We start from the raw sequence: 72,089 nt of genomic DNA, 5'->3' as shown, positions 1-72,089 counted from the left end.
AGGCAAACCAACGTATTATTTGCGGACGGTCTCTTGTTGCATTTTTCCATGACAACAAAGCAAACATGTCTGAAAAGTAAGGTTCAACTTTTTAAAATGCGCTAGCTCGACCCCGAGAGGGACAAGTGGTAGAAAATGGATGGATGGATAGCTTGATACTAATTTACATAGCAAATGCCATATACATGCTATTGATTAGGATTAGCATTGTGATTTCAACACATACAATTTTTTACATCAAAATTTCAACTAAGATGAACGTTACAATTAAACAGCTAGTGTGTAATCAGTACAATACTTATAGTAATAAACAATATGTAGGACTCAAAAGACAAGACTGGCACACTCAACTTAATGGCAAAGACTACTTCTACTGGCAACTCACCAAGGACAAATTGAAATGAATGCATACTTGCAAATGAGACTCAGAAATGTAAGAAAACAAGATAAAACGACTGGACTGCACAGTCATCAGTTCACAGTTAAATATTTATTTATTTATTTTGTAATTAAATAAATTACCACATGAACAGTGCCGGTATCGATTCCCAAGTAGCGTACAGGTAAAGGTATCCATCCCCAGTCTCTTCAAAGTTTTGTGCAACTTTAGAGACGTGGTTATTCCTTATTTATATTTTACTATTATTGTTAATTCCGTATTTTATTAATATGCATTTTATACATTCTATTTACCTACACAGTATTTGCACAATTGTTTTAGTTTTTTTTCTACTTGAGTCAACTGGGGTTGTTATAAATGTGCTAAAAAAAAATCTAATTTGATTGTAATTGGATGAATGATTGTGCAACCTAGTGTTCCACTATGCTTTGGATTTCTAAACGCGATCGTTAGCACTTTTCATCCTCGCTTTGTGCTCCACCATCATCAATCTTTAATTGTCCTAATTGCAAACTATGACCCAAAAGTAATTAAGCAAATATTAATTATGCATCTCAGTTTGCATAATTTTGACAATTTCATCTAAAAACTTTTTTCTTCAGCAAAATGACAGCATGCTTCGCTGTCATCATATCTACAGTTCCGGACAGAGGAATTTGCCAAACTCAAACATGAAAGATGGACAGCGCATCTGAAATCAAAGCAAATGGTTCTAATTCCCAAAAGACTTAAGGTATTTTAGTAAACCAATCAAATTAAAGCCACAACTTCAAACAATCATGGCCTACAATGATAATAACAGTCATTTTTGATGGACACCGTGAGAGGAACGCTTAACAATATGTTTATGATTGTGGTACACTACACAGCGAAACATGCTTAGGTTGGCGGCCCTATGGACTGGCTGACTAACGTCAATGTAAGCGGTTGTCGACATAACCGAATAAGAAACCAAAACTAGCCGTTGCTGGCACATTTGTGACTTTGGTTACAAGCATATAAGGAGAATAGGAAATGGTTTCACTCTGACTGCAATTGATCTGTGGCAGCGGGTGGTGTAATAAAGCATGTGCATGTCTTTTTTTTTATATAGAGCATGTGTGTGTCATTTTATAGACACTCTGGGAGTGACAAAAAGTGAGCAAAAAACATGAAAAAAACAAATATCTTAAGAAATACAAATTCTGTGATTTCTTTTTGTGTTTTTTTGTTTATGTCTCAAGTAAGATGGGCTGTCTTTGAGTGCTAAATGGGGGAAGCACCCACTACTTGTTGAGAAAAGTGATACAAGCTTTATTTATTAGTTTCTGCAAAAGTCTCGTCACTAGATTTGTCGCTTTTTTTTTAATGAAAAAAAAAAAAGAAAAAAGAATCTCGTAGGGTCTGATCACTCGCTAAATATAGCGACAATGTCACTAAGTCAGCAACACTGTTCCCTAACGCTACATCCTCTTATTCTCTGGAAGACCAGGGGCCTTATTTATTCATTTATCAAGGTTGCTGCGCACAATAAAGTTGCATTAGCAGCAGGGTTAAAATGTGCAAACATTGGTATTATTAGAAAATGTTTATGCTGAAAAAGTTGTGTATTACAACGCACTCTTTCAACAATGCAGAGATGAGGCAAAGTTTTTTAAACAATGAAAACAACAAAATTAATACCAAATTAAGCTCATACCCACATGCACTATAAAATACATAGCTAGCATGAATTGATTAACCTGGACCCCGACTTAAACAAGTTGAAGAACTTATTCGGGTGTTACCCGAATAAGTGGTCAATTGTACGGAATATGTGCAAACTACTAATAAAAGTTTCAATCAATCAATCAATCAATCAAAGCAACACATATCTCACAATGTACAAACTGTCCTGTAATTTGTAAATATACAGTATTGTACAATATATTTCTTAGCGCCTAAATATGACAATATGGAGCTTTATTAATTGTACATGCACTTATTATGTGGTGGGCCATTGAAGTATTCTTTATTTTGTTAATTTTTAATTGAATGATAGCACTGCATAGATATCTCAGGAGGTGTGTCTTTGACTTTGTCTGTGGCCATACAGTGAAAAGTATTTTATTAGATTAAAAGGCCAAAATACGTGGATTGCAGCTAGGGCTGGGCGATATATCGATAAGCGCGATATATCGCGGGTTTGTCTCTGTGCGATATAGAAAATGACTATATCGTGATATTCGAGTATGCGGTCTCACGCAGTTGCTTTTAGCTGCGGGCATTACACTACAGGCTCTCCTCGCTCTTTCCTGTGTCTCCTTCTCACAGACAGCAAGCGCAGCTTCTACACACGACACATACTGTCACGTCATACGTCACATACGTATACGCCCTCCCACAGCAAAGAGGTAGCAGCATGGGTTGTAACATTAGCTGTGATGCTAGCGGTAATATGAGCGAAAGAAGGTGTGAATCTGGTAACAAATGAAGGAATAATTAATTCCCCCCAAAAACAGCAGGGGGTCCATTATCTGGCGGTGGTTTGGCTTCAAGTGGGAATATGTCGAACAGACAACCGTAATTTGTCAAGTGTGGGGCGAAAGCGTTGCTATAAAAAGTAGCATTACTGCTAATTTGTAGCATCATTTGAAAAGTCACCTGCCTGGGAATGAATGGTGCTTACTCTGCATGTTAACATCTCCGTTCGGTGCCACACGCCCACACCATCAAAATGCAGAGGCAAACATTTCCAGATCAACACCGTATGAAAAAAATAGTGATTTTTTAGTTGTGATTTCCTTCTCTGCATGAAAGTTTTAAAGTAGCATATATTAATGCAGTATGAAGAAGAATGTTTTAATGTAGACACATTGAATCATCATACTGCTGTGATTATATGCATCAAGTGTTCATTCAAGGCTAAGGCAAAATATCGAGATATATATCATGTATCGCGATATGGCCTTAAAATATGGCGATATTAAAAAAAGGCCATATCACCCAGCCCTAATTGCAGCACAATAGTTTGTTAGATAAAATCATGTTAAGAATTTTGAAAATAAATATTTACTGTATCTTTTTTCTCTACTTTTAACATTTTATAACACAGATGGAGTGCAAATGTTTTGATCTCATGGAGCCATGCTGCATATACTGTACGCAGCTACTATATAATCTGTATGAGTATGTATTATTATTATTACCACTTAAATATTTTATAACATAAACAACTGTACAAAAAAACCTATTCATTATGTAATTGTGTACGTGCCAATTTCCCAAAAGACCTTTAAATATTGCTCATGGTGACCACTTGTGTCATGCAACAGAACGTTTGCTTTGCATTACTTGACAAAATAAACAAATAAACATTATTTGGACACAGATTTGGCAAACAGAAGGCCAGATTATGAATGATTTACTTAATCGCAGCAACAGCTCTCAGTCATGGTGGCACTCAAATATTGCCATTTCAATTGTTATTTTTTATTAGATGTGATATTATTTATCCCTCCAAAAATAATGCTTAAAGTAATAAGCATCAATCTGAAAATGTCGCCTTCTTCTTTGGAGTTGCTGTCTCCCTTCATTGACAGTCCAACATGTGACACTTTATATAACCACCATATACAGTCGCGGTCAAAAGTTTATATACACTTGTAAAGAACATAATGTCATGTCTGTTTTGAGTTACCAATCATTTCTACAACTCTTATTTTTTTGTGATCGAGTGATTGGAGCACATACTTGTTGGTCACAAAAAACATTCATGAAGTTTGGTTCTTTTATGAATTTATTATGGGTCTACTGAAAATGTGAGCAAATCTGCTGGGTCAAAAGTATACATACAGCAATGTCAATATTTGGTTGCATGTCCCTTGGCAAGTTTCACTGCATTAAGACACTTTTGGTAGCCATCCACAAGCTTCTAGCAAGCTTCTGGTTGAATTTTTGACCACTCCTCTTCACAAAATTGGTGCAGTTCAGATGAAACAAAAATGTAGCTGTTTGGCCACAGTACCCAGCAATATGTTTGGAGGAGAAAAGGTGAGGCCTTTAATCGCAGGAACACCATACCTACCATCAAGCATGGTGGTGGTAGTATTATGCTTTGGGCCTGTTTTGCTGCCAATGAAACTGGTGCTTTACAGAAAGTAAATGGGACAATGAAAAAGGAGGATTATCTCCAAATTCTTCAGGACAAACTAAAATCATCAGCCCGGAGGTTGGGTCTTAGGCGCAGTTGGGTGTTCCAACAGGACAATGACCCCAAACACACATCAAAGGTGGTAAAGGAATGTCTAAATCAGGCTAGAATTAAGGTTTTAGAATGGCCTTCCCAAAGTCCTGACTTAAACGTGTGGACAATGCTGAAGAAACAAGTCCATGTCAGAAAACCAACATATTTAGCTGAACTGCACCAATTTTGTCAAGAGGAGTGGTCAAAAATTCGACCAGAAACTTGTGGATGGCTACCAAAAGCGCCTTATTGCAGTGAAACTTGCCAAGGGACCTGTAACCAAATATTAACATTGCTGTATGTATACTTTTGACCCAGCAGATTTGGTCACATTTTCAGTAGACCCATAATAAATTAATAAAAGAACCCATCCATCCATCCATCCATTTTCTACCGCTTGTCCCTTTTGGGGTCGCGGGTGGTGTTTTTTGTCACCAACAAGTATATGCTCCAATCACTCTATCACACAAAAATAAGAGTTGTAGAAATTATTGGAAACTCAAGACAGCCATGCCATTATATTCTTTACAAGTGTATGCAAACTTTTGACCACGACTGTATATTATATAGCATGACCATTTATGGATAATTGTGGGAAGACACTGGTAAAGGAACTCTTTAAATGTTATATTTGTGTGTGTCCACACATTCTGAAGTTTGAGCTCACGCAATGTTTCATGTTTGAACCCGTGCACACTTTTATAAATGAGGCCCTAGTTGCGTATGAGCCAAGGCACGGCATCTGCAGGTTTCAACAAGTCAAATTTAAAACTTTTTAAGACCATAAAGAATATAATTTAAGACCCATTTCACATCGACAGGTGAGAGACAATATTTATGATGTCGAAGAATAAACTTTCCCGACCACCGAGGAGAGAAAGCAGCTCACCAGTCAATGATGTCAACATAGCCACACAAGCTAGTTAGCTCTCTGTGATCGCGGCGCCGCTATAAATATTGTGTCTGCGTTAGAGCTTATGATAACATATCACTAATAGCTGGTTGATAGTCAAGTCATAAAATGTAAATGGAGTGTTGTTGGCAGTTTTTGGATGGATATTTAGAGGGCTTTATGGGCGGAATGGAGGACCTCCAATAGGCTCCATTGTAAGCGCACTTTTTCTTGCATTTATTTACGAGTTAGAATGCATTAAAAATAACATACATCTGAATTCTTGTCTAACATAATGATTGTGAACAATAGGCAAATTTCCCCCCAAAAAGTGCAGTTCCCCTTTATTAAGCAGTGTTAGGCCTGAGTCGATAATAAGTCAATGAATTGAACGATAAATGAAAATAAATTAAATAATTTTTTCGGCATTGATAAATTGTCATGTTTGTTTTCAAGAGGAGGCGTTGCTTTCAGCACCTGAGTGCGTTCGTTCAATAGCAGAATCAAATGCAGAGATGTAAACACAATTTGAAGAAAAAAAAGAGGAAAACTGATGAAAAAGAGGAACATTTCTATCAGCACAAAGTGCTGCCACACCAGCCCCCAAAATAATAATTTGAGAATCAAGACTACATTACGTGCAATTGGGTGCATTTCTATATTATATTTTGACATTAGAATTATTCTCATCTACCAACCTCTTTTGGCTGTCTTTTTGACACTTACATTACATGTCCCATGTAATTAACCATATAATTATTTGTTTTTGCTAGATAATTTACTAACATTATTATCATTGAACATGTAGTGTAAAACTCTAAAATTATATCAATCAGTCAATGAAAGTTTACTTATATAGCCCGAAATATTACTTCGGGGCTGGTGTGGGGACGGCGTGGCTTGGTTAGTAGAGCGGCCGTGCCAGCAACTTGAGGGTTCCTGGTTCGATCCCTCAAATTTGATACTCTAACATTTAACAATGCAGAACAAAATAGATTTAAAAAACAACTAAAAACCAAAATAAAAAGTTAATTTGCAGTTTTAATCATACTTTATCATACATCTTTTTTAACTCACTTTTGTAACTCTCCTCCAGCATCCATTGCAATAAATTATGCAAATGAGGTGATAAATCAAATCAAATCAAATCAACTTTATTTATAAAGCACATTTAAAATTTACCACAGGGGTAGCCAAAGTGCTGTACAATGAACAGGTTAAAAGATAAAACGAGTACCGAGCAAACACAACACAACACAAACAGAACACGATAAAAAAATAAATCATTAAAATAGAATAAATAAAAACATAAAAACATAAAAACAGGTTCACAGCAGGTGTATTATGGGGCGCCATTGCAGGAAGGATATCACTCAGTGTTAAAAGCCATGGAATAAAAGTATGTTTTTAAGAGAGATTTAAAAACAGGAAGAGAGGAGGCTTGTCTAACACTCAGGGGTAGGTCGTTCCAGAGCTTGGGAGCAGCCACGGCGAAAGCTCTGTCACCTCTAAGCTTCAGCCTTGTGTCAGGGACCGTCAACAGCAGCTGATCGGCTGATCTTAAGGATCGGGTAGGGCAGTAAGGCTGAAGGAGGTCGGAGAGATAGGTTGGCGCGAGTTTGTTTAGACATTTAAAAACAAATAAAAGGAGTTTAAAATTGATTCGGTAACGCACAGGGAGCCAGTGAAGGGACGCTAAAATAGGGGTGATGTGCTCACGTCTGCGGGTCTGTGTTAGCAGACGAGCAGCAGAGTTCTGCACGAGCTGCAGGCGGGCGAGGGAGGCCTGGCTAATGCCTACATACAGGGCATTACAGTAATCAAGACGAGTCGAGATAAAGGCGTGGATTAATTTCTCAAGATCATGACTTGATAGAAGCGGTTTCACTTTCGCTATTTGGCGTAATTGATAAAAGCTTTTTTGAACGACGCTGCTGATTTGTTTTTCGAATTTAAAATCTGAGTCAAACTTTACCCCCAGGTTTGTGACACAGTCGCTGAGATACGGGGTCAGAGTGCCGAGGTCAACGTTGGGGGAGGGAGAGCGACTTGGACCGAACAACATAACTTCTGTTTTGTCTTCATTTAGGCTCAGGAAGTTAGCTGAAAGCCAGACTTTGATGTCGTGCAGGCAGTCAGTAAGATGTTGAACCGTGTTATTTTGTGCCATGGGAAAATAAATCTGGCAGTCATCGGCGTAAAAATGAAATGCAATACTGTATTTCCTAAAAATAGAACCAAGGGGGAGAAGGTAAAGCGCAAATAAAATTGGGGCAAGGATTGAGCCCTGGGGGACCCCATGTGGTAAAGGAGCTGTGGACGACATAAAACTGTCTACTTTTACACAAAAACTCCTGTCGGTTAGGTACGACCGGAACCAGTTGAGGGCGGCGCCCTTAATGCCCACACAGTTCTCAAGACGAGTGATTAAGGTGGCGTGGTCGACGGTGTCGAACGCAGCGGACAGATCTAAAAGCACCAGGACAACATATTTACCAGAATCAGTGGACAGGAGGATATCGTTAAAAACTTTTAAAAGCGCTGACTCTGTGCTGTGGAGGGCTTTAAAACCGGACTGGAACAGCTCAGTGATACCATTATCCTCTAAGAAGGGCAACAACTGACTGTAGACAACCTTCTCTAATATTTTGGAAATGTATGGAAGATTAGAGATAGGTCTGAGGTTAGAGAGGAGAGAGGGGTCGAGGCTGGGTTTTTTAAGTAGAGGTCGTACCACTGCATGTTTCAATTCTACTGGAACTATTCCAGAAGAGAGGCTACTATTGATAATGTTAAGGACACTTGATCCAATAGTAGCAAGTACCTCCTTAAACAGGCGAGGTGGGATAACGTCACTTAGCGACTTTTTGGACAGTCAACGGCTACTTTCCGTGCTGAACAGTTCGCAACACTGTTGGTGGCTACTCATAAATGCTCTAGAACTACAACTGGTTCGGAACCAAGAGTGTTTGAATTGTCCATCCATCCATTTCTACCGCTTGTCCCTTTTGGGGTCGCGGGGGGTGCTGGAGCCTATCTCAGCTGCATTCGGGCGGAAGGCAGGGTACACCCTGGACAAGTCTCCACCTCATCACAGGGCCAACAGACAGACAGACAACATTCACACTCACATTCACACACTAGGGGCAATTTAGTGTTGCCAATCAACCTATCCCCAGGTGCATGTAATCATCCAAATATGATTAAAAGCAAAGTCGAAAGCCGTCAACGTTGTGGCTCAGAGAGTGAACGCAGGTGGCAAAAAGTAAGCTAGCTAAATGATACTAACTAGCGAGCTTATTTGGGAGCCCCTGATTGTCTCCCTGTCCTGTAATGTAGTGCGGTGTTTAGGCAAGATGAACAGCGAGTACCTGCGGCTGAGGCGAGCGTTGAACACATTTTGTTTGGATCCAATTTTTTTTATTTCATAAAAATAAAAATAAATTTAAAGTACAAAAGACTAATGAAAATTGGAGGCCCGGAATTGAAAGAACTGAACTTTCACATACCCATCTTCCACCCATCCATTTTCTACCGCTTGTCCCTTTTGGGGTCTTATGCAAGTAATTTAGCGTTGCTGTGGGCTTTCTGAACTAAAACAAACACATTGCTGCGCATGCACAGCACAGTAGCTGGTGGTTATTGATGATTTCCAACCGGGCAGTACAGGTAGCCTACTTTAGTTCCGTTTTGTAGTTCCGTCATAGCGTCCTCATAATTCAAAACATTTAAAAGCAAGAATGAAGTTTATGCATGTTTTAGATAAAAGTAACGTTAATAGATTTTTAAGACCTTTCAAAATCTTATTGAAAGAGATTTTAGGCAAATTTTAGACATTTTAAGGCCTTAAATTTTTAGATGTTGGATTTAAGACTTTAAGACTTTTTAAGACCCCGCGGGTCAAGGTGTGTGAAGCTACATTCCATACTTGCCAACCTAGAGACCTCCAAATTCGGGAGATGGGGGGTGGGGGGGGGGGGGGTGTATTGTAGCGTCCCAGAAGAGTTAGTGCTGCAAGGGGTTCTGGGTATTTGTTCTGTTGTGTTTATGTTGTGTTACAGTACGGATGTTCTCCCGAAATGTGTTTGTCATTCTTGTTTGGTGTGGGTTCACAGTGTAGCACATATTTGTAAGAGTGTTAAAGTTGTTTATACGGCCACCCTCAGTGTGACCTGTATGGCTGTTGATCAAGTATGCCTTGCAGTCACTCATGTGTGTTTAAAAATTGCATATATTATGTGACTGGGTCGGCACGCTGTTTGAATGGAGGAAAAGCGAACGTGACGACAGATTGTAGAGGACGCTAAAGACAGTGCCTTTAAGGCACGCCCCAATATTGTTGTCCGGGTGGAAATCGGGAGAAATTCGGGAGAATGGTTGCCCCGGGAGATTTTCGAGAGGGGCACTGAAATTCGGGAGTCTCCCGGGAAAATCGGGAGCGTTGGCAAGTATGCTACATTCACAGATAGTACAAAACCCAAAACCAGTGAAGTTGGCACATAATGTAATTCGTAAATAAAAACAGAATACGATGATTTGCAAGTCCTTTTCAACTTATATTGAATTGAATAGACAGCAAGGACAATATATTTAATGTTCGAACCGAGAAACTTCATTTTGTTTTGCAAATAATCATTAACTTAGAATTTAATGGCAGCAACACATTGCAAAAAAGTTGGCACAGGGGCATTTTTACCAGTGTTACATGGCCTTTCCTTTTAACAACACTCAGTTAACATTTGGGAACTGAGGAGACCAATTTTTGAAGCTTTTCAGGTGGAATTATTTCCCATTCTTGCTTGATGTACAGCTTAAGTTGTTCAACAGTCTCTGTTGTGGTATTTTACACTTCCTAATGTGCCACACATTTTCAATGGGAGACATGTTGGACTACAGGCAGGCCAGTCTAGTACCCGCAGTGTTGCAACACGCTGCTTGGATGGCAACATATGTTGCTCCAAAACCTGTATGTAACTTTCAGCATTAATGGTGCCTTCACAGATGTGTAAGTTGCCCATGCCTTGGGCACTGATACATCCCTATATCATCACAGATGCTGGCTTTTGAACTTTGCGCCGATAACAATCCGGATGGTTCTTTTCCTCTTTGTTCCAGAGAACACAACGTCTACAGTTTCCAAAAACAATTTGAAATGTGGACTCGTCAGACCATATAACACTTTTACACTTTGCATCAGTCCATCTTGGGGACGGCGGAGTGCAGTTGGGAGAGTGGCCGTACCAGCAACCTGAGGGTTCCTGGTTCAATCCCCACCTTCTACCAACCTTGTCACGTCCGTTGTGTCCTTGAGCAAGACACTTCACCCTTGCTCCTGATGGGTCATGGTTAGGGCCTTGCATGGCAGCTCCCGCCATCAGTGTGTGAATGTGTGTGAATGGATGAATGTGGAAATAGTGTCAAAGTGCTTTGAGTAACTTGAAGGTAGAAAAGCACTATACAAGTATAACCCATTTACCATATCTTAGGAGAGCTCGGGCCCAGTGAAGCATTTCTGGGTGTTGTTGATAAATGGCTTTCGGTTTTAACTTGCACTTACAGATGTAGCGACCAACTGTAGTTACTGACAGTGGTTTTCTGAAGTGTTCCTGAGTCCATGTGGTGATATCCTTTACACACTGATGTCGCTTTTTGATGCAGTACTGCCTGAGGGATCCAAGGTCACGGGCATTCAAAGTTACGTGCAGTGATTTCTCCAGATTCTGTAAACCTTTTGATGATATTATAGACAGTGAAATCCCTAAATTCCTTGCATTGGCTCGTTGAGAAATGTTGTTCTTAAACTGTTGGACAATTTGCTCACGCATTTGTTCACAAAGTGGTGAACCTCGCCCCATCCTTGTTTGTGAATGACCGAGCATTCCATGGAAGCTGTTTATACCCAATCATGGCACCCACCGGTTCCCAATTAGCCTGTTCACCTGTGGGATGTTCCAAATAAGTGTTTGATGAGCATTCCTCAACTTTCTCAGTCTTTTCGGCCACTTGTGCCAGCTTTTTTAAAACATGTTGCAGGCATCAAGTTCCAAATGAGCTAATATTTGCAAAAAATAACAAAGTTTTCCAGTTCGAACGTTAAGTATCTTGTCTTTGCAGTGTATTCAGTTGAATATAGTTTGAAAAGGATTTGCAAATCATTGTATTCTGTTTTTATTTACGATTTACACAACCTGCCAACTTCACTGGTTTTGGGGTTTGTACTATTATGTGTTTCTAAGTGAGAGCAAAACAGGTAGCGCCAAATCTATTTGTGGCGGTCCAAATGTAATTGTGGCGGGTCGCTACACATACCGTATGTAAAACACTGATGTATGTCGATGTAAGAGGGCACTTTTTAGTAATAAGAACAAGGTGGACTAGAAATTGATGGGTTGGCCAACAAATACGGGTTGTCAACATAAGAGGGACCGACTTCACTGTACTAATAATTCTCAACATTGAGCATTATTATCTTTGAAAAGGCAATGAATCCTATTATTCAAAAAAATAAGGACCATGACAGTAGAGAGAAGGAAAGATGTGCTTACTGTACAAATTGTTGCCTTGATCAGATTTTTGGAAAAACATCATTAAGTTCGACGAGAACAGCAACTCTTGGGGCTTTCAGCCATATCCACTATCATCAACATCTGCTGGAACATTCTAAAAAAGCAAAACAAGAAATTACAAGAAAAATCAATGGTTATAGTTCAAATGCACCAAATTTTCAGTTCAAGTCCTGGGTAGTATTCAAGTTAATCCTGCTGTCAAATGCATGTTACGCTTCCTGTTTGAGCATCTGAGTGTTCACCGGGAATCTGGAGTTTAATCCGTGTGCCTTGAGCAGGATTTGTACAAACTACTTGGAACTCATGCGGCTTAGATGATGTGGCAACTTGGAGGTTCCGCTTCACATTAGCGGAGGAACTCTTCTGTCGAGCGTACCGCAATGCAACTTCTACAATCGAAATGTATCAAACTTATAAGAAAAGACAAAAAGACATTGCAAGAGTAAACATTAACTGCAGGAAGTGAACTGATTATCAGTAACTTCCCAAATACAGAGAAGGATGAAGGCTCAAATAAACTCTGCTTCTTCCTACTCCTTTTCAGGACTGTTGAACTGAGTTGAGTTGAGTTTGAGTTTATTTCGAACATGCAAGCATACAACATGATACATCACAATTTCCAGTTTCTCTTTTCAACATGTTTGAAAAGGAGTAGGAAGAAGCATAGCTTATTTAATCCTACCCCTTTTCTTTTACATAACAGTTGCTAAAACTTTTGTTCACTTCCTGTTCTCAATGTATTCACAATATACTCCATAAGTAATCACAATAAAAATAAATAAATAAATAAATAATACTCGGTGAAGTAAGTTACATGTGATATGGTGAGATGAGTAAGATTATTTTGAAAAAATGAACGGATGGATGGATCTAACGCAGCCGAGCTGTCACCATGTAATCTATTTTATGTATTATTATTGCCAAGCAAATATTCTTATAAGGTAAACAACTGTACAAAAACATGTATATTTGGCCAGCCTGCCAATAATATATTGAAAGCATCTTATATGCATGCCAAGGTTGTAAAGAAAATGTAAAAATGTGAAGTATCATTTTGAATCTGTATAAAAAACAATCTGAATCTGAATCTGAAATTGCCCAAAATAGCTTTTAATACTGCTAATGGGGACTACTATGCAAAAAAATGTCTGCATTGCATTACCAACTTCCATCCATCCATCCATTTTCTACCGGGGTCGCGGGGGGTGCTGGAACCTATCCCAGCTGCATTCGGGCGGAAGGCGGGGTACACCCTGGACAAGTCTCCACCTCATTACAGGGCCAACACAGATAGACATTCACACACTAGGGACAATTTTAGTGTTGCCAATCAACCTATCCCCAGGTGCATGTATTTGGAGGTGGGAGGAAGCCAGAGTACCCGGAAGGAACCCACGCAGTCACTGGGAGAACATGCAAACTCCACACAGAAAGATGCCGAGCCTGGGAATCGAACCCAGGACTTTCATATTGTGAGGCACGTGCACTAATCTCTGTTCCCGTGCATTACCAACTTGACAAAATAAATAATAAATACATTTAGACAAAGAATTGGCAAACAGAGGGCCATTTTCTTTCCTCTAAATCTCAGCAACAATTCTCAGTCATGGTGGAGCTTGCACTCAAATATTGCGATTCCAACTGTTATTGATTACTCGATATGACAGTACTCAGCCCTCCAATAACACAAGTGTAAACGTAATAAGCACTATCTGTGGGTTTTATTTATACCAAATAACAGTTTAAAATACCCACTATTGAATTGTGAAACCATGCTTGAAACTTTGTTTGTTATGATGAAAATTAAGCACCTATTTATGTATGAGCAACTCAGTATTAAATTCCTGACCATTCTGCGACCATGTACACAAGATTAGATAGAAATCCGTCAACACAAAATGTTACAGAAAACTCTGGCTAATTATAAGATCCACCAGAGCAATGGCTGCTAACTTTTTCTGGAAATATTGTGCAAATCCACATAAAACCACTTGATGCTCCTCAGGTTGGCACAAAAAACACTTTGAACAGTGATTTTGCTGCTTGTTTTGTGTAACAATTGCATTGCATATTTCAATTTCAGATCAAATTTCAACTAGTCCAGTCAAATGTAGACATTTTATATGCTTATTTCCATGCAAAGCCATATCAAAAATACTGGCATTGATGTCAATGAAAGTCTATGTGTATGTTCAATTATTACTGGTATCATGCAGTTACAGCAAATAACTGTTTAAAATAAAGCTCAACATTGATTTACTGACATGTTAAAACAACTATGATAGCGAATAGAAAGTGTAAATGTGAAAATGTGTGTTGTACTTGTTAATATTTCTCTAATATTGCGTCTATTCTAACGACACTGTCGACTGCAGTTGTTAATCCCGGCTCGTTCGCTACTTGTTGTCCGGTTTCCACACGACACAATAAATACATTATTTAGACAAAGAATTGGCAAACAGACGGCCATTTTTTTTCTGTAAATCTCAGCAACAGTTCTCAGTCATGGTGGAGCTTGCACTCAAATATTGCCATTCCAACTGTTATTGATTACTAGATATGACATAACTTAGCCCTCCAAAAAAATAACACAAGTGTCAATAAATGGCCATGTGAACGTAATAAGCATTATCTGTGGGTTTTGTTTATACCAAATAACAGTTTAAAATACCAACTATTGAATTGTGAAACCATGAGATGTTCCTGCTTGTAGATAGAAATCCGGCAACACAAAATGCTACAGAAAACTCCAGAGAAATGACTTCTAATTTTTTCTAGAAACATTGTGCAAATCCACATAAAACCACTCGATGCACCTCAGGTTTTCACAAAAAAACACTTTTAACAGTAGTTTTGCTGCTTGTTTTGTGTAACAATTGCATTTCATATTTCAATTTAAGATCAAATGTGAACTAGTCCAGTCAAATGTAGACATTTTATATGCTTATTTCCATGCAAAGCCATATCAAAATCCTGGCATTCATGTCAATGAAAGTCCATGTGTATGTTTCTCACTGGCACTCATCGAGGGCGGACGCTCCCCTTTCCTCTCCCTTATCTCTCCTGCTTGCTTCTTTGTCTTGTCTCAACTTTCTTGTTGCCTCTTTTTGCACTGCTCTCCAAATCTAAACATTGGAACTATTTAACTGGCCTCAACGAAATTGACAAGATCTTGGGTTTGGGGGGACCTGCTTGTCGTGACGGAGCGGTTGTTGCTGGACACGCGACGGTCTGTTGGGAGAAGAAGGAGGACGTGAAGATATCCACCTATTCGGAATGATGTGTACAGGACATTTGTTGATTGGAGTAAGCGTTGCTCTGGTTTGTCGACAAATTGGAAGTTGCTGGCAGTCTTCAAAGTACCCCAAAGCTGCTACAAATGATTGGCGGATGCGAGCAGAACTGTGGACACACTTGTGATTTGGATAACATCGGACTGTCTGCCCCCCCATCCAACGCCCTTGAAGCAAATCCCTTAGGGGTGATGGACGGCTGGGCAGCGCCTGAAAAGCTGCAGCCTGCCACCGTGGCCCCCACTCCCTCGCCTCTGTTGCAAGATGTATGTTGTAATATGTATATGTGCTTTGCTATGGAGTTTTTTTCCCACTCCAGATTGGGCCCCCTTAGGAGCCTAGTCTAGATTGTATTTTTTACTCATCCTTCCCCAGCGTTTACCTTTTTCCCATCTTTTACGGGGCGCCTTGTGGCGACCCATCAGCGTTTCTGTTCTGTAACCCTGTACACTGTCTGTCTAATCTTGAACGGGTTTGTGCTGAAAACAAAGTTTTGTTGTATTTGTGCAATGACAATAAAGACCTACCTACCTACTGTTGGAATATATTATGTTGGGATTTAATTAAGATAAAGAAGGATGAAGTGATTAAGAAATGTTTAGTTTATATATGCTTAGAATAGGCCGTGCAACTAATCATATCCTCTAAGTTCCAGTTGGAACTGGGTCCAAGTCCCAGCACACGCACATTCACTCTTATCGTCCACATTCTTGCTACTGGTGACGTGGCTTCTTTGCCGAGGTCTGAAGGACAACACCAGATATGAAGTCGGAGTCCAGGAAGGAGAAGGCAGAGGAAGATTCCACGCTTGGAAGCAGACACCTCATTGCATATTCATACATTTTGATATATATTGTAAGAGCGCGAGGGGGAGGAGATCTTGCCCCATGTGGAGGAGTTCAAATACCTCAGAGTTTCGTTCACGAGTGAGGGAAGAGTGGATCGTAAGATCGACACGCGGATCGGTGCGGCGTCTTCAGTAATGCGGACGCTGTATCGATCCGTTGTGGTGAAGAAGGAGCTGAGCCGAAAGGCAAAGCTCTCAATTTACTGGTCGATCTACGTTCCCATCCTCACCTATGGTCATGAGCTTTGGGTTATGACCGAAAGGACAAGATCACGGGTACAAGCGGTCGAAATGAGTTTCCTCCGCCGGGTGTCGGGGCTCTCCCTTAGAGATAGGGTGAGAAGCTCTGTCATCCGGAGGGAGCTCAAAGTAAAGCAGCTGCTCCTCCACATCGAGAGCAGCCAGATGAGGTGGTTCGGGCATCTGGTCAGGATGCCAACCGAACGCCTCCCTAGGGAGGTGTTTAGGGCACGTCCGACCGGCAGGAGGCCACGGGGAAGACCCAATACATGGCTGGCCTGGGAATGCCTCGGGATCCCCCGGGAGGCGCAGGACGAAGTGGCTGGGGAAAGGGAAGTCTGGGCTTCTTTGCTTAGGCTGCTGCCCCCGCGACCCGACCTCGGATAAGTGGAAGAAAATGGATCGATGGAGTGCGAGGGGGAGGGCGCGTCCGGACAGCCCTGTGTAAGACGCTGTGTTTGATGCTACTATTGGGACAGATAGCGCTCCGACAAATTGTATTAGAATTGTATCTGATAGGGAATTAATAATTCTGATTTTAAGTTTATACATTGTGTCCTCTTTAAACATCTTCTGGCTCCTTAATAAACGAATACGTCACACTACGTACCTACCTACAGTATTAGGGTTATCACACAGTTACAGCGAATAACTGTTTTAAATAAAGCTCAACATTGATATATTGACGTGTTAAAACAACAATGATAGCGAATATAAAGGTTTATGCTATTTGTACTTGTTAATATTTCTCTAATATTGCGTCTATTCCAACGACACTGTCGACTGCAGTTGTTAATCCCGGCTCGTCCGATACTTGTTGTCCGGCTTCCACACGACATCTGAGTCGGTCCACCTCGCCGTCTCCAGTTCGGCGTCGAGGCAGAACAAAGGGGCCAGAAAGGGGGCTGCTCTCCGCGAACTTTGTTGAGACAGCGCGGTCACCAAGTTAGCTCGCGTCTCTCAATGCTAGCCCAGACCAAACCGCGGCTCCGTGAAGGGCTAGCGGCGCCGCGCCATCTGCTTTGGCCCCGCCGCCGAGAAGGGCACCCCGTCGGCCGCGCGTGGCCGCAGAGTCGCCGGTGAGTAGCTAACATAAAGCCGCGGCTGATATTGCTGCGGTTCTGCTTTTAATTGAAGTTGACCTAGCCGCTGTTGTTGTTGGTCGCCGACCGTCTGACTACTGCTTAATAGCTAACGCGCCGCAAAGCGTGTACAAACTCCCCGCTGACATCCACGATGCAAAGCTCGCTAATAGAGGCTTTGTCTGCTAGCGCAATGGTGATAAAGGAAGATAACGTTACCATCGCCGCAACGCATCCATCCCGCACACGAGAAGGGGGAAAAACTGCTTGTTGTCCTCCTCACTCCCAGATTGAACAACCCAACTCTCGATGGGAGCCCGGAATCTGCTGCTCTGATTGGACCGAAGATGATCGACAGCCGGCCTCCCATTGGCCGAGTGGCGGAACAACAGGCAGCAGGATGGACCCACAGTCCGTCCACCCACCCACCGTGCCCACATGGAACAATAACCGAGGATCAGAGCTCAAAGCTGGGCTAGGAGGAGGAGCTGACCTCGGTGTCACAACCGCGGTAGGTGTTCATTGAAGGACTTTTTTGTTGCGTAGTCTCCATTCAAATAGATGGGCTCGAATTAACATAAGAAGTACCATTCGAGTGACTATTTCATGTTCTTTAGATATGATTGTGCTTTTATTAATTCAGGTGTCCAAAGTGAAGCCCAGGGGCTATACCAGGTGTCGGCAGCCAAAAATGTTGAAAGAGCAATATTGGAATAAAAATATTTTAAAATGTTTTGTCTGGAGCCGCAAAAAATTAACTTTTAGACTTAGACTTAGACTTCCTTTTATTGTCATTCAAATTTGAACTTTACAGTACAGATAAGAACAAAATCTAGTTGCGTTAGCTCGCTGAAGTGCAGGATAAAAGAGCAATAATGTGCAGATATAAATAAATAGATTACTGTACAGATAAATATATTGCACTTTTTCATATGCATCCACGTTTCTGCATGTATGTTATACTGTCTTTATATTCCAGCGAGTTAATCCGTTTTTTGGGGGGAATTGAGGGAATTATTTGGATGCGTTCAAGAGTCTGATGGCCTGAGGGAAGAAGCTGTTACAGAACCTGGAGGTTCTGCTACAGAGGCTGCGGAACCTCTTTCTAGAGTCCAGCAGCAAAAACAGTCCTTGGTGGGGGTGGGAGGAGTCTCAACAGATTTTCTGAGCCCTGGTCAGGCAGCGGCTTTTTGCGATTTCCTGGATAGGAGAAAGAGGAGTCCTGATTATCTTTTCCGCCGTCCTCACCACTCTCTGCAGAGACTTCCAGTCTGAGGCACTGCAGGCTCCAGTCCAGACAGAGATGCAGTTGGTCAGTAGGCTCGCTATAGTGCCTCTGTAGAATGGGGGGAGGGAGCTGTGCTCTTTTCATCCAATGCAAAAAGTGCATGCGCTGCGGAGCTCTTTTTACAAGAGCTCCGGTGTGTAGGGACCAGGTCATATTGTCAGTTATCTGCACCCCCAGGAACTTGGTGCTGCTTACGATCTACACTGCTGTGCTGTTGACAAAGAGTGGAGTGTGGCTGGACTGGTGCCTCCTGAAGTTGACGATGATCTCCTTGGTCTTGTCGATGTTCAGGACCAGGTTGTTGGTTCTGCACCAGTCAACCAGATGTTTCACCTCCTCCCTGTATTCCATGTCGTTGTTGTCACAGATGAGGCCCACTACAGTTGTGTCGTCCGCATACTTCACAATGTGGTTAGTAGTGGACCTTGTGCAGCAGTCATAGGTCATCAATATAACGAAGACAACACATAATATATAGACACTAATATAGACACTGTAAGTGCCTATATTAGCCTACTATCAAAGGCTGACGCAAATTTTCGTTGACAGAAATGTTGTTTTTTTATTTTTATTGTACACATTTGTGCAATATTGGAAAACATTAGTAAAATGGAGGCTTCTCACAGGATGCAATAACTTCTGGAAATTACTGGCTGAGAATGGCCAAAGGTATAGATGTGTGTGTCCAAGTTTAAGGAAATGGCAGGCTGTCTTCTTTTAATGGATTCATTACAATCTTTGCAAGCTGGGAAAAGTTTGCTGTGGTCTGGAACAACATGGCACACAAACAACTATCAGAAATGCAGCCAATATTATATACAGATAATGTGTCATGAAACATGCAAATATAAATTAAATACACAGAGGACGTAAGTAAAGGAAATTAAATGAGCTCAGATATACCGACAAACGAGGCATCATGATGCAATATGTACATACAGGTAGCCTAAATAGCATGTTAACATTGATTAGCTTGCAGTCGTGGATTGACCAAATATGCCTGATAAGCACTCCAGCAAATCAATAAAATTAACAAAGCTCACCTTTGTGCATTAATGCACAGTATAAAACATTTGGTGGACAAAATGAGACAAAGAAGGAGTGGCATGAATCACGTCTCTCTGTGGCAGCATTGGAAAAAGTTGTACATGTAAACAAACTACGATGAGTTCAAGGATTGCTGAAATTAGTAGGACAAAACGGTGTTTTCCAAATACTCTCATCAGTGAAGCATGTATGACATAAACAATGGGATTTCTAACAATTAAGAAAGTTTGTGTCATGTTTGTTCTCCTACAGAAAATATATTAAAACAAAAAATATATTTTCTTCTTCCATCCATCCATCCATCCATTTTCTACCACTTGTCTCTTTCTTCATCTTTTTCCATTTTCACACATCTCTAAAAGAGGTTCAGGGAGCCACTAGGACGACGCTAAAGAGCCGCATGCGGCTCTAGAGCCACAGGTTGCTGATCCCCGGGCTATACGGTACTTTCTCATGGTTTATTATATATATAAGGAATTAAACAATAAAAAAATCTGTAATACACCCCAACATTTTTACAAAAAAGCTTTTTTGTTGGTACTAATAACTTAACAGTAACACACAACTTTGTTTTTTTAATATTTATTATATAAACAAGAATAATTATATTGGCTGCTGTATAATGTTTTGTTTAGTCTTTTTACAAAAGTTTAAAACAACATCAGTGTGGCCCCGCATCCTTTCATGTTTCTGTTTACCGTACAGTACTGCCTTCGGTGGAAAACGCTTGCAACGTCCGCAATAGTTAATCAATTAAATTGTGTTGCTTCTATGAATCGTTTAATGAACTAATAAAAAATGATCAAGTCCAACAACATGGAGTGCCTGGAACTTTAAATATGCGTACATAGTTTACGCACATGATCCACATCGTGGCGTTTTTTTGCTCCCTAATTTTTATTAACGCATGTAAAAAGTGCAATTTCAATGTTGATGATGTGCATTTATTAGACAAAAATGTTTATTTAAACTATTTTTCATTAAACACGCATCAAGGCTATAAGTGTGTTCCATCCGATTACTCGACTAATCGAACAAACTAATTGATAGAATAATCAATAGCTGCAGTCCTAAAATAGTGTGCAATTTAAATGGTTTTTTTTCTATTTGTTTTCATTTCTAGAACAACAAACACCATTTGCCCAACCTAAACTGGTACATATATATTAGACTTAAAGAAATAGCAACATGAGCGAAATCCCCATCTGCACCCAACTTCAGAAACTGGTTAAATGAACTTGAAAAAATAAGATTTATAAACTCTACAAATATGAATAAATGGGAACTAACCTGGAAACCTTTACTGACATATATTGAATCATAACTTATAGACATTTAAAAAAAAATTGCCATATCTTATTCCTTTTTTATTATTGTTATTATTTTTTGTATTGATACCACACTACTATTGCTTTTTTGTGTCACTTTTGATATGGTTTTGTCACGGTTTACTTGCTTTTTTTTTTGTGAGTTTTTATTTTGTATTTTTTTGCCTCTGATCAAGCCCTGTGACTTTCTTTTTCTTTTTTAAGTGTGAACTGTGGAGAGGTCCTCGGGACGTGATCTTGTGATCACTTCCTGAGGATCCTTGATGCCGAGGAATATTCATCCATCTTGCTATGGTCTGGATAGCCTGCACACTGTAAAAAATTACTGTAAAAATACAAAAAAAAATTACAGTTATATACTGTTCTTCTTAAATGCAGTTAAGTACTGTAAATTTTGTTGCATTTTACAAAAAATATCGACCAGCAGTAAGTTACTGTAAAACTACAGTATAATTCAGTATTTTTCAGACTTGTTTCTTGGGTCCGCCCACAATTCGTCCAACCGAGCTTCATTTCACCTGGCCGCCGCAGCTAAATCCATCCTACTGCATGGTGTGTTTTTGAAAACAAGGTAAGAGTCACTTGTACCTTGATGTGTCATTTTCTGTTTGAATTGCTTTATATATATATATTTATAAAGTCCGAAATGACATAGCGTCACAGTCAGTATCACAGACACAATCGTTGACCACATGTACCGCCGCATGCTAGCGAGCTAAGTTTTCTTCATATTTGTCATAGTGATCATAATGTCATAGTCATCTCAAAAAGATAATAACTTGCAACATATGTGCTACGACTTGCAGCAATGTATTTGCGTATGTTAGACCAGTGGGGGGTACTTGAAGGTATGCCAAGGGGTACGTGAGATTTTTTTTAAATATTCGAAAAATAGCAACACTTAAAAAATCCTTTAGAAATATATTTATTGAATAATACTTCAACAAAATACATGTTTAGGATGAAGTTCATGAATCCTGAAGGATCTCTACTACAATCCCCAAAGAGGGCACTTTAAATTGATGATTACTTCTATGTGTAGAAATCTTTATTTATAATTGAATCACTTGTTTATTTTTCAACACGTTTTTAGTTGTTTTTATATATATTTTTCCAAATAGTTCAAGAAAGACCACTACAAATGAGCAATATTTTGCACTGTTATACAATTTAATAAATCAGAAACTGATTACATAGTGCTGTAATTTACTTCTTTATCTCTTTTTTTCAACCAACAATGCTTTGCTCTGATTAGGGGGTACTTGAATTAAAAAAAATGTTCACAGCACTGAAAAAAGGTTGAGAACCACTGTCCTAAGGCAGTGGTTCTCAACCTTTTTTCAGTGATGTACCCCCTGTGAACATTTTTTTAATTCAAGTACCCCCTAATCAGAGCAAAGCATTTTTGGTTGAAAAAAAGAGTTAAAGAAGTAAAATACAGCACTATGTCATCAGTTTCTGATTTATTAAATTATATAACAGTGCAAAATATTTCTCATTTGTACTAGTCTTTCGTGAACCATTTGGAAAAAATATATAAAACAACTAAAAATTTGTTGAAAAATAAACAAGTGATTCAATTATAAATAAATATTTCTACACATAGAAGTAATCAACTTAAAGTGCCCTCTTTGGGGATTGTAATAGAGTTCCATCTGGATTCATGAACTTCATTCTCAATATTTCTTCACAAAAAAATAAATCTTTAACATCAATATTTATGGAACATGTCCACATGTCTCATCTGCATTACTGCTACGTTTTAACCAAGCCTCCATTGTTTTCTACATGGATAGTTGATTGACAGTTAGTGCTGTGTGGCACCGCCAGGTAGGGTCAAACCATCATGGCATGGGGGAAACTCTGGCTTTGTGGTAATGAATAGAATAGCCTACTTGATTTGATGTTCAGTTTATGAACTTACATTCATATTTTGTCAAAGTATTATTCAATAAATATATTTATAAAGGATTTTTGAATAGTTGCTATTTTTAGAATATTTAAAAAAAATCTAACGAACCCCTTGGCATACCTTCAAGTACCCCAGGGGTACGTGTACCCCCATTTGAGAACCACTGCCTTAGGAGACTACATGTAAACAGAGTAAAGAGAGAGCGAGTGAGGTGGCCATTCCAAATACCTTTAAAATGCTACCCATTTTGGATACTGTTTAGGAACATAAACTGCATTTCTTGACTGTACCAGTTGCTGGTGACAAAGTCACAATAAAACGTTGGATGATCAGCATGGAAGGTGATGTCATCTGCGAAGGCGTCCAACCTAGCTTCATCTCAGGGCTTGCTACCCTTCTTGCCACCTACTATGTGTTCAACTTGGAATACCAAGAGGAAGGTGCTCGGACATTGGAATTTGTTCAAAGGTAAATCCCCTTGATACTGTTAAATACTGTTAGGATATTTTGCCCCTTTTCTCACCTCTGTTCAGGAATTTGACTTGTCATTTCCCCAAGTTTGTGCCTTAAATCAATGACTCTTCTGTTCCTTTGTGGACTTTCTTATTAGGGACCGAAGCACCAGTTTGACTCTAGGATACAGAGAAGGTAGGTAATGTGCAGGTAAAGATATGTTGATTGGGTCAAAGAAGGAAGCACCTGTTTGACCCCAGGATGCAGAAAAAGTAGGTAATTTGCAGGTAAAGATATGTTGACTGGGATCACCCAGTCAACATATCTTTACCTGCAGGAAGCACCAGCGTGACCCCAGGATGCAGAGCAAGTAGGTAATGTGCAGGTGAAGATATGTTGAATGGGTAAAGGCAGGAAGCACCAGCGTGACCCCACCATGCAGAGAAGGTAGGTAATGTGCGGGTGAAGGTATGTTGAATGGGTGAAAGAAGGAAGCGCAGGTGTGGTCGAGGCAATGCAGACAAGGTAGGTAATGTGCAGGTGAAGATATGTTGTATGGTGAAAGAAAGAAGCACCAGTGTGACCCCAGGATGCAGGGAAGGTAGGTAAGGTGCAGGTAAAGTTATGTTGAATGGGTAAAGGCAGGACACACCAGCTAGACTCCAGGATACAGAGAAGGTAGGTAATGTGCAGGCAAAGATATGTTGAATGGGTAAAGGCAGGAAACACCAGCCAGACTCCAGGATACAGAGAAGGTAGGTAATGTGCAGGTAAAGATATGTTGAATGGGTAAAGGCAGAAAGAACCAGCGTGACCACACTATGCAGAGAAGGTAGGTAATATGCAGGTAAAGATATGTTGAATGGGTAAAGGCAGGAAGCACCAGTGTGACCCCAGGATGCAGAGAAGATAGGTAATGAGCAGGTAACGATATGTTAAATGGGTGAAAGCAGGAAACATCAGCGTAAATACACGGTCCCGTAGATGGAGAGAAAACACATAAATAGAGAGGGATTGGGGAGGCTTTAGCATTGTCTTCCTCTCTGAATTTGTCTTAATGGGTTTTAGAGCATTCACTCATCTACAGCTGTGGTGATGGTATAGGCTCACATATATCCTAAAATTGATATGAATATTTGTGCAGTGCATATTCCTAAATTAACAATGTGAGGAGTTCTGTATCGACTGCAAGTAATCTTCAATCACAACAGAATATCTAATATGCCTTCTCTCTTTTTTAGGCGATTCATTGGCGTTAACCCTGAGAGGGGAACAAAGGCTAGCCAGGGAAAGGTGGTGTCCAAGAAGACTGGGAAGCGGGTCCAGAAAAAGGCAGCAACTGTAAATCCTCACGTAGCCACCCTTATAAAACATCTCACAGACTTTGAGTGGGGCTTTATGTAGTCGACAACTAAACACTGGACTCGTGTTCAGTTATTTGTCTCCAGTTTGAAATTAAGTTGACATGTTCTAAATGTTAAAATGCTTTACTGAAAATAAGAAGAATGCACTAAATGTACATTGAATGTATTTGATGCGCTTTAAAATAATTGGTTAATAAAAGCATAAACTTGCAAGGCCATTTCTCCAGTCATTTTTATGCCACCAGATTGCAGGGGTTTTGATTTTGCAAAATTAAAAGTTCAACTCATTAACTTCTAGTGGCATTATACTGTAAAGCTCAGTCTATAGTGCTTACAATTATTTTACTGTAATTAACTGTTCATGGATATTACAGTAGATACACTAAAATAACAGTGTAATGCCGCTAAACAGATGACAGTATTATGCTGTGAAGCGAATATTTGATACAGCACAGTACTGTGATACCTTTTACAGTAATAAACTGTAGTGACAAATCACAGTATGTGTGCTGTAGAAAAACAGTATATACTGGAACCATTAGCTGCCAGTAGGTTACTGTATTTAAACGGTGAAAATTCTTACAGTGTGCTGATCCTGAGCCAGAGCGGGATGGATCCTCTATACATATATGTATATATATATATATATACAATATCTGGGTATTTTTTTCTAATAATGTCTATACTGTAAACCTTGAGTTGCTAATGTTCAAGTGCACCTCTCTCCTCAATTTTGCATGTGAGTGTGTATGAGTGGACGTGTGCTTGTATGAAGGGTCTGCGTGAGCAAAGTTTTACTGTCAAATGTGATTTTAACTGTAAAATTCAATAAAATATATTTGCAAAAAAAGCAAGAAATAGCAACATTCATATAAACCGGGGGTGTCAAACTCATTTTAGCTCAGGGGCCGCATGGAGGAAAATCTGTGCACACGTGGGTCGGACTATTAAAATCATGGCATTAAAACAAAAAAATTAAGACAAAATCGGATTGTTTTCTTTGTCTTACTTTGGCCAAAAATAGAACAAACACATTCTGGAAATCTTACAATAAAAATATTGAAAAAAATACTGGCAGCGGTTTAGATCCATGAAGGAAAGAAGGAAGTGAATGAATGTTTATAACTGAATACATTTGCATATGCATAAAAAATTGTTTTCTTTTGTATTATTTTCCATCCATCCATCTTCTTCCGCTTATCCGAGGCCGGGTCGCGGGGGCAGCAGCCTAAGCAGGGAAGCCCAGACTTCGCTCTCCTCAGCCACTTCGTCCAGCTCCTCCCGGGGAATCCCGAGGCGTTCCCAGGCCAGCCGGGAGAGATAGTCTTCCCAACGTGTCCTGGGTCTTCCCCGTGGCCTCGTAACGGTCGGACGTGTCCGAAACAAATGAATTACGTAACGTTTATGACAAACTTTCCAAAACACAATATAGAATGTGAGAACAGGATAATGCATACATTTATCATTTATTTTTAAAACGGTTACAAAAAAATGGGACCTCAAAAATTTACTGTGGGACCCCGTTTGGAAAATTCCTAGCGCCAATACTGATGGAGTATTGGTGCGTGCAAAACAGCAGCAGGCGGCTGTGGCCTGCGGGCCGGTTCTACTACTAATCAAATATCATCCCAGGGGCCATAGATCATTAATTCACGGGCCGGATCTGGCCTGCGGGCGTTGACTTTTTGGTTTCAGATACAAGATCTGAAAAGATTGTCTAACTTTTTACTACTCAAAAATATTTTCCTTTGCAAATATTGTAAGGCAGAGCTGTGCAGTGCGAGCAATTCAGTCGCATTTGCAAAACTAGGTTGTAGAGTCCAGCACCCCCCGTGACCCCATAAGGGACAAGCGGTAGTAAATGGATGGATGGAGTATTGGGAAAAAAGTAGCACACGTGCGAATACAGATTTTACCTTTTAATAGGCGTTTTACTCCGGAAATAAATCCATCCAAATTTGAACAAACTGGAGTATAATGTTTGCAAATCTGTATAACATGTTTGACATAAACTTAAAACCATAACGGTTAACCACATGGAGAAGTGGTTGACGCGGAGGTGTCACGGATCACGTGCTGACAGTTGTGTGTGTGTGTCTCCCTCCTGTGCCGAAGCGCCATGCACAGAGGGGATCTGTGTAGTATAGCTGTATCTATTTGTTAAACAGAGGTAACACAAACCAGTAAAAAATTCAAAAGATCTGCCGTCAGAGCCTACAAACTGCTGCTGCTAGCTCGGTAAGTTAACAAAACAGCTCAAGCTCTGAGCTACTACTAACTCGCAGACGTCGCTAGGCAACAGGCCCCGCCTTTTAAAGGCACACGCACAGACGCATACGCAAACTTATCTTAACTGCATTATGACAGCTACCGGTATTTGATTTTTTTTTTTTTTAAAGTAGCGTATTAATTACTTTCCCTAGTAATTAATTACATTTATTAATAGAGTAATTCCATTAGTAATGCAATTTTTTGGGGTAAAGTAACAAGTAACTATAATTAATTACTTTAAAAAAAGTAATTTTTAGAACACAGCATCATGAAGCAGTTGGTAGGTTGGTGTTCCTGGTTAACATCTTTGTGTGTATGTCCTATAATAATGTCTGCCTATAAAAACACCATTGTTAAAGGTCAATTATTTTCATGTTCCTGCCGACCATTTCAAATGTCCTCTTAAACCAGAACTCTTTTTTCATATTTTGTTCTTTTGTGTTTTTGTCATCTGAATAATTTCTAAATGTGTTTTAAAGAAGATTGTAGATTATATTTGACTTTTCTTATATTATTTTCAAGGCTTTTTCTTTTTTATTATCTCAAAAAACCTCTTAAGTTGGGATCCCATTATGCAAAACCTACTTTTCTTACTTGTTAGTATCTGTTTTTGTGTATTTGGGATCCCCATCAGCCCCGAAAATTTAAAATCTAGGCATAGTGGACATACAGTATTTAGTTACATCAACGAATATTTCAATTTATAGGTTAGTTTATGGGCCAAACTATATCGGTATATAAGTTTTGATCCATTTGGCCCATCCCTACACTCGTGTTAGTGACAGTGCTCGCACAGTTTAGGGATGTTCTATGTTTAATTGAGCATTACAGTTGTATTGGCCTTATGATGATGGCATTGTGTTTAAATGTATGAGGGCACACGTGTACCTTGTTTGAGTGTTAATAATGAAATTGTGATATTTGAGACATTTCATATTGCTACAAAAAAATGTCTGTGCTCCCAAAGCATTTCTGTGCTACTTTTTTTTCAATTAGTAGCACCGGTGCTACTAGTGAAAAATCTAAGCGTACAGTCCTGTAGTTTTTTTTTTTGCTACTTCTTCTAACTCTTTACAGTTATGTATGTAGCTTATACTTGAAGTGTATGAGGTAAGGAAATAGCTAAGGAACATTTTATATGAATTACAATACAAATACAATACATTTGTACAATTAGTGTCTATTTATGTCAATAATTTCATTAAAATAATATATGCGTGTACGCCGCCTTTCGCCCAAGTGCAGCTGGGAAAGGCTCCAGCACTCCCAGTGACCCTGAGAGGGACAAGCGGTAGAAAATGGATGGATGGATATTTGGTGCTCCCAAATACTAAACCTCAATAACTAGAAGTTAGTTGTAGGATTAAGACAAGAGTTAAATGGTAATAAATAAAAAAAATTAACACCATATTGCTGAAACATATGTTTTCTGAATAATGTAGATACATGATTTAGTAGCCTTATGTGTGAAAGTTATAAAGACACATTTATACAAGTATTATTTTTTAATCCAAAGCACATTATATGAAACAAAACAATTATTTAAAGTAAATGAATAGCAATATAAAAAATAAAAAAAAGATTTGACTTTATGCTAACAATTCAACGCACACTACTGCTTTGAATTTGCAGCTTACGAAGTTTGTTGAACAACTCCAGGTACTGAGTCATGGTGTCAACACAGTCAGACGCTGCGAAAATGCCTTCGGGCTTGGTAGCAAACACAGACGGCAGCTCTGGCACACTCGGGCCCAGAAAAGACTGCATGAACTCTTTCATAAGATTCCAGCAGTCCCCGGGAACCACACAAGGACAATACTCAACCTGAAAAATAAGAGTGGATACAGTCACACCAAGCTGGGGTCAGAATGTTCATACTCCCCATACCTCTACTGATATCCCTCTGGCACTGGAGCTCATGGTCACTGTACCAACTTTGATTAAGAAGTCACAGTAGCGGAATCGGGATCCCCGACACTCCACTTTGTGGCCCTTTGCATTCTGGAAGTGGCTCTTCAGCTTCACCATGAGAACATCAAAGTTGCCGTCAGCTACAAGGCAGGGACTGTTCTCGAACAGAGCCAGGCAGCTCAGAGGAGTTTCAGAGTTGTGCATCACGTATAAGAGCTTGGAGGGCTGACCTGGATGAAACACAAACACTGACTCTTACTGCATACATTAGAAACAGTATCTCATAAAAGTGAGTCCACTCCTCACATTCCAGCAAGCGTTGTATTACATTATTATTATAGTGGTAATAGTAGTACCTCAACTCATTAGCTCAATTAGTTCTGTACCAGAGCTCCTAATTCAAAACACTAGTATCGCAGGTCAACGTCATCCATTGAAATTAATTGAAATCAATTTAAATGGTGCTTGACCTTCCCAAAACACAACACTTCTAACATGCATTTTAAAAAGAAAAACAACAACTACAGGAGTTTTATGAAGTAATGTCATAATGATATATAGCATTTACCCTGGAGAGCAGACTTCTACGGTATCTCCTTCCAGTTGCTGCTGTCAAACACACCACCAGCAGTTTCTCTATATTTTTATAGATGAATGTCCATATTTGTATATGATTTTATCATTCTTGAACAGCACTATTGACTTTTTCTGCTACAGTATGGCGCATACTTGCAGTGATACGCTCAAACTACTTCACCAAGTCCGCTTGCTACACCCCTCTGTATTGAGGATTTCTTTAATTCAATGAATATCATCCACTTCTTCTCAGCACTGTCCTAACACTGACTTCCTTCCTTCCAATGCATCCATTCATCCATTTTCTACCGCTTGGCCACCCCATGGTTAGAAAAACAAAGTTCTAAGTTAATGCTAGTGAGTAAGCCAGTGAATGGCGTTGAGATTTGTAGCTAAATTGTTTTGCTTGAAGCATAACAATTAGTCAAGAGACAGCTCTTATCGCAAAACACTCTTAAGTTGATGTACCACTGTTTTGAAAGTAATCATTTCTAAAAGGTTTCAATACAGACTGAATCATACTGAAACCACTGTACTCACTGGCACTCATCGAGGGCGAACACTCCCTTTTCCTCTCCTGCTTGCTTCTTTGTCCTGTCTTGTCTTAACTTTCTTGTTGCCTCTTTTTGCACTGCTCTCCAAATCTAAACATTGGAACTATTTAACTGGCCTCAACAAAATTGACAAGATCTTGGGTTTGGGGTAACCTGCTTGTATCGACGGAGCGGTTGTTGCTGGACACACGATGGACTCTTGGGAGAAGAAGTGCCGCGTGCCTGGCGACCCTTTCAGTCGAGGACGTGAAGATATCCACCTATTCGGAATTATGACAACAGGACATCTGCTGATTGGAGTAAGCGTTGCTCTTGTTTGTCGACAAATTGGAAGTTGCTGGCATTCTCTAAAGTGCCCGAAAGCTGCCACAAATGATTGGAGGATGCGGGCAGAACTGTGGACATCTTGTGATTTGGATAACACCTGCAGGATGAATTTGAGGACCAGTCATAGACAATTTAGAATGAAAAGCAAATTTTGTTTTCACTCGCATACAAAACATTCTAACTTGGATTGTTTCCCTGGCTTCTAGACTCTCCTGAAGGACAGTGCGGCGAGGACACAACAAACTCCCATCTTGTCTCTCATGGACACACACCTGCTGTTGTTGACTTTGGACTGACTGACAAGAACACCAAGGCCGCGGAACAGAGACACGCGGCAGGCTTACACATACACATGCATCCACAAAAAATACACGCCACACACATACCCCTGCCCCCATCCAACGCCCTTGACGCGAATCCCTTAGGGGTGATGGACGGATGGGCAGCACCTAAAGAGCTGCAGCCTGTTACCGTAGCCCCCACTCCTTCCCCTCTGTTGCAAGTCTCAATTTGTATGTTGTGATATGTACATGTGCTTTGTTATGGAGTTTTTTTTACCACTCCAGACTGAGCCCCCTTAGGAGCCCAGCCTAGATAGTATTTTTTTTATTCATCCTCCCCAGCGTTTACCTTTTTCCCATCTTTAACGGGGCGCCTTTTAGCGACCCATCAGCGTTCCTGTTCTGTAACCCTGTACACTGTTTGTCTAATCTTGAACGGGTTTGTGTTGAAAACAAAGTTTCATTGTACTTGTGCAAGGACAATAAAGACCTACCTACCTACCAAAGCATTTTTTCCACAAGAAATTATGTAAATTCTATTAATCTGAGTTCCCAGAGAGGGACAAGCGGTAGTAAATGGATGGATGGATGGATGGACCTTCCAGTAATCTTAAATATATGAACACAAAACGCATTTTATAAAGAATAATTGGTTTTACATGCATAAACCAATGCAAAGTACATATGAAATTTTAACATATTTTTCACTATAAAGTGTCACTTTTGTTACCAGCTATTTACATAATAATGGCTGTGTTAAAATGTAAGCGAATATTACATCTATATGACTTTGCTACAAGCTGTACACTGACTACTTGGATAAATCATAACCTGCTTACTGAAATGTGAGGGCTGTAGACAAATGTGACAGTACATTGAAAAAACAACAACACAATGTTTAGTATTACCACTGACACTTCCAGTTGCATGGTATGTCTCACAGTCTACACAGAAGCTGCCCTGCTTCACAGCTCCCAATTGCTCCAGTTTCTTGTGCACCATGTCCACAGTCTGTTGCACACTCTTCCCGTCTGCCACTGGCACTTGACACACACTGCGTGAAGACAATGCACATTGTTCCTTTAAAATCACCCGCCAGATAGTTAAACCTGATAATAAGTAGCGTTGGTGAATAGAACAAAGCGATGCTGTGCAACAAAGTCATTTCATGCTTCGTGGCAATTTACGAAGGAGCGCTATAAAGCAAGAGAAATAATAAGAGAACATTGAATTAAAAAATATATATAATATAGAATCTCACCAAGTGACTCCCATTATTGATATTTGCTTTCAGCCACTCGTTTTGTCATTGGGTGAACACTTCCGGGTGGCGTTTTTCTTCTTCTTTTTACTTTCCAACAGACGGAACGCATCTTAGGCGCATTGCTGCCATCTACTGGTCCGTATTTAATTTCCTTCATGACCTCAGGTCCTACAGTACAGTGTTTTTCAAACTTTTTTGAGCCAAGGCACATTTTTTTCATTGAAAAAATCCAGGGGGACACTATCCATCCTCGTCGCCATTGTTGTGTGCCAAACTTGTCACTTATTAGTTCACTTATTAGCAATCTAAGCTTAATAATACACCAAAAGAAAGCTTATTGTCTTCTTCTGCCTTTTATTACCACTCTTACGTTTTCCACTTCCAGGTGTCCAACACACAACACATGCCATCATATCCTGTGTCCCCCGCCCTTAAGTTCCCCTTACAATGGTTCCGGTATTGTCCTGTCACCCTAGTAACCAATACATGACAGACACCACCAGCAGAAAATGTTAAAAACGAAACTCAATAGCCTATATTGACAATATAAAGTCCACCCATCCATCCATCCATTTTCCTCCGCTTATCCAAGGTTGGGTCGCGAGGGCAGCAGCCTAAGCAGACTTCCCTCTCCCCAGCCACTTCGTCCAGCTCCTCCCGGGAGATCCCGAGGCGTTCCCAGGCCAGCCTGGAGACATAGTCTTCCCAACGTGTCCTGGGTCTTCCCCGTGGCCTCCTGTCGGTCGGATGTGCCCTAAACACCTCCCTAGGGAGGCGTTCGAGTGGCATCCTTAGCAGATGCCCGAACCACCTCATCTGGCTCCTCTCGATGTGGAGGAGCAGCGGCTTTACTCTGAGTTCCTCCCGGATGACAGAGCTTCTCACCCTATCTCTAAAGTCGTTCTCATCAAATACCTGACGCAATTGTTCGACATGACTTCAAACCATAACCATCATTAATCATCTTGTCCTAAAGTAGGCTTATGATCTACCTGCTAGCTTTTACTGATTAACCTGGACCCTGACTTAAACGAGCAGTCACCGTGCGTGACTGCTCGCTGACTGCTCGCTGTTTCGAAAAAGCTAAGTATCGTTCTATTTGTGTGCTTTTAATTGTTCTGCAGCTTTCTTTATTACTTTCTCAACATATTTAGTAGTACTTTTTAACTTGCAAATCACCCGATCTCTGTCTCATCACCCCTCACGCAGCTAGCTAGCAGATAGCTGCTAAGCTAACGAAGCTAGCGCGGAGAAAGGCGGCGCTGGTCAGAAGGAATCTACTCCTGCACACCGTGACCAGGACTTCTCGGAAGACAGCAGGAACTTCACTCGGTGACAGAAAACACCGTGAGTATGGCTTCCTGCGCGTCTTGCACCTTACTCACGGAGAGGCTGGCTCTGCTAGAGGGCCGTGTCCGCCAGTTAGAGCAGAGTAATCTCGTAACTTTAGATGTTGCGGACACATCTGCTAGCGTTAGCTGTAGCGAGCTAACTAGCCCAGCCTGTAGCAGTCCTAAGCGGCCTACAAGCTACGGTGTACCGGTTGAGACGCATAATAGATTTAGCTCTTTAGCTAGTCCTACACCCCAGTCTACCGGGCACCACACCTTAGTCATAGGGGACTCCATCACCCGAAACATAAAGCTTAGCAAACCAGCCACAATTAAGTGCATCCCTGGGGCCAGAGCACCTGACATTGAGGCTAATCTTAGGGAGCTAACTCGCAACAGGCCTAGTAAACACGTACGACAGGCTAATCGCACCACTAGTTATGCGAATATAGTTGTACACGTTGGCTCCAATGACACTAGAATGAGACAGTCAGAGATTACAAAGAGAAACGTAGCCAGGACTTGTGATCTCGCTAGAAAGATGTCCAGGCATCGAGTAATTGTCTCTGGCCCCCTGCCTGCGAGAGGCAATGATGAGAGATATAGCAGATTAGTCTCGCTTAACAAGTGGCTGGCTAGCTTCTGTAGACAACAGGGACTAACGTTTATTGATAATTGGCCCTCTTTCAGGGGCAAACCAGGCTTGCTGATGAGAGACGGCCTTCACCCTAACCAGGAAGGCGCCATCATCCTGTCTAAAAACATAGACTACTGTTTAAGTCACATTTGACTAACTACACTAGAGCAAGCCCGGTCACAGGCAATTACAGAGCCTGCTAGTCCGGGTGAGGAGTCAGTTAAGCTAGAACTAGCCAGCGCCAGGCTGGATAATTCCTGTACGCATAGCAATTTTCTTAGAATAACACACAATTCACATAATGTGTTTTCTGTTGTGAATGTGTCAGGGGTAGATATGCATTCTACTGAGGTGGCAAATCATGATGCGTTCAGTCGATCGCAGCATCAAGCAAACAATCTGAAAATTCCCGTCGTATCAATTCCTAGATATGGTCGAAACTATTTAAAGTGCACTACGTATAATAAACGCAACATTATTAATATTGCTACTACGGATAATTTAAACAAAAACTCGTCAAAACAGCCCAATACTTATAATATGGGCTTTTTAAACATAAGATCATTGTCTCCCAAAACGTTATTAGTTAATGAGGTCATTAGAGACAACAATCTTAACGTCATTGGTCTTAGCGAAACCTGGCTCAAACCAGACGATTTTTTTGCGCTAAATGAGGCATCTCCTCCTAACTATACGAATGCGCATATTGCCCGTCCCCTTAAAAGGGGTGGGGGGGTCGCACTAATATACAATGAAAACTTTAACCTTACCCCTAACCTAAATAATAAATACAAATCGTTTGAGGTGCTTACTATGAGGTCTGTCGCACCGCTGCCTCTCGATATGGCTGTTATCTACCGCCCCCCAGGGCCCTACTCGGACTTTATCAATGAATTCTCAGAGTTCGTTGCTGATCTAGTGACGCACGCAGACAATATAATCATAATGGGGGACTTTAATATCCATATGAATACCCCATCGGACCCTCAGTGCGTGGCGCTCCAGACTATAATTGATAGCTGTGGTCTTACACAAATAATAAATGAACCTACGCATCGCAACGGTAATACGATAGATCTAGTGCTGGTCAGGGGTGTCACCACCTCCAAAGTTATGGTACTCCCGTATACTAAAGTAATGTCCGATCATTACCTTATAAAATTCGAAGTTCTGACTCATTGTCAACAAACTAATAATAATAATAACTGCTATAGCAGCCGCAACATTAATGCTGCCACAACGATGACTCTTGCTGACCTACTGCCTTCGGTAATGGCACCATTCCCAAATTATGTCGGCTCTATTGATAACCTAACTAACAACTTTGACAATGCCCTGCGCAAAACCATTGATAGTATAGCACCGCTAAAACAAAAAAGGGCCCCTAAAAGGCGCACCCCATGGTTTACAGAAGAAACCAGAGCTCATAAATTATCATGTAGAAAGTTGGAACGCAAATAGCGCTGCTTTCGATACCGTCGATCATAATATTTTATTAGAGCGTATCAAAACACGTATTGGTATGTCAGACTTAGCTTTGTCGTGGTTTAACTCTTATCTTACTGACAGGATGCAGTGCGTCTCCCATAATAATGTGACCTCGGACTATGTTAAGGTAACGTGCGGAGTTCCTCAGGGTTCGGTTCTTGGCCCTGCACTCTTTAGTATTTACATGCTGCCGCTAGGCGACATCATACGCAAATACGGTGTTAGCTTTCATTGTTATGCTGATGACACCCAACTCTACATGCCCCTAAAGCTGACCAACACGCCGGATTGTAGTCAGCTGGAGGCGTGTCTTAATGAAATTAAACAATGGATGTCCGCTAACTTCTTGCAACTCAACGCCAAGAAAACGGAAATGCTGATTATCGGTCCTGCTAAACACCGACATTTATTTAATAATACCACCTTAACATTTGACAACCAAACAATTACACAAGGCGAATCAGTAAAGAATCTGGGTATTATCTTCGACCCGACTCTCTCGTTTGAATCACACATTAAGAGTGTTACTAAAACGGCCTTCTTTCATCTCCGTAATATCGCTAAAATTTGTTCTATTTTATCCACTAGCGACGCTGAGATCATTATTCATGCGTTCGTTACGTCTCGTCTCGACTACTGTAACGTATTATTTTCGGGTCTCCCTATGTCTAGCATTAAAAGACTACAATTGGTACAAAATGCGGCTGCTAGACTTTTGACAAGAACAAGAAAGTTTGATCATATTACGCCTATTCTGGCTCACCTGCACTGGCTTCCTGTGCACTTAAGATGTGACTTTAAGGTTTTACTACTTACGTATAAAATACTACACGGTCTAGCTCCGTCCTATCTTGTCGATTGCATTGTACCATATGTCCCGGCAAGAAATCTGCGTTCAAAGAACTCCGGCTTATTAGTGATTCCCAGAGCCCAAAAAAAGTCTGCGGGCTATAGAGCGTTTTCTATTCGGGCTCCAGTACTATGGAATGCCCTCCCGGTAACAATTAGAGATGCTACCTCAGTAGAAGCATTTAAGTCCCATCTTAAAACTCATTTGTATACTCTAGCCTTTAAATAGTCCCCCTGTTAGACCAGTTGATCTGCCGTTTCTTTTCTTTTCTCCTCTGCTCCCCTCTTCCTGTGGAGGGGGTGGGGGGCACAGGTCCCGTGGCCATGGATGAAGTGCTGGCTGTCCAGAGTCGGGACTCGGGGTGGACCGCTCGCCTGTGCATCGGCTGGGAACATCTCTGCGCTGCTGACCCGCTCGGGATGGTGTCCTGCTGGCCCCACTATGGACTGGACTCTTACTATTATGTTGGATCCACTATGGACTGGACTCTCACAATATTATGTCAGACCCACTCGACATCCATTGCTTTCGGTCTCCCCTAGAGGTGGGGTGGGGTGGGGGGTGGGGGGGGGTTACCCACATATGCGGTCCTCTCCAAGGTTTCTCATAGTCATTCACATCGACATCCCACTGGGGTGAGTTTTTCCTTGCCCTTATGTGGGCTTTGTACCGAGGATGTCGTTGTGGCTTGTGCAGCCCTTTGAGACACTTGTGATTTAGGGCTATATAAATAAACATTGATTGATTGATTGATTGATTATTTAGTGGTCAATTGTACGGAATATGCACTGTACTGTGCAATCTACAAATAAAAGTTTCAATCAATCAATCAATGCTGCCACCTACCGGTACGGAAGAGTATTACATGGTTACTCTGCTGATCTCCAGACAGCACCGACACTCTACAACGGCACATTGTTTGCGGATTATAATAATTGGTTTGCAAAAAATATTTTTCCGACCAATTAGGTGAAATTGCACCAAACAATATCTCACAGTACACTAGTGTGCCACGGCACAGTGGTTGAAAAACACTGCTTTAGTATAGTCCAGTCTTTTGCGGTAATTTCGGAACAGCTTTTGCCACTACTTGGTGTTCCCAGTTTGATATGCTTTTAAGTCAATTGTCCTTGCTTGCCAATTTCTGACAGTTTTGCGTGTGTTATGGTTCTCTTTTCATTGTGCTTATTGCATTCTTTGAGGATATGGGTGATCCTTTTTTCCTCTCCACATGTGCATTTCCCATCAGTGTGCTTACCAATCATTACCAATCCTTTATTTATCTTCAGTCTTGCATACACCACAGTGTACCTCCTTCCCATTTTAAAACGTTGTGTGTTTTATTGTAATGAAAAATAAAACTTTCCTTACTCCCCTGTTCCCACTCCACACCATTCTGTCTTTTTTCTTGTTGTATTAAGCTTTCCCACTCCACCCTTCCATAGTGTACTTTTATTCATATTTCATTCTGTTTAGTGCATTTTTGTTCTGTAGTCGGCCTTCCCATTTCCCTGTACTCCCACATGTGCTGGCACCCACGTCCCAACAGTGCACCCCAATCTCTGCATTCTTCCAAGTCTTATCATTGCTTCACTAATTAAATAATTTCTTGCCTCATTCTTACCCACCCTTCAGTGTCATCAGTACTGCTGCTGAATCGGAACATATAACTGCCCTCTGTAGCGTAACCTCCTCCACCAACCCAAGTGTCCATAAAATAACCACAAGCTGGTTTGCATTTGCAACTATGGGATGCTCACCCCTATTGCTGCCTTTCCATTAGTCATATTTTTGGAACCTGTATATCTGCATGTAATCTGGCCATCCATCCATCCATTTTCTACCGCTTGTCCTTTTGGGGTCGCGGGGGGGGGGGGGGGGGGGGGCTGGAGCCTATCTCAGCTGCATTCGGGCGGAAGGCGGGGTACATCCTGGACAAGTCGCCACCTCATCGCACCAATTTTGAAAAAACCAGGCTCAGATCCAAATAATTTTAATAATCTTCGCCCAATTTCAAATCTGCCATTCATCTCAAAAATTCTTGAAAAAACTGTCTCCTCCCAACTTCACTTCCACCTACAGTTAAATAACCTATATGAACAATTACAGTCTGGCTTTCCGCCCCCTGCACAGCACTGAAACAGCACTGGTAAAAATCACAAACGATCTCCTCCTGGCCGCTGATTCTGGTCTTCTCACTATCCTAATCCTCTTAGATCTCACTGCAGCCTTTGACACCATTTCACACACTGTCCTCCTACATAGATTGCACAGTATTGGCATCATAAGCACACCCCTTCACTGGTTTAGATCATATCTCTCCGACCGCACTCAGTTTGTTCAACTCCGTTCATTCAAATCCCCTCCGTCTCCCGTTTCCTCTGGTGTTCCCCAGGGCTCTGTTCTTGGTCCCCTGCTTTTTATCATTTACATTCTTCCCCTTGGCAATATTTTCCGTAAATTTAAAATACATTTTCACTGTATGCGGATGACACCCTGCTCTACATCTCAACCAAACCAACTGCCTCTCTTCCTCCTTCCTCCCTTACAGACTGCCTCAGTTAACTCAAGCAGTGGTTCTCATCCAATTTCCTTCAACTCAATAGTAATAAAACCGAAATCTTACTTGTCGGTACAAAAACAATTCTCGCCAAAACCAACAGCTTGTCCGTTACTCTCGGCAATTCCTTGGTCTCACCTGCCTCCCAAGTCAAGAGTCTGGGTGTCATCCTCGACAGCACACTCTCCTTTCAAACCCACATAAACAACATTACCCATTCTGCTTACTTCAATCTACGAAACATGAATCATCTTCGCCCATCCGTTACCCCACATACTGCTGCCATACTAGTCCATAGCCTGGTCACCTCTCGCCTGGACTACTGCAACTCTCTCCTGTTTGGTCTCCCTCACAAGTCACTTCACAAACTTCACCTTCTCCAGAACTCTGCAGCCCGGATAATCACCAGAACCCCTTCAATCCAGCACATCACCCCTGTTCTGCAGCAACTCCACTGGCTACCCATCAAACATCGTATCTACTTTAAAATAATTCTCCTCACTTTCAAAGCCATCCATAACCTCTCTCCGTCATATCTCTCTGACCTGCTCCATGTCGCCACGGCCTCACGTTCCCTAAGATCTTCTTCATCCATCCATCTCACTGTCCCCTTATTTAAACTGTCCACCATGGGTGCCCGAGCTTTCAGCCGCTCTGCCCCACATCTTTGGAACATCTTTGGGGCGGTATACCTCAGTTGGTAGAGTGGCCGTGCCAGCAACTTGAGGGTTGCAGGTTCGATCCCCGCTTCTGCCATCCTAGTCACTGCCGTTGTGTCCTTGGGTAAGACACTTAACCCACCTGCTCCCAGTGCCACCCACACTGGTTTAAATGTAACTTAGATATTGGGTTTCACTATGTAAAGCGCTTTGAGTCACTAGAGAAAGTGCTATATAAATATAATTCACTTCACTTCAACTCTTTACCACCAGACCTTCATAACTTGGACTCAATATCCCTCTTCAAATCAAGACCCAAAACACATCTATTCCTGACTGCTTATTCATTGTAATCATCTTATCTTCTCTATCTTTGTTGTTGTTGTTGTTGTTGTTTTTATCCAATTTGATTTTATTGTTTTGATTTTGTACGGTGTCCTTGAGTGCCCAGAAAGGCGCCTTATAAGTAAAATGTATTATTATTATTATTATCGCAGGGCCAACACAGATAGACAGACAACATTCACACTCACATTCACACACTAGGGCCAATTTAGTGTTGCCAATCAACCTATCCCCAGGTGCATGTTTTTGGAGGTGGGAGGAAGCCGGAGTACCCAGAGGGAACCCACGCAGTCACGGGGAGAACATGCAAACTCCACACAGAAAGATCCTGAGCCCGGGATTGAACTCAGGACTACTCAGGACCGTCGTATCGTGAGGCACATGCACTAACCCCTGTTCCACCGTGCTGCCTAATCTGGCCATTTGTTCTTTAAATGTTTCAATGTTACTTCTGCAAAATTACCTGCATCAATACTTTTCACTAATTCTAGTATTGAGAGATCCACATCTGGCTCTGACAGGATCTATGGAGGAACAGGTGACCAACGCACCACGGGGCCCAACTGCAAATCACATAATCCTATCTCCACTGCTCTGTTCCTTCCTGAGTGCATAAAATCTACTGCAAGTCTCCTGTAGTTCCCAGTGCTCTCCCATCATCCTCTCAGTGTGGATTAAGGACCCCCAGCCCTGCAATGCAGCCCAGTAGGTCAGCGCCAGTTTGCTCTGTGTCACTTCTAAAGAAGTTTCACCTGTTTCTACCAAAAGTGCTTGATGAGGAGTAGTTCTGAACGCCCATGTGCATACCCAAAGTGCTTTAGTCTTTATGGTGCCTGTATTGTTTGAGGATGGAGCGGGCAGCAGCCCCATATATAATGCAACCGTAGTTTATATTGGATCTAATTGCTGCTTTATATTTACTCATTAATGTTTCCTTGTTAGCGCCCCAATCTGTACCCACAAGACACCACAATATGTTAATGCAATTTTCACACTTGGCCATCATTTTCTTTATATGCTTCCTCCAAGTCATTTTCTCTTCAAACACTACACTAAGAAATGTAAGAGTTTTGACCCTTTATATTGATTTTTTTTATACAAACTAAGATCTGATTTTGATATTGCTGACTTTTTATACCCAAACACAACATACTTGGATTTAGCTACAGATATTTTAAAACCCAATTCCTATGGGTAAAATTCTTCTTCTTCTTCTTCTTCTTCTTTGTTGCTTCACATCGGCTGCAAACAGAATTAGTTTATTACCGCCATCCTTTGGATGTGAATTATCTTTTACTAATAACTTACAATTTAAACTTGTATGCCATTATACATCATTTCAAAATAATTATGTTCATATCCATCCATCCATCCATTTTCTACAGCTTGTCCCTTTTGGGGTCGCGGGGGTGGCTGGAGCTAATACCAGCGGCACTCGGGCGGTGGGCAGGGTACACCCTGGACAGCTGGTATTGGCTCGAGCCCCCCCGCGACCCTGAGAGGGACAAGCGGTAGAAAATTAATGGATATATATATATATATATATATATATATATATATATATATATATAGTACACCTTCTCCTCATTCAGTGCGTTTTCTTTATTTTCATGACTATTTACATTGTAGATTGTCACACGCATCAAAACTTTGAATGAACACATGTGGAGTTACTGTATGTACTTAACAAAAAAAAAGTAAAATAACTGTAAAACATGTTTTGTATTCTAGTTTCTTCAAAAAAGCCACCCTTTGCTCTGATTACTGCTTTGCACACTCATGGCATTCTCAAGATGAGCTTCAAGCACACCTGTGAAGTGAAAACAATTTCAGGTGACTACCTCTTGAAGCTCATCGAGAGAATTCCAAGAGTGTGCGAAAAAGTAATTAGAGCAAAGGGTGGCTATTTTGAAGAAACTAGAATATAAAACATGTTTTCAGTTATTTCACCTTTTTTTGTTAAGTACATAACTCCACATGTGTTCATTCATCGTTTTGATGCCTTCAGTGACAATGTACAATGTAAATAGTCATGAAAATAAAGAAAACGCATTGAATGATAAGGTGTGTCCAAACTTTTGGCCTGTACTGTATATATATGCCTCTGCATATTTCCCCCCAGTTCTTATTTACTGTATTTCAGTTGCCTTTTTTCTTGCTTCTCAGTCTCTGTGGCCAACACTGTGTGCTCCACCACAATTTACACATTTTTCCTGCACCCCTGCTCCACTTTAGAATTATTTTGAATTCTTTCTCCCCATCAGTTTTATTTTGCACCACTCTGTCTTTCTCACTTATGCTGCTCGATGAGCTATTCCAATATCCTCCATACTTTCTTCACTCCTACTCGAATCCCTTTTTGTCTGGTGTCGACCCTACCATTAGTCTGATCATCTCAACTCCATTTTCCTGCAAACGGCTAAAGTTCTTCTTAAGGTGACATTTTTATGGAAGTGAATTGTCTAACATCAACTTATATATATACGTATAAATATGATATTAATACATATGCATATATTAATAAATATACAAATACAAATTTGATATACAAATAAATAATTTGTATAAATAAACGCGTATTTGTAAATATATTTTTGAGATTTGAAAATATAAACAAATCAAATGTATAAATATAACAATGTGACATACGAATAAATCAATAATTTGTATAAATAAATGTGTATTTGTATATATTTTCAAATCTCAAAAATATATTTACAAATACGCATTTATTTATACAAATTATTTATTTATTTGTATACTACATTTGTATTTGTATATTTATTAATATATATATATATAGAGAGAGAGAGAGAGAGAGAGAGAGAGAGAGAGAGAGAGAGAGAGAGAGAGAGAGAGAGAGAGAGAGAGAGAGAGAGAGAGAGAGAGAGAGAGAGAGAGAGAGAGAGAGAGAGAGAGAGAGAGAGAATTTATATATTTATTTTCAAATCTCAAATTCTACTTCCATACATTTGTTTCCGATGGAAATAAAGTAGGTCTAAAAAAATCAAATACAATCACAAAACAATCATAAAATATTATCAAAACATAATAAACATCAATAGATGATCAAATGATATACCGGTACATAATATTTAAATAATGTAATTTTAAGCAACGAGAAATGTTAGGATGTGACGCAGCGTGACGTTATTTCCGCCCTGCAGGACCCTTGCACGTGTGACGCTCATGTCTGTTTACAGTATTTAGACGAATATTACGTTTATTTGTACCGATTAATCAAAAAATAGCCATGCCGAAATTCAAAAAATCCAAAGGAGGAGGCGAAAAGAGAGGAGAGACGGAGACGCTGGTGGACCAGATGCTACAGGCGGACACCATACGAGCCAAAGGCCGGGTGAAGAGCAGGGACGGTCGGCGAGAGGACGAAGACAAGTACGTGGACGAACGCCTGTCGCGGAAGATCTTGCAACAAGCCAGGATTCAACAGGAGGAACTTCAGACCGAATATGGCCTCGCACCTGAGAAGAAGAAAGCACCCGTCACGGTACTCGGTAAGAGAAAAACAGTACTTTTAACTGTATGCAAGAAGAAAAAAACATTATTCATTGGTTTTGGTGTATCGGTTTTTACTCTGTTCTTTTAGTACCATTAAAAATATTGTGCTATTCAATAAATACTGATACTATTCCCATTTTCCGTTTACACTAAACCGGTTAAGGTTATCCAGGGTAAATCCCACCTAACCTTGTCCGTGTCCACACACAACAATGGTCGTTTAAGGCCCCCTCCGTCAGACGGCGCAACGCGACCTAATACTCATGCGCGGAAAGTGCGCACGTCATAGTCACCTGCAGTGTTGCTTTGTGTGCAAGTTCTTAAATTTAACTTATCTAAACAATATCCAGTGTTGTATTTCAATTAACTGGAATCCAGTGTGCTGTGGGGCCCTATTATAGTGATTCACACCTGACCCATCATACACTAATCACATCTTTATTGGACACAAAAGTACACGATGTGATAAAGAACATTTTACATCAATCAAACTAGGGATCTAGATATGTGGTCAGGACACTCCTCACTCTTTTGTCTTCATCTTCATTGTCCATTCGTTTTTGGTGACTTTATATACTCTGGACCTAGACGTTGAGTCCGCGACATACATGGCGGACAATAACTGATACATTCTGCTTTGCCAGTCCAAAAGCATTCGCCTTTTTCTATAGTTTTCCCTCGACGACCAGGTAATACAAAGCACATGCTACCTTTTTTATCACATCCACGGTAGCCCGCATTCTCGTTGTCTCTCTTTTGACAAATGGACGAAGTTTTTCGCAATGTAGAATCACAGCTGACCTGGACATTGGAAAGTTCTCTTGCCATCTGAGAAGTGTTGTATCCCAAATAGCTCTAATCGCTTTCTCTTAAGGTATTCATGTGTGATTTCCACAAGCGTCTGTACATGTAGAAGAAGGAGAAACACGGGCCTGTCTGGATGACTCGCCTTCATATTTCCAGTTGTTAGCTCCGAGTTACAAAACCGCATTATTATGAAGCTGGCTGTGGCGCGTTCTTTCTGACGTCACTTCCTGTGTGGGCGCGGTCTTTCTGGCGTCACTTCCTCTCCGAACTCAGTTTGTAAACGATCATTGAGTCCATACAAAGCTAAGAACCGGAGATTCAAGAAATACACGGCGCACTTACCCGTGTACAAATTTGTCCGAGGAGGGGGACCTTAAACGCTGATTTAATGTGGCTGAAACGGGGCTTAGGCTAAATAATTATTAGTTTAAGGGGTCATCCGGCTTAGTATAGACATAGCCTTAGTGTAAATTAAAGGGAGACGCGGTAGAAAATAGATGGATAAATGGCATGCCCACTTATCCTCATAAGGGTAGTGGGTGAGCTGGAGCCAATCCCAGCTCATTTTGGGTCAGAGGTGGGGTTCACTTTCTAGACTCTACAAATGTTCATATCGTTACATTCTAGGCCCGCGAATAGGTTTTATCCGGCCCGCTGTATGAGTTAGCTAAGTATTAAAATGTACCTGAAATTTTTGAATGAAAGAAACAGCTGTTGTAAATGTGTCCACCGGATGTGCAATAGCAAATCTTTGTTTCTTTGTAGATGACGCTACATATGTACAAAATAAACCACATGTTAGTACATCAGTTGAGGAAAATGATCAAACTACATAATTAACATTCTGTCATTTGATTTTCATATCATTTTTTTAATCATGATTGAAAATTAACACAAATGTCTGATAAAACATTATCACATAATTTATTCAGAAAATATAAATAAAGACAAATTATTAAAAAATTACAACATTATGATTTGTACATTTTCAGAATGTGCTTGTACTATTTTTAAACAAAGAAAACAATCTGAAGCTGTCTTTCTTTTTAAGTTATCGTGCCATGATTTTACCAGTCTGGCCCACTTGGGAGTAGATTTTTCTCCATGTGGCCCCCGATTTAAAATTAGTTTGACACCCCTGCTTTAGAATCTAGATGGTAACGATATGACAATTTTACATTGCACTTTTTTTTTAACACTTTTATCATTATTATTACTGTATTTTTGAAAGTGCCCCAAAACTACTTACAAATTACATACGTCCTCAAATTTTTTAACCAAGATTTATTTTTAAAATGTTATCTGTGTTGGCCCTGCGATGAGGTGGCGACTTGTCCAGGGTGTACCTCACCTTCCGCTTATGTGCAGCTCTCCAGCGACCCCTGCAACCTCGTAACGGACAAGCGGTAGACAATGAATGGATGGATAATATGTCTTGTATAGAGGGATTCAGATGTTTCTACATTTCCCACAATGCATTGCAGTTGGCCATATAGAAATATATACAGGTAAAAGCCAGTAAATTAGAATATTTTGAAAAACTTGATTTATTTCAGTAATTGCATTCAAAAGGTGTAACTTGTACATTATATTTATTCATTGCACACAGACTGATGCATTCAAATGTTTATTTCATTTAATTTTGATGATTTGAAGTGGCAACAAATGAAAATCCAAAATTCCGTGTGTCACAAAATTAGAATATTACTTAAGGCTAATACAAAAAAGGGATTTTTAGAAATGTTGGCCAACTGAAAAGTATGAAAATGAAAAATATGAGCATGTACAATACTCAATACTTGGTTGGAGCTCCTTTTGCCTCAATTACTGCGTTAATGCGGCGTGGCATGGAGTCGATGAGTTTCTGGCACTGCTCAGGTGTTATGAGAGCCCAGGTTGCTCTGATAGTGGCCTTCAACTCTTCTGCGTTTTTGGGTCTGGCATTCTGCATCTTCCTTTTCACAATACCCCACAGATTTTCTATGGGGCTAAGGTCAGGGGAGTTGGCGGGCCAATTTAGAACAGAAATACCATGGTCCGTAAACCAGGCACGGGTAGATTTTGCGCTGTGTGCAGGCGCCAAGTCCTGTTGGAACTTGAAATCTCCATCTCCATAGAGCAGGTCAGCAGCAGGAAGCATGAAGTGCTCTAAAACTTGCTGGTAGACGGCTGCGTTGACCCTGGATCTCAGGAAACAGAGTGGACCGACACCAGCAGATGACATGGCACCCCAAACCATCACTGATGGTGGAAACTTTACACTAGACTTCAGGCAACGTGGATCCTGTGCCTCTCCTGTCTTCCTCCAGACTCTGGGACCTCGATTTCCAAAGGAAATGCAAAATTTGCTTTCGTCAGAAAACATGACTTTGGACCACTCAGCAGCAGTCCAGCTGGTGTCGGTCCACTCTGTTTCCTGAGTGTTCCAAAAACGCAGAAGAGTTGAAGGCCACTATCAGAGCAACCTGGGCTCTCATAACACCTGAGCAGTGCCAGAAACTCATCGACTCCATGCCACGCCGCATTAACGCAGTAATTGAGGCAAAAGGAGCTCCAACCAAGTATTGAGTATTGCACATGCTCATATTTTTCATTTTCATACTTTTCAGTTGGCCAACATTTCTAAAAATCCCTTTTTTGTATTAGCCTTACACAATATTCTAATTTTGTGACACACGGAATTTTGGATTTTCATTTGTTGCCACTTCAAATCATCAAAATTAAATGAAATAAACATTTGAATGCATCAGTCTGTGTGCAATGAATAAATATAATGTACAAGTTACACCTTTTGAATGCAATTACTGAAATAAATCAAGTTTTTCAAAATATTCTAATTTACTGGCTTTTACCTGTGTGTGTGTGTGTGTGTGTGTGTACGGTATATATATATATATATATATATATATATATATATATATATATATATATATATATATATATATATATATATATATATATATATATATATATATATATATATATATATATATGTCTTAATAAGGTTATCCAAAAAATAGTGCTCGATACCGTAGTAGAGCGCAATATATGTATGTGTGGGAAAAAAAAAATCACAAGACTATTTCATCTCTACAGGCCTGTTTCATGAGGGGGGGTACCCTCAATCATCAGGAGATTTTAATGGGAGCATTCACATACCATGGTTTGTATAGGGCACAGAGTGGGTGGGTACAGGCTGGCGTAGGGGCGTGGTGATTGGCTCATGTGTTACCTAGGAGGTGTTTCCGTCTGTGGCGCCAAAGCATGCCGCCACAGACGGAAACACCTCCTAGGTAACACATGAGCCAATCACCACGCCCCTACGCCAGCCTGTACCCACCCACTCTGTGCACTATATAAACCATGGTATGTGAATGCTCCCATTAAAATCTCCTGATGATTGAGGGTACCCCCCCTCATGAAACAGGCCTGTAGAGATGAAATAGTCTTGTGATTTTTTCCCCACACATACATATATATATATATATATATATAAAATGTAAGTAAATATAAACCTAAAATAAATGACTGCCCCACTTTTCAGTAACTTGATGGGCTTGGTCAAATAACTTTGATAGTAGTTGCATTGATAAAAACAGTACCCATATTTCTCATCAGGACTGTAGCCTCCATATAAAACAAAACTGAAGGAACATGAGAACAGCATTTTTGTTGTATGGCATTAGATTGGTTATCTGTAATTATGCAGGGTGTCAAACTTGGGTCGGATCATTTCTGAAAGTGCATGACTGTCGCCTTGACGACGCGATGTCCACTGGGTTTTCCACAGAAAAACACAATTGTCATGAACCCATCCATAAACAAAGCGCCCATAGCTTTCTATACTCCTATAGTTTTGGAAATTCTTCAAGGTGTAAAATGGGCTGGGATGAAAAACTAAGTAGTGCACAAAGTCGGGATATGAGACATGGGGAAAAATGTTGTGGTCTCTACTCCACTGAGATTTATCGATCTCGTACGGATCCTTGCATCCAGTTACGTCTGTTTTATCCTTATAAGGACAAAGGGACTTCTTATCTAATGACTCACAGTATTTCTCCATCGTATCACAGTGTTATTTCCGTTAGAATAGTTTGGTAATATTATGTGTAGCGCTATTGTGAATGATGACACTAGCCTTTTGGCTTCTGGCAATGCATTGTGGGATAATTATAGCCAAAAAAATCGAAGCCCTCTATTCATGCTAGCATTTAAAGGCCTACTGGAACCCACTACTACCGACCACGCAGTCTGATAGTTTATACATCAATGATGAAATCTTAACATTGCAACACATGCCAATACAGTCGGGTTAACTTATAAAGTGCAATTTTAAATTTCCTGCGAAACTTCCGGTTGAAAACGTCTAGGTATGATGACGTATGCGCGTGACGTTGATGGTTGAAACGGAAGTATTGGGACGCCATTGTATCAAATACAAAAAGCTCAGTTTTCATCGCAAAATTCCACAGTATTCTGGACATCTGTGTTGGTGAATATTTTGCAATTTGTTTAATGAACAATGGAGACTGCAAAGAAGAAAGCTGTAGATGCGATCGGTGTATTAGCGTCTGGCTACAGCAACACAACCAGGAGGACTTTGACTTGGATAGCAGACGCGCTATCCGACGCTAGCCGCCGACCGCATCGATGATCGGGTGAAGTCCTTCGTCGCTCCGTCGATCGCTGGAACGCAGGTGAGCTTCGGTGTTGATGAGCAGATGAGGGTTGGCGTAGGTGGAGAGCTAAAGTTTTTATCATAGCTCTGTCGAGGTCCGTAGCTAAGTTAGATTCAATGGCGTCGTTAGCAACAGCATTGTTAAGCTTCGCCACGCTGGAAAGCATTAACCGTGTAGTTATAGGTCCATGGTTTAATAGTATTGTTGATTTTCTGTCTATCCTTCCAGTCAGGGGTTTATTTATTTTGTTTCTATCTGCAGTTAAGCCCGATGCTATCACGTTAGCTCCGTAGCTAAAGTGCTTCACCGATGTATTATCGTGGAGATAAAAGTCACTGTGAATGTCCATTTCGCGTTCTCGACTCTCATTTTCAAGAGGATATAGTATCCGAGGTGGTTTAAAATACAAATCCGTGATCCACAATAGAAAAAGGAGAGAGTGTGGAATCCAGTGAGCCCTTGTACCTAAGTTACGGTCAGAGCGAAAAAAGATGCGTCCTGCACTGCACTCTAATACTTCACTCTCATGTTCCTCATCCACGAATCTTTCATCCTGGCTCAAATTAATGGGGTAATCGTCGCTTTCTCGGTCCGAATCGCTCTCGATGCTGGTGTAAACAATGGGGAAATGTGAGGAGACTTTCAACTTGTGACGTCACGCTACTTCCGGTACAGGCAAGGCTTTTTTTTTTATCAGCGACCAAAAGTTGCGAACTTTATCGTCGTTGTTCTATACTAAATCCTTTCAGAAAAAATATGGCAATATCGCGAAATGATCAAGTATGACACATAGAATGGATCTGCTATCCCCGTTTAAATTAAAAAAATTCATTTCAGTAGGCCTTTAAGCAATAAGCAATAAGCATGCTAGATGCTTCTCTGGGATATGTGCAGATTCGCAAAGTTATTCAATGTGTGGTAATCAATCACAGTTTTAGGATAATTAAGATTGGAAATAGAAATACTAACTGTATGGAATTTTACGGCGCTTTATCATTATACCGGTAATCGTTACACACTGGGTTTGCCTAAAAAATTTGATCTTGCTTAACGCTAACATGAGATTTAATGTATAATTTTTTTGTTCTCCCTGTCCCCGGTAGCTTTGCACGCCAGGTAAGTTTGCACCCCTGCCTTGGCCGGCGAGACACGCTCGTTATCATTTATTATTGACTCTTCTTTGGACTAGTCTTGATTACATGAATACATGTTTTGTGGGGCGAGGAAGCATGGCATGTGTTTGACTTATTGGATTATTTTGTTTGGTTTGTTTAGGTTCCAAGTCCCAGGATGCAGATTCAGACGAGGAGTGGCTTGCGATGGGAGCCGCTGGTGATGGTGACACGGTTGAGTGCGACACTGAAGTTGTGGTCGACCCTGACGATGAGAAAGCTATTCAGATGTTCATGAATAAGAACCCGCCAATGAGGCAAGGACAATATTGACTTTAATCTCAATAGAGTTTGGACATAAATGACCACATTTGGGTTTTGCAGGCGGACCCTAGCGGACATTATTATGGAGAAGATTACAGAGAAGCAGACTGAAGTGGGGACAGTGATGTCTGAAATGTCCGGTTGTCCAATCCAACAGCTTGATCCCAGGATTGTAGAAGTCTACAGAGGTGTCAGTAAGGTGAGTTTCCCTGGAGAACACAACAAATATAGCTGCAAGAATTTAGCCCAGGGTTCGTACGGGTGCTTAAAACCTAGAAAATGCTTGGATTTTAATGTTGTGTTTTCAAGGTTTTAAAAATGCTTGCATTTTGGGTGAAGTGCTTGTAAATGCTTGGAAATGTTCATCATATTTCTCGGCAGTCTGACTCAATAGGCTAATTATTAAATGGAGACTAATTTAATAAGTTTCCTTAAAAATGAAAGCTACACGCTTGATCTCTTGGCTTTGCAAGAGCCCTTACATTAGGTTGTTGTCATGCCAGAGTCGTATATACGGCTCTGTGTCGCCCCCAAGAGGATGCATCGGTCCATCATGCCGGGAGGTTGTCGTTTTAATGAATTATGGATGGAAAATGACATACAAACTTTGGATAAACGTGGACCAAATCCACGTGTAGCCTGCTGCAAAGTATGCAAAAAGGAAATCCAACATTGTTCGATGTATTTTTTGCTCCATTATTTTGGTTGTCTACTTACGGTAACTTGTCGGACTATTACCTCTGTTAAAGCAAACCAGTTACATTTTGTCGTTTTGGTTAATTGCATTAAAACGGTTACATTATTGGACTTTTTTTTTACTGTGAAGGTCATGTAATGTATAATTTGTAACCTTTTTCACAACTTAGAGCTGACTTAATATGAATGATTTTTTAGTTTTTAGACAACATGGTTGTATGCATTTCTTGCTCTATTATTTTCGTTGTCTACTTGTCTGGCTACCTCAGTGAAAGCAAAAAAAGTTAACTTTTTTATTTTTGTTAATTTGTTATCATATCCACATTTATAAGGCTAGGTCTGCTTAATGAAAGGTGACTGAGGTGTTGTGAAACAAAATATTTTCCTTTAATTTATTATCCTTATATTAATGTGGAATAAATGTTAATAAATGAGTGAAATTGACATTTTGAGGGTGCGTGTATTTATATCACATTATGCAGTTTACAAGCACAAGTACGGTGTGAATCAATTCATACTGTTCGATGTCATTGAGTGTGTAAGTAAGAAAAAGAACAAGAAATTTGAAAAACAACACAAATTGAGACATTTGCAAACACCAATGACATGGAATAGTCTACAGAAACACTGTTTCATTTTTTATGCCCCATTCAGTTCATGATAACTGCTGGTTCAATGTTAGGCTTAGGTTTTAGCATATTTTCCGTATTTTTCCTACAGACAGCATTTGGTGACCTCAAACAACAAGGCAATGGATTGATTCACACTGGTTTTCGCCTTTTGAAGGGTACTGGAAAAACTGGAAAATTGATCTTGAAAGTCCTTAAAAAGTGCTTGAATTTGGCCATGAAAAAGGTGTACGAACCCTGTTAGCAACACTTAAAGTCGTGTTCATTTGACTTCAGGTCCTGTCCAGATATCGCAGCGGTAAGTTGCCAAAGGCTTTCAAAATCATACCATCGCTTTCAAACTGGGAGCAGGTCCTCTATTTGACTGAGCCTGAGACCTGGACTGCAGCTGCCATGTATCAAGCCACAAGGTCAGTGCCCTACCTCCAGTGAGGAGTTTTATCAGAACCATGCGACATGCATCACAAAGTTTTTTGGCTTTTTTTGTAGAATCTTCTCGTCCAATCTGAAAGAGCGAATGGCGCAAAGGTTTTACAACTTGGTGTTGCTGCCCAGAATTCGGGATGACATTGCGGAGTACAAGAAGCTCAACTTTCACCTCTACAGTGCTCTGAAGAAGGCCTTGTTCAAACCAGGGGCGTGGTTTAAAGGTGAGGCGAGACAGCGATTGCTCACAAATTAAAAAAATATCCAAATATATTGAAATCTGTAGAAGAGATATTTTTAACAAATTACGTTGTCTAATTTACGTAATTGACCATTGTCCAGTTTCAATTTATTTATTTATATAGCACATTTAAATATCATTTGAGTTAAGATAAAAAACAAGTCTATCATAAACAACCTTCTCTAGGACTTTGGATAAGAATTGGCAACTTTGCGATTGGTCTAAAATTTGATAAAATATTGGGGTCAATGCTATTCTTTTTGATTAGTGGCTGGACCACAGCATGTTTAAAGTTAAAGTACCAATGATTGTCACACACACACTAGGTGTGGTGAAATTTGTCCTCTGCATTTGACCCATCCCCTTGTTCACCCCCTGGGAGGTGAGGGGAGCAGTGGGCAGCAGCGGTACCGCGCTCGGGAATCATTTTTGGTGATTTAACCCCCAATTCCAACCCTTGGAACCCAAGGAGGTTGGAAACATCCACACTTCAAGGAATAATTTACTAGATGGACAATATAAGGCCCAATAGAGTTAAAAACATTTTTAAAAAGCCGACATGGAATAATGTCCAGTGGACATGCAGAAGGTTTTATCTATTGAACTATTTAGTTTAGTCAGGGATGGACACTGGTTCAAAACACACAAGGGCAGTAAGACATGTTTCCACTGAGACTACAGCAGCAGGAAGGGACAATCTGATCATCAATATTTTCTCTGTAAAAATGTCAAAAATTGTTCACAGAGAGTAGAAGAAGGCACCACAGTTCAGTGGATTAATAAGCAAATTCAAAGTGTTAAATAGCACCTGTGGTTTGTGGCTATTGTTAGACTAGTGGTTAGAGTGTCCGCCCTGAGATCGGTAGGTCGTGAGTTCAAACCCTGACCGAGTCATACCAAAGACTATAAAAATGGGACTCATTACCTCCCTGCTTGGCACTCAGCATCAATGGTTGGAATTGGGGGTTAAATCACCAAAAATGATTCCCGGGCGCGGCACCGCTGGTGCCCACTGCTCCCCTCACCTCCCAGGGGGTGAACAAGGGGATGGGTCAAATGCAGAGGACAAATCTCACCACACCTAGTGTGTGTAACTTTAACTTAACACAAGATGAGAAAAATAGGTGCTTTTTGCTGCTTTGACAGTTCTTTGATATTTTACTAGACTGTCCCTTAATATTTGTAGAGAGGCGCAAAGGTTGTCTTTTTTCCCACTATTGCTCAGCGCTGAGCTCGTGGGAGGTCTTGTTCAGCCACGGCTGCATCATTGGTTTGGTGCATGTCTGTTTGAATGGGGCCAATGTGTCCAGGACGTCCATGCAGGCATTATTAAAATAAGGGAGCAGTTCATCTGGGGTGGATTTAAGCAAATCACAATGAGATAGGATCTCGGATAAGGTGATAGATTCGGAAAACAATGATGCATTTGCGCGTTAATTGTGCGTACCTGGCTTGTAAGCAGGTTACAGAAAACAATATAGACAAGTGATCCAAGGAATGTGTTTCAACAATTTCAACTTCAGACACATTGCAGCCAAAAGATAACACAAGGTCCAGTGTTTGTCCTTTTTCATGTGTCGAGCCCGACACAGACTGCGTCAAATTAAAAGAGTCAACTATGCTTAAAAAGTCTTTGGCCAAGGGTCGTGATTCACAGCAAACATGGATATTAAAATCCCCACCTATTAAAAATCGATCGTAGCTCAAAGCGAGACTGGTTACAAAGTGTGGGAAGTCTTGCATGAAGCCTTTATCATATTTTGGTGGGCGGTAAACCAGTGCTCACAAGATCGGATTATCGAGTTTTATAATAAAGGTCTGAAGCTCGAAGCTGGAAAAAGAATCTGTTGGTACCTCCCGGCAGATGAAGCTGGATTTGTGCACTGTTGCTCGCCCTCCACCTCTACCAGTGGTACGTGGCGTTCTCAAAAATGCGCACTCAGGAGGTAAAGGTTCTGAAAAGGCAGTAAACTCACTGGCTTCGAGCAACATATAATCTAGTTTACGTGTGGTAAAAAATTAATTAAGGAGAAACGTCTTGTTCGCTAGCAATCTAGCATTCAGTAGGCCAAGACGGGGCGTCAGATCTTCGTGATCCCGCGGGGAGCTGCGGCACAGAGTCCGCAGGCATCCAAAATCCACACTGTGGCGTCTCCAGTGGCAAGTGACCAAGGCCGGGGTACAGTTGTGCTGGTACAACGGGCTGAATCCACTGTAATCCAACTCTAGAAGTAGATCTGCAGTAAGCCTTGACTTTCACAAGAAATCCTTCACGTTCACCGCGCTTCCTAGGCCGCTTTCTTTGTATGACGGCAGGTAAGCGCCGGGACTGACGCCAAGTGTGGCGGGTATTTTGATGTTTGGTCCCCATTATTGATATTTAAAAACACTGTTGTGTTTTGCTCAGATCAAATAGTGTCTGACGGTCATATACAATTAGGCCATGTCCACACAAACACAGATACTTAATAAACCTATACTAATCTCTGCGTTTAGGCCTCTTGTCCAAATGCAAACGCATACTTTTGTCTTTAAAAACGCAAACTTTTGCAAACGCTGGCCAAAGTGTAGAGTTCCAAAACTCTCCGCTTAGCGTAGCATGTCCACGGCACAAACGGAGACTTGTGATGACGTCACGGTTGTGCACTGTCATTTTCAAAGGTCAACTACACTGCCTTGTTGCCTTTAAACACACTATAAGAAGACTTACTGTACCTGTATGTTTGAAAGTAAACCTGCTGCTCTTTTCACTCAACATTAATAAAAAAGAGACATCAAAATGTGCTTTGGAACACTCCTGCCAGCGCTAATGACAGTCAGCTGTTTTGGTTACGATCGCTGTCGAATCTCCACCTGATGGGACAACTTTGACAAGAAATACTTTTTGCTCTGCGTCATAAAAAAGATGCAACATTATCTCATGTTTTTAGTCCTTATTTAACGACAGATCATGAAGTTAACTTACGTGTGTTGCTTCCATTCTTGTAGATGGAGCCCGGGCGCGACCGTGCACGCGCGTTAAAAGCGACCAAGTAATTAAAAGGTGTATGCGTTTGTGTGTAGACAGACAGTTTTGAAACTATCATATTATCCAGACCATAGGACGCACCGGATTATAAGGAGCACTACAGATGAATATATTTGATCTTTTTTCATATAAAAGGCGCACCGGATTATAGGGCGCATTAAAGGAGTCATATTATTAGTTTTTTTCTAAATATAAAACACTTCTTTGTGGTCTACATAACATGCAATGGTGGTTCTTTGGTCAAAATGTTGCATAGATTATGTTTTACAGATCATCTGACAGTCCTTCAGGATGCGCCGTTTTGTGGGCGGTCTTATTTACGTGGCTCACCTTTGGCAGCATCTTCTCCCCATCATCTTTGTTGTAGCGGTGTAGCGTGCAAGGACGGGAGTGGAAGAAGTGTCAAAAGATGGAGTTAACTGTTTTAATGATATTCAGACTTTACTTAAATCAATAACGGAGATCTCCTCATCCGGAAACAACAACACCGGAAATGTGTCCCGTGAAAAAACGTCCGACCGGAACTCTCTAATAACTAAAGTTCCTTGGGTAAATAATGTAAACTCACTACACCGGTATGTTTCAGCGCTTTCATGGCGAGTTTATTGACAGATACAAGTAAGAACTTTACACTACCGGTACTTTATATTAGAAATGGCAACAGCGGTGGATGAAGTTCGCATAACAAGAAGATAGAGAAAAAGAAAAAGCTTATCGACTGGTGTCGGCACGGACTACAAAGGCGGATTCGTGCAGTTTTTCAGGACTTATGCACATACCAAATACAGATCAGCAGGTACCAGAAGGTAAAAAAAGTTACTTTTGCATAATATTGCAAAACAAAACACCAGATAATGTCTTACCTTATACACACACCATAATAACGCTCGTATGTTGAAGCACAGTACAATCCATCAAGCGGTGCGGTTTCATAGCTTACCAAAGTTGTACTAAAACATTTTGATAGATTTTTGAGTGCTGTGTGTAATGTTTTATATTTTCAATGGAACATATAAAACGTTGGTGTAGTTTACCTGAGTCATATTGCAGTCTACACGTATCTCTTATGTGTGACTGCCATCATATTGCAGTCTACACGTACCTCTTATGTTTGACTGCCATCTACTAGTCACACTTATCATTCACCATGTACCAAATAAAATAGCTTTGAGGTCGGTAAGCAAAACCAAAATTATTCTATACATTAGGCGCACCGGGTTATAAGGCACACTGTTGAGTTTTGAAGAAAAAAAAGGATTTTAAGTGCACCTTATAGTCCGGAAAATACGGTACACTTGTGTGGATGGAGATCGTTTTAACCCCAAATATGCGTTATTGAAACTCTCCATGTTCGTGTGGACATGGTCTTAAACCAGAGATATCTTGGCATAAAGCACCAATTAAAACTATAGTTAGCATTAATCTGAGCAGAGCAGACAGACTGCAGCCGGCCCATGCTGGCACCATCTTGTCATCTTAAACAACTCCTCTTCTCTCTGTATGAATATAACTGAATTTGTCTTAGCAGGTTTATTTGAGCATATTTTTCTTTTTTGTCAAGCTGCGGCGCTCCCTCCTTAGTCTTTTTGGCGCCTTACACTCGGAAAACCGCTGCTACATGTAATTTACATCCCATCATCAAGTCAGTATAGTTTGCCATTTGTGGTATACTATTCAATAAAGATTAAACAAGAGTTCAGCTTTAAAAATGACAATTTAACATTCAAGAGTTGTGTAACATGTTCACCACCTGAAGAGCAAGTATTACTTGTGTGTGTGTTTGTTTGCCTTGCCGTTTATAAACTTTGCAAATGCGATGATAGGTATTCCCAGCCGTGAGGAATTATGACTGTTACATAAAAGTTATGTCATAAGATCTTCTCTACAACCAAATGCAAGTAAGATTTATTCATAGAACATGTTAATCATGTATACTATCCAAATGTGTCCCCAAAGTACCGTATTTTTCGGAGTATAAGTCACTCCGGAGTAAAAGTCGCACCGGCCGAAAATGCATAATAAAGAAGGAAAAAAACATATAAGTCGCACTGGAGTATAAGTCGCATTTTTTGGGGGAAATTTATTTGATAAAACCCAACACCAAGAATAGACATTTGAAAGGCAATTTAAAATGAATAAAGAATAGTAAACAACAAGCTGAATAAGTGTACGTTATATGACGCATAAATAACCAACTGAGAAAGTACCTGGTATGTTAACGTAACATATTATGGTAAGAGTCATTCAAATAACTATAACATATAGAACATGCTATACGTTTACCAAACAATCTTTCACTCCTAATCGCTAAATCCGATGAAATCTTATACGTCTAGTCTCTTACGTGAATGAGCTAAATAATATTATTTGATATTTTACGGTAATGTGTTAATAATTTCACACATAAGTCGCCCCTGAGTATAAATCGCACCCCCGGCCAAACTATGAAAAAAACTGCGACTTATAGTCCGAAAAATACGGTAATCAAATTATAACATATTACATCACAACTTAATGTCTTTTTTTCCTCCTTGTCCAACAGGTTTACTGATACCGCTGTGTGAATCTGGGACGTGCACCCTCAGAGAGGCCATCATCATCGGAAGCATCCTCACAAAGTGTTCCATCCCTGTGCTCCACTCCAGGTAATGATTCTCCCTCCTGAGAAAGACGCACGCACACGTCATTGTCTTGTTTATAAATGTAGCATTTTGTCACTGTAACTAACCTTCTATTGTGCCAGCTCGACTACAAACCAGTCCCTCCAGGAATTTGCGATGTCGCGATTGTGCCAGTTCACGCAAATTTAATTAGCCGCCACAAATCATGCGCCGCCCGCAACTTCCCCGCACATTTTGGTCAATCGAATTTTTCTCTGAGCGTCAACTATCTAATTAGAACTTATGTTTGTGGGGTATCCGCAAGCTCTTAACAAGTCTTAAATCCAACAATTCGATTAAAAGGCCTTAAAGTACGAGTATAGTGGAAAACAAGTTGACTTTATATGCTTATTTGTGTTTCTTTGTATCCATTAAACCATATCCAATTGTATTTACATTCCGCAAAGTATGTGAAAACAGTTTAAATGGAAACTGCACTTTTTTTGAAACTTTGCTTATTGTTCACAATCATTATGAAAGACATAATGACGGATGTTTTTTTTAATGCGATCAAAAGACTGCTTAAAATAGAGTTTATGGGAGCCGCTCTATATTGTGTCTATAAAGTCCTTTAAAAACATCCAAACACCTCCATTAATGAGGTGGTGGTTGGAGGGGTGACCAAGCGTCTTTTTGTGTCGTTCCTGGGTCTAAATTGGATGTCAAAGTGTACCAACTTGTCGGAATACGTCTTAAGCCGTTTTTCTGTACCGGCGATAGGCATGATTTATGATCTACAATAAACTTTCAAGGAGCAGAGAATCAAAAACAGCAGAACACTCAATGATGTAAACATGGGTACTAGGGTTGTACAGTATACCGGTACTAATAAAGTATTGCGGTACTAATCAATTGAAATCGGTACTATACCACCTTTGAAAAGTACCGGTACCGCTCTTTCATCTGAGTGCCGCTTTGCGGCGGTGACTACAGAGCCGAGGCGCATGATGTTGTGTGTGTCAAAACGCACACACAAAGTGCTTACAATTAATAACATCTTGGAGAGGAAAAATGGCAAACAACTACAATTCTACTGGTTAATAAAGAGTGAAGCGCAATATGGAGGTATTTGGGCTTCAAAACTAACAATAAAGGTGACTCTTATCAACAACTACAGACCAATTTCAAATCTACCATTCATAAGTAAAATAATTGAGAAAATTGTCCTCCAACAACTAAATCACTTCTTGGCTTCTACTGGCTGCCACAACAACTTCCAGTCAGGATTTCGACCTCTTCATAACACAGAGACGGCCCTTCTTAAAGTTATAAATGACATCCGTCCAAACACAGACTGGCAAAACTTCAGCATTAATGCAATTGGACCTCAGTGCTGCATTTGACACTGTCGACCACTCAATACTTTTGGACAGGTTGGAAAACTGGGTGGGGATCTCAGGCACAGTTTTAAGCTGGTTCAAGTCATATCTACAAGATAGGAACTATTTTGTTTCCATTGGTGACTTTGTATCAGAACCAACCAAAGTAACGTGTGGAGTCCCCCAAGGTTCAATCTTGGGGCCGACTTTATTTAACATCTATATGCTCCCACTAGGACAAATCATGCAAAATAATAACATTGACCATCATTGCTATGCCGATGACATTCAAATCTATGTAGCGCTACCACCAAATGACTATCGCCCTATAGATCTTCTGTGCCAGTGCATTGATCAAGTTAAACACTGGATGTGCCAAAATGTCCTACAACTAAATGAAGATAAAACTGAGATAATTGTTTTTGGTGCTACAAAAGAAAGGTTTAAAGTCATCCAACACCTTCAATCACTGTCCCTGAAAACCTCAAATAAAGCCAGAAATCTTGGGGTTATTTTAGATTCTGATTTCAATTTCGACAGTCACATCAAATCAGTAACAAAATCGGCCTACTATCACCTCAAAAATGTAACAAGACTTAGAGGGCTCAAGACTTAGAAAAACGTGTACATGCCTTTATTACCAGTAGGCTAGACTATTGTAATGGTCTCCTTGCAGGTCTTCCCAAAAAAACTGTCAGGCAGCTACAGCTTGTTCAGAACGCTGCTGCTAGAGTTCTAACAAAGACCAAAAAATGTGAGCACATTACACCAATTCTTAAATCCTTACATTGGCTCCCTGTACATCAGAGAATTGATTTCAAAATCCTCCTGCTCACATATAAATCACTACATGGTCTAAGGCCGAAGTACAGTATATCACTGATATGCTCCCACTATATAAGCCCTCTAGATCACTAAGATCTTCTGAGACCAATCTGTTAGCGGTTCCCAGAGTAAACTCAAATCAAGGGAGAGCATCATTCAGTCACTATGCAACAAATAGCTGGAATAAACTTCCTGAAGATGTCAGACTTTGCCCAACTCTGACTACTTTTAAAACAAGACTGAAAACTTTTATGTTCACCTTAGCTTTCAGCTAAATCTTTTAATCTTTTAATCTTTTAACTTTTAACGTCCGCACTGTTTTTATTTTTATTGTCTGCATTTTAATTTTGCTTTTATTTTCTTTCATTTCACTTTGTTGTCTGTGAAGCACTTTGAGTCTACCTTGTGTATGAAAAGCGCTATACAAATAAAGTTGCCTTGCCTTGCCTAAACAGGGAAGCACCGCGTTGCAAGTACCGTTTTACACCTGTCGTGCTTGTCGGCTACCAGACCGTGGTCGAGGAGAGCAGGGAAGACTTTTCACTTTAAAATTGTTCTGTAATGCTCCGCTCTTTGGTCGGAATGACAAGGCCGTCGATTAGTTACAACTTGGTCACTTGATTTATCATTTCCACAGGGCACAACCGGACATCCACCATGCTATTGACACTCCTGCACATGCTAGCGCTACCTCTCCTAACTTGCTCACTCACTCACGTCACTCACCCCACATACTGCCATTCTTAAAGGAGCACACACACACACACGCTACTCTTACAACAGCTGCTTTAAAACACGCCTCACCAAATGTGGCGATTACTATTACCACCTAAGCTTCAAACTTAGGTAAACATTTAAATAATAAGCATTCTGATCTGCACAAGGAGTTATAAAAAGTGACAAGTAATAACGTAGTTGTTACACCTGTCCTGCTATTCGGTGCGGTGCAGACTGTAGTCGAGGAGCACAGGGAAGACGTTTCCTTCAGGGTCGATGCAATTTCAATGCCTTTTAATTTATATTTTAACCTTGTAAAATTGTTCTTTGATTGTGAGTGTTTAGTGTGTAGTGTAAGATCCATCCATTCTGTTAAAATAAAGCCAATATTGATATTTTTCGTAGTTCTCTTTATTTGGAAAAGTATCAACGTATCGATATAGATTTTGGTACCGGTAACGGTACTAAATTATTGGTACACACGGTAGTGATCACGTCGCCACTATAAATAGTTTGTCTACATTAGCGCTTATAATAAAAATATCACTATTACTTGGTTTATATTAAAATTATGAAATGGAGTATTGTTGGCTGTTTTTGGATAGTTATTTATTGGGTTTTATGGGCAGAATAGAGGACCTCCCATTAGCTCTGCTGTAATGCATTGTAAAATAAATCCATTCATCGTCATGTCTTTTATAATGATTGTGAACGATAGGAAAAATTCCAAAAAAAAGTGCAGTTCCCCTTAAAACATCACAAAATGCCTCAAATTCAGTACGCCATTTTGAATATTCCGCTCCGAATACCTTCGGCTATTTTCGGAGATTGACATCACGGTAGTAACATTTCTGCACTCTGACCGTGTTATCAGATCAGTCATAATGGAAATTCGCAAAAATTAGAAAGAGATGTGCTGTTTATCATTCACAATCCTTATGTAAGACAATAACACATGCTTGGCTTTTTTTTATTCATTCAAAATTGTAAATAAATAGCCAACAATTAGTCATCAGATCGAGGGTCCTCTGTTACACTCATTATACTCTCTCTCAAAAATCAAGAAAGCGCTAACAATATCCCATTTACATGTCATGACCTGAAAATAACCAAATATGATTGATATTGTTATTATAAGCGCCAATGCAAACTGACTATTTTAGCAGCGCATTGATAGCGATGAGCTAATGCTATCTTAAGATGCTAAAAGTAAATTCTAGATTATAATTCATGAATCTCTCACCTGGTAGTAGACAAATGTAGCCATGGTCTGACAGTCTGGTCGCCTCTGACATCCTCCAAGATGGCGAAATAGACCCGAAAAAATGCTTCATGCAGGAACTTTTTTTAAGCCATTGTGAGGATTGTGATTGATTCTTCATCTAAATGGAATTATGTGAGCGTCCCGTCGGTCGGCATCCCAGCGAGAGTGGAAATATTACTGTAAGTGTTTGATTTATTTTGGTTATGGTTAGTTTGTATGTTTAGCAACTAGCAATGCTGCAGATTCTATAGTGTCACAATGAAACTGCATCCATCACTCGGCTTATAAAACTAATTGTTCATCCACTTTGTGTTCGGCCTCAAAAATATAAGGTCCTGGACCGTAATTTTTCTAAAAGTAATCATTGTTGGTTCTCACAAAGTCTGCTTGATTAACATTGTTGTTGATGGGGAAGGGCTCTGTGGTTCCTAGCGCGACATCACGGGATAAAGTGACTGGCTTCCTCATTATCTCTTAAAATCTCTGTGAGATTGATACTATTTTGATCATATCTATTTATCCGCAAACTTTGAAAGTCTTTTGTCATAAATCAAATATACATGATAATAGCTTCAATATAGAGGTAACTTGTTTTTCCACTCTATTGGTACGTTATTGTTTTTTTTTTCCAAATGTTTTCACATTGTCATTATAGGGTATTGTGTGTAGAATTTTGAAGACAAAAATTAATTTATTCCATTTTGGAATAGGATTGTAACATAACAAAATGTGGCGAAAGTGAAGCTCAGTGAAAAAGTTCTAGATGCACTGTTGTTCTCAGGTTTCTCTGTTTACATTGTCACACTTCACACTATTTGGTTACATTCAAAGGGGCTTGCTTGCAGTTAAATTTTTCAAAGCAAAAAATATAACAAAAAACAGTACTGGCTAGCTTATGTTACCATTAGTGGTTGAATAGAACACATGTTTTACAATTGTCTATATTTTTCACAATTACTAACTTACTGCAACAATAATTTTACCAGCCTGAATAAAATGATTGGTGTTTACGGTTGTCACTCACCCGGTCTCGTCCATACGTACGCGCTGTAGTCTAAGATAAGCAACAAACAATTTGCAGTCATGTTGTTGTTTTATATATATTTCAAACATTCAATCATAGCTAACACTGACTATCCAAATCGCTATTATTAACTATCAACACCCAAAGCTAATGCGCATGCACGTGTTACATACATACGTAGTAGAGATGCGCGGTTTGCGGGCACAACCGCGGAGTCCGCGGATTATCCGCGGATCGGGCGGATGAAATTTAAAAAAATTAGATTTTATGGTCGGGTCGGGTCGGGCGGTTGAAATTTAAAAAAAAAAAGATTTTAAATAGATTCAGGCGGGTGGCAGTTAAACCAATTCGGAAATATATATACATAGTTAAATGTTGTTACCCACATACGAAAAACGAGCAGGCACCTGCAGCATATGCCACAACAGAAGAAAAAAAAAAGAGAGATGGACACTTTTACGGAGCGGAGAAGGGACGCCTCGCCGGGGTCCGGGACCGAGGCCCCTTCCCCCGAGAGGGCCCCACCGGGAGCCGTAGCTGAGGCGATCCGCGAGAAGGGCCCGACGCACGTCCAGGGTCACCACCGCGCCCACCGCACAGACACCCCGCCTCGTCCGCCTTCGCCGCGGCCGGCGTCACGCGCAGCAGGTAAGCAGCTTACCTGCCCGCCACCCCCGTGGCCGGGGGCTCGTAACATGGGTCACTCCGCGCGCTCCGCCCACGCAGCTTACCTGCCCACCACCCCTGTTGCCGGGGGCGCGTAACAGGGGTCACTCCGCGCGCAGTGCGCTCACGAAAGGGGTGGGGCTCACCCTGGTTGATATAGACAGCAGGACGGTGGCCATGGAAGTCGGAACCCGCTAAGGAGTGTGTAACAACCCACTTGCCGAATCAACTAGCCCTGAAAATGGATGGCGCTGGAGCGTGGGGCACTTACCCGGCCGTCGCCGACAGCGAGACGCGCTTGGAGGTGCGCTCAGCGCGGCTCCCATATGATTGCGTACTGGTGTGCGTCTGGGTCGTGACAGCGTGGCACGCGAATGTCTGTGCTGCATTGGATCAGTCTCCTTTCTTTAACAGGCAAAAGCTTTATAACCTCACTAATGCCTTGCATCGTCTATATTAGATATATAACAACGGGCGGGTGCGGGTGGGTGCGGTTCTGATCAAATGTTACATCGGGTGGATGGCGGATGGTTGACGACTTTCTGATGCGGTTGCGGATGAAATAATTGCCTATCCGCGCATCTCTAACACGTAGTGTACGTTATTACGTTCTAGAAATTGTAAGAAGGCGGGATATTATGCTTGGAATACATTGAAAAGTTAACGCCCTAAAGGCACCTGTGTAAATGTTGCAAAAAGCCCCTTTTAATCAAGCATTTATTATGTATACCTTATTTTGAACCTTCATTTTAAGAGGTTATTGTTAAGTGTTCAGTGTGGTTTTAGAATTTTATTTACATTGATTGTTTTCCACCGCCCTGAGATCGGTAGGTCGTGAGTTCAAACCCCGGCCGAGTCACACCAAAGACTATAAAAATGGTACCCATTACCTCCCTGCTTGGCACTCAGCATCAAGGGTTGGAATTGGGGGTTAAATCACCATAAATGATTCCCGGGCGCGGCCACTGCTGCTGCTCACTGCTCCCCTCACCTCCCAGGGGGTGATCAAGGGTGATGGGTCAAATGCAGAGAATAATTTTGCCACACCTAGTGTGGGTGTGACAATCATTGGTACTTTAACTTTAACTTTATAGTTGTGTTGACATTTCCTTTCCTTTCTGCCTTGATAGCTGAGGTGATAGGTCCTTATTTTCGATAGGTCATAAGCGAATATAAATAAATATCGATATCAATTGATATGAAACAGTTTTCTGCCTTATCGCCCAGCACAAAGCAGACAAACTTTATTGATCCACAAGGGAAATTGTTCCACACAGGAGCTCAGTTACAAAGGATGGAAAGGATAAGGATGGAAAGGATAAGGCCCACAAGGGCACAAAAAGAGGGCGAAAACAAAAGGTATAAAGTAGACTAAAAATTCACCATTGTAACAATATAACATATATGTAATATTTACATATTATATATACAGTATATAATATGTAGTGATATATTAAATTACTATATCCATCCATCCATCCATTTTCTACCGCTTGTCCCTTTTTTGGGGTCGCGGGGGGTGCGAGAGCCTATCTCAGCTGCATTCGGGCGGAAGTCGGGGTACACCCTGGACAAGTCGCCACCTCATCACAGGGCCAACACAAATAGACAGACAACATTCACACTATATTATATTGTTATTATATTATATTATAATGAAAATATAATATAACAAGTAGGGGTGTGGGAAAAAATCGATTTGAATTCAAATCGTCATTCTCACGTTGTACGATTCAGTATCGATTCTCATTTTTCAAAAATCGATTTTTTTTATGTTTTTTTTTTTTTTTTAATTAATCAATCCAACAAAACAATACACAGCAATACCATAACAATGCAATCCAATTCCAAAACCAAACCCGACCCAGCAACACTCAGAACTGCAATAAACAGAGCAATTGAGAGGAGACACAAACACGACACAGAACAAACCAAAAGTAGTGAAACAAAAATGAATATTATCAACAACAGTATCAATATTAGTTACAATTTCAACATAGCAGTGATTAAAAATCCCTCATTGACATTATCATTAGACATTTATCAAAAAAAAAAAAAAAAAGAACAATAGTGTCACAGTGGCTTACACTTGCATCGCATCTCATAAGCTTGACAACACACTGTGTCCAATATTTTCACAAAGATAAAATAAGTCATATTTTTGGTTCATTTAATAGTTAAAACAAATTTACATTATTGCAATCAGTTGATAAAACATTGTCCTTTACAATTATAAAAGCTTTTTACAAAAATCTACTACTCTGCTTGCCTGTCAGCAGACTGGGGTAGATCCTGCTGAAATCCTATGTATTGAATGAACAGAGAATTGTTCTGAATCGGAAAAATATCGTTTTTGAATCGAGAATCGCGTTGAATCGAAAAAAATCGATTTATAATCGAATCGTGACCCCAAGAATCGATATTGAATCGAACCGTGGGACACCCAAAGATTCGCAGCCCTAATAACAAGCATCATGTCGGATGTTATTTTGCTTTCAAGTCCCGAATTATCCTTATTGGCCTCGGAGGCTTTTGGCATCCTTGGTGAGAAAGCGTGTTGACGCTCTTCATGTACCACTTTATTAAAACACTCGAGACTTGACCCTTTGACATTAGACCAAGGGTGTCAAACTCATTTTAGATCGGGGGCCACATGGAGAAAAATCTACTCCCAAGTTGGTCAAACTGGTAAAATCACGGCACAATAACTTAGAAATAAAGACAACTTCAGATTGTTTTCTTTGTTTAAAAATAGAACAAGCACATTCTGAAATTGCACAAATCATAATGTTGTTGTTGTTGTTTTTTACACTTACATGTTGTGGTTAATAGTATTCTATCTTTATTTGTCGTTATTTATATTTTCTGAATAAATTATGTGGTAATGTTCATCAGTCAACTAACTCATTGGTGATAATTTTCAATCTATCAAGATAAAAAAATATCAAAATCAAATTACAGTATGTTATTTATGTAGTTTGCTCATTTTCCTCGACTGATGCACTAACATCATGTGGTTTATTTTGAATATATGTAGCATCATCTACAAAGATACAAAGAATTTCTATTGCGACATCCAGTGGACACATTTAGAACAGCAGTTTCTTTCATTCAGAAATTTCAGGTACATTTTTATACTTAGCAAACTCATCCCGTGGGCCTGATCCGGCCCCCAGGCCGTACGTTTGACAACCTTGCGTTAGAGAAAAAATAAATTGATTTTATATTATAATAATATCAAAGAAAAAATGCAATACACCGACTTAAGATAATACAATTTGTCTTTGAGTGTCTTTGGTAGACAATTGCACAACATACCTTTTTTTTCCGTCTCCTTCCTTTCAGCGCTGCCCTGCTCAAGTTGGCAGAGATGGACTACAACGGCGCCAACAGCATTTTCCTGCGTCTGTTGCTCGACAAGAAATACGCCCTGCCTTTCCGTGTCCTAGATGCCTTGGTGGCTCACTTCCTGTCCTTCCGCAGCGAAAAGCGCACGCTTCCTGTGCTCTGGCATCAGAGTCTCCTCACGCTGGCGCAGCGCTACAAGGCCGACCTGGCCTCGGAACAGAAGGCGGCCCTGCTGGAGCTGCTTAAGATACAAACACACCCTGAGCTCTGCGCCGAGATCCGCAGAGAACTGCAGAATTCAGAGTCGCGGGATGTTGAAATCGGGCTTCCTGTTTGCGTCGATATGGACTAAGAATTATTTTGTTTCAGGCGTCATTCTTTAACTCGAGGACTGTGCTAACTCTTAACTGTGTAAACACACAGTTATCTCAGCAGGGGTTCATAACGACTTGGACTAACTTGTGCGTGTATGTGGTTATTAATACATTTTGATGCAGTATTTTGAATTAAAAGATAATTGAATCTGTAAAAGTTGGACATGAGAGTGGCTTATTACTTCTGTATGTTTGTTATGGATCATGGAGCATCCACTGTATGAAATCATATCACAAAGTACTACAGTTGACTGTCACATAGTAGCACTTTGAAGTTTGCGGCTCTACTATTATCACAAATGTTTTTTGTATTTTTTAAAAGAATATCCTATGTATTTTTGGTCTAAATCAGGGGAGACCATTACGGCAGAGGGTGTGTCAGTCAGGCATTAAGAAAATAGACCTAAAAATGAGCAATCATCAATCTTCACCAAGACGTCACTTTCATCACTTGATTGACATTCACGACACCCGATGGTCTTGTGAGATGACGCTGGCTGCTGCCAGATCATTATTAAGAAAAAATGACCGACAGGAAGGCGAAAAACACTTTTTATTTCAACACGTACCTGCCGTCAAAACTCTAAAGAAAGACTGCACAGCTCCTGTCTTCACAATAAAAGCGCTGCTTCATCCGGCTTGCGCTAACAAAATAAGAATCTCAGTAAGCTGGCGTGCACAAGCTAGCAAGCTACGGAGTTTGCCGCCAATCTATTTCTTGTAAAGTGTATACAAACGAGTATGGAACCAACCACTTTCATGTGGTATTTTACAGAAAGGATGACTTTTTTTCTTCTCCATTTGAAAATATGGACGTTATCAGCACTACTGTCTGATTCCAATCAATGCAAGTCATCAGAATCAGGTAATACACTAACTTATATTCTTGTGTTCATGAAAGAAAGGAATCTATATGTGTTAAACATGCTTGTATTATCACTACACACCTTTAACTTGTTAACAAAAACGTATTTCATAAGTAAATATAAATTATATACTGTATATGAATGAGGTATAGATCCCCTCGACTTGGTCAACGGAAAAGTAACTCGCCTGCAGAAAAAGTGTGGGCACCCCTGGTCTAAATTACATAAGCATGAAAAATGGCTAAATGAACTAACAATATCAATACGACAGTAGTATTAGCCACCATCCATCCATTTCTACCGCTAGGTCCCTCTCGGCCACTAGATGAGACCAAAACCAATTGGCTCAGCCTCAGGCAGTATTGTCATACGTTCTATTTACCTCGGAAGTTGGAGCTGGGAATGACGTCACGAGCGTTCCATTTTCAAGGTCGAAAATCAAGATGGCCACATCTACGAAAGCTATTCTTGTGTTTCCTTGTCTGAATCTAAACAAATTATGGGAAATATGCACTCTTTCTGCAACCTTAAAACATGGTGGATGTAGAGGAAACAGACCCTTTTATATACCACATGAAAAACGTTGTTTACACCACAGTAATGTTACCGTTTATAAACGTCCAACAATACATCAATTATGGCTGATATAGTGTGACAAAAAATGATCAGAAGTGCTAATAACGGATATTATAGAAGCTTATGTTATTGTTTACATTCAGAGCAGCCGTCTTTGAATCCAACTCAGTGGTGGTGAGAATGCACCGACATTCCAGTTTGGAAATCCGACCTCGAGGGGCGTTCCAGTTGAAATTTCTGATTAGGAACTCGGAAATACCGGAACGCACCATTAGTATTTTGGATTAAATTAGTGTAAAGATGACTGTGAGTGTTATTTCATGTCGAGAGGGTTCTCAGTGTTAAAAAATATATTTAAAATGTAAACAAGCCATGAAAATATTCGAGTTATAATTTCTACTTTGCGCAAATTAATTTACCATGGTCAGGCCCAGAACCAATTAACAGCTATAAACAAGGGTTAATTATAGTCATTCCAGGCTCAAAACATTTTTTGTTACACTAATACAGGGCTGCCCTTTTAGTGTCGCAACTGTTAATACATCCGTTTTCCTTCGCTTATCCGAGGTCGAGTCGCGGGGGCAGCAGCCTAAGCGGAGAAGCCCAGACTTCCCTCTCCCCAGCCATTTCGTCCAGCTCCTCCCGGGGGATCCCGAGGCGTTCCCAGGCCAGCCGGGAGACATAGGCCTCCCAACGTGTCCTGGGTCTTCCTCGTGGCTTCCTACCGGTCAGACGTGCCCTAAACACCTCCCCAGGGAGGTGTCCAGGTAGCATTCTGACCAGATGCCCGAACCACCTCATCTGGCTCCTCTCGATGTGGAGGAACAGCGGCTTTATTTCGAGCTCCCGGATGACAGAGCTTCTCACCCTATCTCTAAGGGAGAGCCCCGCCACCCTGCGGGGGAAACTCATCTCGGCAGCTTGTACCCGTGATTTTGTCCTTTCGGTCATAACCCAAAGCTCATGACCATAGGTGAGGATGGAAATGTAGATCGACCGGTAAATTGAGAGCTTTGCCTTTCAGCTCAGCTCCTTCTTTACCACAACTGATCGATACGGTGTCCGCATTACTGAAGACGCCGATCATGATCCACTCTTCCCTCACTCCTGAACAAGACTCCGAGGTACTTGAACTCCTCCACTTGGGGCAAGATCTCTTCCCCAACCCGGAGATGGCACTCCACCCTTTTTCGGGCGAGGACCATGGACTCGGACTTTGTAGGTGCTGATTCTCATCCCAGTCGCTTCACACTGCTGTGCCTTAAATATTATGTCCATAAAAATTGTAAACAGAACTGTTGACAAAGAGCAGCCCTGGCGGAGTCCAACCCTCACTGAAAATGGGGCCGACTTACTGCCAACAATGCGGACCAAGCTATGACACAGATCATACAGGGAGTGGACCGCCACAATCAGACAGTCCGATACCCCATACTCTCTGAGCACCCCCCACAGGACTTCCCGAGGGACACGGTCAAATGCCTTCTACAAGTCCACAAAGCACATGTAGACTGGTTGGGCAAACTCCCATGCACCCTCAAGGACCCTGCCGAGAGTATAAAGATTGTCCGCAGTTCCACGACCAGGACAAAAACCACACTGCTCCTCCTGAATCCAAGGTTCAACTATCCGGCGTAGCCTCCTCTCCAGTACACCTGAATAGACCTTACCGGGAAGGCTGAGGCGTGTGATCCCACGATAGTTGGAACACACCCTCCAGTTCCCCTTCTTAAAGATAGGAACCACCACCCCGGTCTGCCAGAGGTACCGCCCCCGATGTCCACGCAATGTTGCAGAGTCTTGTCAACCAAGACAGACCTAAGCACTGGACTAATACGATCGTATTTCCTGGTTCTAGTCAGGACTCGAGCAGCAGTATTTTAGATTTACTTGGAGCTGCTTTACTGCTCGTTTAGAGAGCACAGTGAGAAGACTTTTAGAGTCGTCTAATCTGCTGGAGACAAAGTAATGGACTAGTCTTTCTGACTCTGATTTAAACATAATTCCTCTGATTTTGGCAATGTTTTTCAGGTGGTAAAAATCTGCCTTAATGTGGCTGTTAAAATTCAACTGTGAGTCCATTATTACTCCTAGATTTCTAACTTGATTATTAGGTTTCAGGGCGATGGTCTCAAGGCGACTAATAATTGTTCAGCAGCAATCTACAGTTTTACCACAAGTCATTTGAAACGGTAATACCAATCATCTTGAATTTTACAGTTGTTTATCATTGTCATGGTAATCGATATGGCCTTTTCATGATTTCCATATATTCTGTCACAAGATTTCTTGCTAGATATGGAAATGTTTTAAGCTGACTAAAAACCCTCAATAAGATTTTAGTAGGGGGAAGAAAACATATTTTTTGTAAGGAATAATAATAAGAGTGTTATGTTTACAGGGGGAAGTAGACGGCACAGACCACAAGGGGGCGTAGTAGCTCTATTTTTTTTAAATTATATATATCTACAATATATATAATAATCAAACAATAATAATAATCAACAAGGGAATGAAGTGTGAGAAACATCCAAAGGGTGTGTGGTGTGAGACTATGTGTGGGAATTAGTTGTTAAGTGTTATCGTGAGTGTTGAGCGAAGAAGCAGGCTCGAATGTCCATAAGACAAGCAGGAAGTCGGGGGGGCTATAGCGGGGAGAAGAAGGTCTGTGTCCAGGCGAGAGGTCGAGATCCAAAGGGGCAGCCAGAGAACCAGAGAGGAACAAATGATGAAGACGAGACGCGCAGCTTGTCAAACGGGAACGGGGATTTGCTGCAAGAACGACAGGACACAGGACAACGCACAATGAAACACGGAGGGGAAGAGAGAGAGCAAGGTTGCATAGAGCTAAAGATTACTTACGGAACAGATGATTATGTTCTCCCCATGGGATAGCAGGTTGAGCAGGCTTATCAAAGCGGGTCTGCTCATCAGCTCCAGGTGTGCTGATTGCCGGCGATTGATTGCAGCTGCTTGCTGCAGCCGGTCTGGCGCGTGCCTTGCGCGCTCTCGGAGTTGT

The 72,089-nt window shown here is 40.7% G+C and overlaps 3 protein-coding genes across 3 annotated transcripts in view; 1 reads left to right on the top strand and 2 right to left on the bottom strand.

The window, feature by feature from the left end:
* usp49 (ubiquitin specific peptidase 49) overlaps positions 1–17,925 on the bottom strand; it is a 37,522-nt gene extending 19,597 nt beyond the window's left edge. The window contains exons 1-2 of the mRNA XM_061932203.2: positions 17,744–17,925; positions 12,042–12,156 (exon numbers count right to left, since the gene is read on the bottom strand). The gene's annotated coding sequence lies outside the window, so the exon portion shown is untranslated. The remainder of the gene's footprint in view (positions 1–12,041; positions 12,157–17,743) is intronic.
* A 10,748-nt stretch (positions 17,926–28,673) lies between these two features.
* med20 (mediator complex subunit 20) lies at positions 28,674–32,243 on the bottom strand. The gene is made up of 4 exons (XM_061932668.2): positions 32,098–32,243; positions 31,745–31,890; positions 29,075–29,328; positions 28,674–29,011 (listed from the first exon to the last, which is right to left on the bottom strand). Exons 1-4 carry the CDS (start codon positions 32,109–32,111, stop codon positions 28,790–28,792), a joined length of 636 nt encoding a protein of 211 aa, XP_061788652.1. The 5' UTR covers positions 32,112–32,243; the 3' UTR covers positions 28,674–28,789.
* Positions 32,244–43,108: 10,865 nt separating this feature from the next.
* bysl (bystin-like) lies at positions 43,109–67,785 on the top strand. Its single transcript, XM_061932202.2, has 7 exons — positions 43,109–43,485; positions 50,251–50,404; positions 50,472–50,610; positions 52,013–52,146; positions 52,226–52,386; positions 57,974–58,076; positions 67,252–67,785. Exons 1-7 carry the CDS (start codon positions 43,224–43,226, stop codon positions 67,604–67,606), a joined length of 1,308 nt encoding a protein of 435 aa, XP_061788186.1. The 5' UTR covers positions 43,109–43,223; the 3' UTR covers positions 67,607–67,785.
* The last annotated feature ends 4,304 nt before the right edge of the window (positions 67,786–72,089 follow it).

This window comes from Nerophis lumbriciformis, linkage group LG38 (assembly GCF_033978685.3).
Source record: "Nerophis lumbriciformis linkage group LG38, RoL_Nlum_v2.1, whole genome shotgun sequence".
NCBI lineage: Eukaryota > Metazoa > Chordata > Actinopteri > Syngnathiformes > Syngnathidae > Nerophis > Nerophis lumbriciformis.
The sequence above is the reverse complement of the archived record's forward strand: the minus strand, read 5'-3'. Positions and strand labels throughout refer to the sequence as shown.

Bases quoted from the DNA above. Each gene is read 5' to 3' on its own strand.
- med20 (XM_061932668.2), bottom strand. The intron at 29,329-31,744 runs GTAATACTAAAC...TGTTTCATCCAG, and splicing joins TGCAACTGGAAGTGTCAGTG to GTCAGCCCTCCAAGCTCTTA. The intron at 29,012-29,074 runs GTATGGGGAGTA...CTTATTTTTCAG, and splicing joins CCAGAGGGATATCAGTAGAG to GTTGAGTATTGTCCTTGTGT.
- bysl (XM_061932202.2), top strand. From the start codon at position 43,224: ATGCCGAAATTCAAAAAATCCAAAGGAGGAGGCGAAAAGAGAGGAGAG. The intron at 43,486-50,250 runs GTAAGAGAAAAA...TGGTTTGTTTAG, and splicing joins AGCACCCGTCACGGTACTCG to GTTCCAAGTCCCAGGATGCA. The intron at 50,611-52,012 runs GTGAGTTTCCCT...ATTTGACTTCAG, and splicing joins TCTACAGAGGTGTCAGTAAG to GTCCTGTCCAGATATCGCAG.